This window comes from Scomber scombrus, chromosome 6 (assembly GCF_963691925.1).
Source record: "Scomber scombrus chromosome 6, fScoSco1.1, whole genome shotgun sequence".
In the NCBI taxonomy this organism is placed as follows: Eukaryota; Metazoa; Chordata; class Actinopteri; order Scombriformes; family Scombridae; genus Scomber; species Scomber scombrus.
Window position 1 is genome coordinate 30,668,978 of NC_084975.1, and position 72,089 is coordinate 30,741,066.

The 72,089-nt window shown below is 40.4% G+C and overlaps 2 protein-coding genes across 6 annotated transcripts in view; both read left to right on the forward strand.

Annotated features, from left to right (window-relative positions):
* The first annotated feature begins 33,073 nt into the window (after positions 1-33,073).
* On the forward strand, positions 33,074-56,276 carry tango6 (transport and golgi organization 6 homolog (Drosophila)). 2 transcript variants are annotated; one of them, XM_062421118.1, is made up of 18 exons: positions 33,074-33,211; positions 33,797-34,449; positions 34,983-35,105; positions 35,705-35,864; positions 36,021-36,127; positions 36,966-37,128; positions 37,436-37,503; positions 38,601-38,713; positions 39,550-39,726; positions 39,889-40,015; positions 41,350-41,562; positions 43,359-43,502; positions 44,932-45,477; positions 47,581-47,638; positions 47,785-47,943; positions 51,134-51,285; positions 52,317-52,430; positions 55,852-56,276. In XM_062421118.1, exons 1-18 carry the CDS (start codon positions 33,160-33,162, stop codon positions 56,026-56,028), a joined length of 3,306 nt encoding a protein of 1,101 aa, XP_062277102.1. In that variant the 5' UTR covers positions 33,074-33,159; the 3' UTR covers positions 56,029-56,276. The 2 variants fall into 2 exon arrangements, with proteins under 2 accessions (XP_062277102.1, XP_062277103.1); XM_062421119.1 differs by having other exon boundaries at positions 34,989-35,105.
* Positions 56,277-68,045: 11,769 nt separating this feature from the next.
* Positions 68,046-72,089, forward strand: part of has3 (hyaluronan synthase 3) — an 11,668-nt gene continuing 7,624 nt past the window's right edge. Inside the window, exon 1 of one of the 4 annotated variants that reach the window (XM_062420184.1) lies at positions 68,046-68,465. In XM_062420184.1, the coding sequence (XP_062276168.1) occupies positions 68,457-68,465 (9 nt within the window). In that variant the 5' untranslated portion in view covers positions 68,046-68,456. The other 3 variants (XM_062420182.1, XM_062420185.1, XM_062420183.1) reach the window with 3 other exon arrangements.

Sequence of the window (72,089 nt, forward strand, 5' to 3'; positions counted from 1 at the left end):
TTCCCACTTAAGTTAATTGTTTGTTTCTTAACGTGCAGGTTAATTAACCCACTCTCCAGATCTCCTTTAACACAAGCTGTTACTAATGAGCAATCAATCCTCACAGCATTGAGAATCATTTAAAAGCAGCTCTTTGTTCATGGAGACACTACAGAGGAGCTCCTGTTAGGAAGGTTTGCTGGTTTGTTAGCAGGTATGAAATTGGGTTTGTCTTGGCTATACTGACTGTAATTGTAGGTGCTAATCATGATCTAATTTTTAATTTACAGCCTGTTGGGAAGAAGTCACACATTAGCTTCAACTCTGACCTGAAGTTATATCCATCCAACTACACAAGGATGAGGTAAGTAATTAACTATATGTTCTTACATGTTGCCAAAGTCTCAACGCTCAAAACCAAGTTTCTTTCTTTTGTTTTTCAGGGTGTTGTGGATTTCATGCCTGCTGATTGGAAGCATCTCTTGTGTTCCTGCAGGGAAAAGTAAGCCAAGAGCCACTAAAATCAGACACTAAAAAGCTCTGTATTCTACTCTAAACAGCCTGTGATGAATGCTAGTTACTGCTAAAGAGTCCTGTGTCTCCACAGAATACGGCTCAGGTGCTGCTGGCTCAGGTGCTGCTGACCCAGGCTTCTGGCGGTCTGTGCGCTATAACAGCCCTGTGGTCTCCTCATATGGGGCTGCTTATCCAGCTTCTCAGCCCAGTGGGTATGACAGTGGTGCTCTAGGTGGCGGCTATGGATATGGTGGTGGCTATGCTAGCTCAGGTAGTGGTTCTGCAGGGGACGCCTCTTACGCCTTTGTTACCAGCTCTGATGCTGGTGATGAAAGCCCAGAGCCTGTCTTCAGTGATGTGTCTGATCTAGAGCCAGTCTATGCCTTCAGCTCTCGGTCAAGGTACCAGCAAGGAAGAGCAATGTATACTAAAACCCGCTACACCCCAGGAGAGTCTGGTCCTGTAGTCATGCCAGTATCAGGAGCCACCAGTGAAGTGTCAAACCAGAACTATCCTGCTAAAGCACCAGCCAAAGGTGGCTACTAAAGAGCCACTTGTGGTAAGGTACAACTCACTGATGCATATTCTCAATATTTACAGTGCACTTTATTTACTGAGTTTCTTACCTTGCAGGTCTACATGCTGTTCCAGACTTGCAAATATGACTTTAATAAACTGGCTTTTTAACAAACCTTTGAAGTTTCTTGTACTGACTGTATTGCATTACTTTTGATAAACAACTTATAATATTTGGAAGGTTTAATAAGCTGCCTGCAGGGACATGACAACTGTCCATCTTTCCAATTTAAGAGCTACCTTGGTTATTCTCACTCATCAGTTCTACATCAGTCCAGGTCAAAATTATGATGCAACTGCAGCATCACTGACAAATGTAGTGTTGGCCTCCATAACGATGCTGCAATATGAAGACCTGCCATTGGCAGCAGTCTGCCTCAGACTGAATATGTCCAGCATAGAAGGTGTCTGTCTGAAATTTATTTTACTTAACACTCTGGGCAGATGGTAGAATGAGAATCATTAAATGCCAGACGACACAACCTACTGCCGTAAGAGCAGCGAAAAGCACTATTCCCAAAGATTTGTGTAGGAACATAAGTATTGCACTTCATTCAGTGACTCTCCAAAGCCTACAGTGTTTAAAAAACATGACTTAAGATTAACCTTTTCTGAAGAGGGTTTTTAGGCCTCTTCAAGCAACTATGGTCTGTGCTTCCCCGAGATGTTTAGGAAGGCTGTTCCATAAGCATTGTGTGGCAGAGCAAGAGGCTTAATTCCCACTCCATGATGTAGATCTTTGTACTTGAGACCCACACAACCAAACTGTTGGTAGATCTGAAGGTGGATGTTTTTGGTGTGATCAGGAAGCACGTATGGATGGTAGCCATGGAACAGATTCCTGAGTTTAACTTATAACAAAGATTGAAGGTGAAAAATACTGGGCATTAACAATGTACCTTTATCCAATATAACAGGGTTTCTAAGTGGTTTTTACAATTATGAATGTGCATGTAGACTAGTTTAGGATTATTAACTAAAGTGGTAAATTATTTAAAATTCCAAACTTACAAACTGTCTAGTTGAAAAGCTGGGTCCTTAACATTTGACTATTTGCTGAATTCAGTTCAAAAATAGTTTAAAAGAACTTTGTCAAGTCTTCCACTTTTGTCAGGCTTTTTGCCTTTATTTGGCAGACAGTGTAGAGACAGGAAAATGGGGAAAGAGAGAGGGCGATATAACCTGCAACATGGGTCCCTCGGCTGGGAGTTGAGCTGTGGACCTTGCAGTTATTTGGTATATGCCCTAAGCATTAGGCCAGCAGGATACTCCTGGACATTCAAGACCAATACAAATTATCAACAAGGTATTGTCAATACTTTGACATGTATGATTACTCACCTGCAAGCAACAAATAAAATGATGGTATACAGTGGTGTGCACAGATAGACACTAGGTGGTGCTATAGCACCTGCCCTTTGCCCTCTGGACCTAGCAAGTGCCCTTTTGAATGTTCGGGGGTTTTTTGGTTGTTTTTTTTAACAGTGTACTGTATGTGGCCCATGTTGACATGATCATCTAAAATGACACTTTGTACACTTCTTTTGTTCTGATGGGAAAAAACATATTTTTCTTAATGTGCAACCAGTACACTGATCTATCATTGTAGCTGCCTAACTTGCTAAAAACCTCTCCATGTGTGTGTATTCCAGAGAAATAAGACAACAGTGATTGACTGATCAGTGCTATAGTCCAATTTTAAAGGTCAAGTAATTTTATTTACATATTGACATAAATAAATATGCAATTACATTCAACATGTGCCTGTAATGTTTTTTTTTTGTTGTTGTTGTCTTTTTTAAATCTCACACCGCTATAATAAGGCAGCTGGCAGTTCCACATGCCGCACAAAGTGCCCTTATTTTTCACTGAGCACCTGCGCCCCAAAATGTCTGTGCACGCCACTGATGGTATAGATGACCACAGCACTGTTGTAACGCTTCCCTGTATGGCTGCTGCCCTCTGCTGGCTAAAACTGGTACGTCCAATGAAGAGCAGGTCAGCTTGCAGGTAGTCACACAATACTTGTTAATATAACCAAACATTATTCAAATAACCAAACAAATACAGTAAAACTGTGTCATAAACATAGTTATATCAAATTGGGATACAATGATAAGCTGTAACACATCCATGGCACCTTACCCTCCCCCACTTAAAAAAACACTTCATTTTCACAACAGTTGATGTATAGTTGGTGCACTCCTGAATAATGAAATATTTTTAATTACCAAAGTAAAGACTTCTATCTTACACCTTTTAAATTAAATGCATTCAAAAGCCAAAGTACAAACTATAAGTGTTTAATATGGTGTTTAATATTAATATAACAATGCCACTTGATCTGAATACCAACCCATTTTCTTTTTTCCAGGCTCCATAAACATTTTCACCTTATTTGGATGAACTGACCAATGTAACCAGACACTAAATTATCTGCCAACACTACACTCTTCAAGGTGCCGACTTGATTGTTTGCTTCTTAACGTGCAGGTTAATTAACCGACACTGCACATCTCCTTTACCACCAGCTGTTACTAATGAGCAATCAATCCCCACAGCATTGAGAATCATTTAAAAGCAGCTCTGAATTCATGGAGACACTACAGAGGATCTCCTGTTAGGTAGGTTTGCGGCTTTGTCAGTAGGTATGAAATTGGTTTTGTCTGGGCTACAATACTGACTGTAATTTTACGTGCTAATCATGATCTCATTTTTAATTTACAGCCTGTTGGGAAGAAGCCACACATTAGCTTCAACTCTAACCTGAGTTTATCCACGTAACTATACAAGGATGAGGTAAGTAATTAACTGTATTCTTAAATGTAACCAAATTCTCTAGAGTCATAACCAAGTTTCTTTCTCATTTTTTAGGCTGTTGTGGATTTCATGCCTGCTTATTGGAAGCATCTCCTGTGTCCCTGCAGGGAAAAGTAAGCAAAGAGCCACTGAAATCAGACTCTAAAAAGCTCTGTATTCTACTCTAAACAGCCTGTGATGAATGCTAGTTACTGCTAAAACAGAATCCTGTTTCTCCACAGAATACGGCTCAGGTGCTGCTGGCTCAGGTGCTGCTGACCCAGGCTTCTGGCGGTCTGTGCGCTATAACAGCCCTGTGGTCTCCTCATATGGGGCTGCTTATCCAGCTTCTCAGCCCAGTGGGTATGACAGTGGTGCTCTAGGTGGCGGCTATGGATATGGCGGTGGCTATGCTAGCTCAGGTAGTGGTTCTGCAGGGGGCGCCACTTATGATTTTGTTGCCAGCACTGATGCTGGTGATGAAAGCCCAGAGCCTGTCTTCAGTGACGTGTCTGATCTGGAGCCAGTCTACGCCTTCAGCTCTCGCTCAAGGTACCAGCGAGGAAGAGCAATGTATACTAAAACTCGTTACACCCCAGGAGAGTCTGGTTCTGTAGACATGTCAGTATCAGGAGCCACCAGTGACACCTCAAACCAGAACTATCCTGCTAAAGCACCAGCCAAAGGTGGCTACTGAAAGGACTTTCTGGTAAGGCACCATTTGCTCAATCTGTTTGTTGTTCATTGATAGTTGACTGACTAAAGTCTTTGCTTTTGCAGGTCTGCTCCAGATGACTGAACTGTTCATCAACAAACGCAAATAAAATGTGGCTGTCATGACAGCCTTTCTTAATTCTTGTCTCAAGGGTTGTTTGTATAAGTGTGATCACTGCTTTTTATTGTAGGTGAGATTGCCGAATGCTTAAAAATTTCCATCTGAGGAAATGGGTTTAAAATCACTTTCTAATGTGTTTGGACGCTAACGGCCATGTAGAATGTAGCAGTGTACCTTTTTGAGGTAACAAGGCTTTTTTTAATTCAATTTACTTGTCTATATCTAAGCTAGCACTTAGACTGAGGTCACAGGTCTAAAGGAAGTTTGCATTCACACATGGGAGCAAAACATCTACAGTTGTACATGCTTGCAGCTCTACATGTTCACAACATTTATATTATAACCATCCTTCAGCATCTACTTTACAGCCATCATAAATCACCTTTTTTTTGTACCAAGTAACTTCTACTGGACATGATTGAGACCAAAAGGCCTTCCTGAAAGGGGTTGTAAGAGTTTCCCACAAGCATGGTGTTGCAGAGCAAAAGGCTCATTCCTGCATGGTGATATTACATTTTTTCACCTAGAACATTCTCACAATATTTCGGTAACTTAAAACATGACCATTAGCAATGGCTTAAGGTACCTCTTTCAATTGTACATTCAAGACACAGAGGAGAGAGCGATGGGGGACTGTCTGCGATTGGGAGATGTATTTTTAACTGGATTACTTTCTGAGTACAGATGGATATTTTGTTAGCTTAACTCCAAATGTCTTCTCACAAACAGTGAGACAGTTCCCTCTCCCACTCACATACACCTGGTAGAAAATCTGGGTTTTTAACTTTTGGAGTAAATATGGAGGTTAGTTTAAGCCTCCCCTCTATAAGCGACAAACTGACTGCTATGCCTTAAGTGTATTTATTATGGGATTTGTACAGTTATCTCTTATGTTCTTAAAATTCTTATAAAATAGTTGATCTTGTAATCTACATTTTGATAAAGATGATTCAATGCATGGCCATATCGAGATTGTTCTCTACCCACTAACATATATACTTCAAGTGGGCACACAGCTGATATGGTCTTAATGAAATTCTAAACCACCCATAGAACCTGGTGGTTGCTATACCGCCATTTTTAACCTGGGTCTACGCTTACTCCATAAGGAGCTGAGCCAGTTATTCAAATCCTTTAGGACCCTCTTTGAAGACAAGGGAATCATTTGGATGGGGTAAAGCAACCTGGGTAACACATTCATTTTTATCAGGGCTATTCGTGCTAGCCAAGAAACAGGGAGTGAGTTCCAACGCTCTAGGTCTTGTATTATTTTTACCAAATAATGGAACAAAATTGGCTTTGTACAACTTACTAAATGGAGTGATAAAAAAAAAACCTAAATAAGTGAAACAAGAGGGTCGCCACTTAAAAGGAAATGGTGGCATAGTGTTAGGTATTGTCGTATGACTACCCAGGGTTATGGCCTCTGATTTGTTTAAATGAATCCTGTACCTAGAAAATCTACCAAATGTGTTAATCATCCTAATGAGAGCTGGAACTGATGTCTCAGGGTTACATAAAAAAAACAACACATCATCCGCATACAAAGTTATTTTATGACATCTGTCTGCAACTTGTAAGCCATGAATATAAGGGTGCCGTTCTGATGATCTCAGCCAGTAGCTCGATGACCAGTGCAAATAGGAGCGGTGATAAGGGGCAACCCTGTCTTGTACCTCTATATGTAGGGAAACATTCTGATCTTAACCTATTAGTCATCACTGCGGCCTGAGGTTTATTGTATATAACTTTAACCCATTTTATAAAATGATCGCCAAGACCAAATTTTTCTAATGTGTAAAACAAGAACGACCACTCAATTCAGTCAAACGCTTTCTCTGCATCCAGAGAAAGCACAAGGCCCTCTATAGATTTTTGTTCACAGAATTGTATAATATTGAGGAGATGTCTAATTGCATACCATTTAGTAACACAGTAATCAAGTAGAGACCTAATTTATGATATAGTATATTATATATTACAATATAGGAAGGAGCAGCTATTCAAATAGCTAGCTACATATGTAACTATAGTGCCCCACACGCACACACACAAAGACACACACAGAGAGACACACCTCTCCTAGTGCCACATATACGTTGTCTATAACTGCTGTTTTGTATGATTGCTTGCTTTAGTGTAGTTGTATAATGTTTGAAACTGCTGTGCATTTTGAGAGGAGTTTCCTGTGACTGTTTGCATACATATGGTGATGGTAGCTTGGTGATGGGGTCAGTGCACAAATTCAAACCTTCACTGTTCAACTTAGAAAAGTTCATGCTTCTCAGCAGAAGAAAAGTATTTGTATTGTATTTGTAGCGGTTTTAATTTTTCTTCATTAAAAACAAAAAGCAAACAAACTCCAAAATTGGGAGAGGATGAAGAGGAACAGAGCAGAGACCAACAGGCTACTGTCTAAATTGAAACCTTTCCTTCAAGATTCCCACTTAAGTTAATTGTTTGTTTCTTAACGTGCAGGTTAATTAACCCACTCTCCAGATCTCCTTTAACACAAGCTGTTACTAATGAGCAATCAATCCTCACAGCATTGAGAATCATTTAAAAGCAGCTCTTTGTTCATGGAGACACTACAGAGGTGCTCCTGTCAGGAAGGTTTGCTGGTTTGTTAGCAGGTATGAAATTGGTTTTGTCTTGGCTATACTGACTGTATTTGTAGGTGCTAATCATGATCTAATTTTTAATTTACAGCCTGTTGGGAAGAAGTCACACATTAGCTTCAACTCTGACCTGAAGTTCTATACACCCAAATACACAAGGATGAGGTAAGTAATTAACTATATGTTCTTACATGTTGCCAAAATCTCAAGGCTCCAAACCAAGTTTCTTTGTTTTGTTTTTCAGGATGTTGTGGATTTCATGCCTGCTGATTGGAAGCATCTCCTGTGTTTCTGCAGGGAAAAGTAAGCCAAGAGCCACTGAAATCAGACACTAAGAAGCTCTGTAGTCTACTCTAAACAGCCTGTGATGAATGCTAGTTACTGCTAAAACCGAATCCTGTGTCTCCACAGAATACGGCTCAGGTGCTGCTGGCTCAGGTGCTGCTGACCCAGGCTTCTGGCGGTCTGTGCGCTATAACAGCCCTGTGGTCTCCTCATATGGGGCTGCTTATCCAGCTTCTCAGCCCAGTGGGTATGACAGTGGTGCTCTAGGTGGCGGCTATGGATATGGTGGCTATGCTAGCTCAGGTAGTGGTTCTGCAGGGGACGCCTCTTACGCCTTTGTTACCAGCTCTGATGCTGGTGATGAAAGCCCAGAGCCGGTCTTCAGTGACGTGTCTGATCTGGAGCCAGTCTACGCCTTCAACTCTAGGTCAAGGTACCAGCGAGGAAGAGCAATGTATACTAAAACTCGTTACACCCCAGGAGAGTCTGGTCCTGTAGACATGTCAGTATCAGGAGACGCCAGTAAAACCTCAAACCCGAACTATCCTGCTAAAGCACCAGCCAAAGGTGGCTACTGAAAGGACTTTCTGGTAAGGCACCATTTGCTCAATCTGTTTGTTGTTCATTGATAGTTGACTGACTAAAGTGTTTGCTTTTGCAGGTCTGCTCCAGATGACTGAACTGTTCATCAACAAACGCAAATAAAATGTGACCTTCATGACAGCCTTTCTTAACTTTTGTCTCAAGTGTTTGTACAAGTATGATCACTGCTTTTTATTGTAGGTGAGATTACCGAATGCTTAAATTTCCATCGAGGACATGGGTTTAAAATCACTTTCTAATGTGTTTGGAAGTTAATGGCCATGTCGAATGTAGCAGTGTACCTTTTTGAGGTAACAATGGCTTTTTTAAAAAAACATTTTTATTAAACTTGTCTATATACAAGCTAGAACTTAGTCTGAGGTCACAGGTGTAAAGGAAGTTTGCTTTCAGACATGGGAGCAAAACGTCTACAGTTGAACATGCTTGCAGCTCTACATGTTCACAACCTTTAGATTATAACCATCCTTCAGCATCTAGTTTACAGCCATCATTAACCACCTTTTTTGTATCAAGTAGCTTCTACTCGACATGAAGATTGAGACAAAGGCCTTCCTGAAAGGGGTTGTAAGAGTTTCCCACAAGCATGGTGTTGCAGAGCAGAAGGCTCATTCCTGCATGGTATTACATAGCTCTTTTCACCTAGAACATTCTCACAATATTCTGTAACTTATAACATGACCATTAGCAATGGGTTAAGGTACCTCTTTCAATTTTACATTCAAGACACAGAGGAGAGAGCTGTTAGGGAATTTTCCATAACTAATATGCACTGGGTCAAACTAGGCTTTGCGGTCATAGTAAGGCCACACCAAATATTGGGTTTAGACACTCTCTCCCCTTGAGATAGTGGTGAGCAGTGAGTCTGCTCCTTTTGGGGAAAACAGGAAGCATTCTGATAGTGTTGCTATAGCGGCCAAGGTCAGATATGTGTTTGACTGTTTTCCCTGAATGGGGTAAAGGTAACTGGAGTCACAGGTTTGATATAGTGTTGGATGTAGGACAAATGCCTGAGTGAGGTCTAAGCAGTGTTTTGTCTATAGACCAGTAGACTAATTCTGTATATTGTAGATGTGTTGGATTTGCCCATATTTGGGCATGGCTCAACCTTAGGCATTATCTGTGTGGTTTAAAGTCTATCCCCGGAGGAGAGAAACTTCAGAATTGAAGGGAGCATCAGAACATGTACTGATCATTCATTCACTTTTTTCTTTGGCCAAGAAAATAAACCTTTTCAATGCAAGATATCCTGGACTCCTGTCTACTCTCTCCATTGATGTATGGGCTGCATAATTAAAATCTATCAAGACAGTGGGTGAATGTCTGCGATTGGGAGATGTATGTAATCTATATTTTTAACAGGATTGCTTTTGTCCGAGTACAGATGGATATTTTGTTAGCGTAACTCCAAATGTCCTCCCACGTCTTCTCACCAATAGTGAGACAGTTCCCTCTGCCATACACCCTCAATTCTGTGCACCAGTACAAGATAAGCCACATGATAAAGCAAATTAAGACACTTTTCCTGTGTGAAACAGTATTTGCTCTACATCTGAAACCTCAGGATGTTCAGTAAGGGTCGTACTCTTAGTGATGTAATGCCTTATTTTTAAGAAGCGGAAAAAAATCTTGTTTTGGTAGCGTTTTTTTTTTTTCATCAATTGTTCCAACGACATTAAACTGATCTGAGAATAAGTTTCCCAATTTAGTTATACCTTTGTCTTGCCACTGCTGGAAGGGAAATGTCTGACATCCCTGGTAGAAAATCAGGGTTTTTAACTGTTGGAGTAAATATGGAGGTTAGTTTGAGCCTCCCCTCTATAAGCGACAAAATGACTGCCTTAAGTGTATTTATTATTATGGGATTTATACAGTTATCTCTTATGTTCTTAAATTTTTTATAAAATAGTTGATCTTGTAATCTATATTTCAATGAATATTCAAAGTATGGCCAAATCAAGAAGATTTTGTTCTGTACCCACCAACATATATACTTCAAGTGGGCACACAGCTGATATGTTCTAATGTTTGGCAAATCTAAACCACCCATAGAACCTGGCGGTTGCAATACCGCCATTTTTAACCTGGCTCTACACCAGGTTAAAAATGAGCTGAGCCAATTATTCAAATCCTTTAGGACCCTCTTTGAAGACAACAAGGGAACCATTTGGATGGGGTAAAGCAACCTAGGTAACACATTCATTTTTGTCAGGGCTATTCGTGCTAGCCAAGAAACAGGGAGTGAGTTTCAACGCTCTAGGTCTTGTATTTTTTTTTTTACCAAATAGTGGAACAAAATTGGCTTTGTACAACTTACTAAATGATGGAATGATAAAAAATACCTAAATAAGTGAAACCAGAGGGTCGCCACTTAAAAGGAAATGGTGGCATAGTGTTAGGTATCATCGTATGACTATCCAGGGGCATGGCCTCTGATTTATTTAAATGAATCCTGTACCTAGAACATCTACCAAACGTGTTAATCATCCTAATGAGAGCTGGAACTGATGTCTCAGGGTTACATAGAAAAACCAACACATCATCCGCATACAAAGTTATTTTATGACAGCTGTCTGCAACTTGTAAGCCATGAATAGAAGGGTGCCGTTCTGATGATTTCAGCCAGTAGCTCGATGACTAGTGCAAATAGGAGCGGTGATAAGGGGCAACCCTGTCTTGTACCTCTATATGTAGGGAAACATTCTGATCTTAACCTATTAGTCATCACTTCGGCTTGAGGTTTATTGTATATAACTTTAACCAATTTTATAAAATTATCGCCAAGACCAAATTTTTCTAATGTGTAAAACAAGAACGACCACTCAATTCAGTCAAACGCTTTCTCTGCATCCAGAGAAAGCAGAATGCCCTCTATAGATTTTTGTTCACAGAATTGTATAATATTGAGGAGACGTCTAATTGCATACCATTTAGTAACACAGTAATCAAGTAGAGACCTAATTTATGATATAGTATATTATATATTACAATATAGGAAGGAGCAGCTATTCAAATAGCTAGCTACATATGTAACTAGAGTGCCCCACACGCACACACACAAAGACACACATAGAGAGACACACCTCTCCTAGTGCCACATATACGTTGTCTATAACTGCTGTTGTGTATGATGCTTGCTTTACTGTAGTTGTATAATGTTTGAAACTGCTGTGTATTTTAAGAAGAGTTTCCTGTGACTGTTTGCATACATATGGTGATGGTAGCTTGGTGATGGGGTCAGTGCTCAAATTCAAACCTTTACTGTTCAACTTAGAAAAGTTCATGCTTCTCAGCAGTGACATTTTTAATTGAAAACCCTTTGTGAGATTATATTAACTGTTTGGTTATTAGTGTCTGACCTCATGATGGTGCCCTGTGATTATTGATTCATATTAATCATTTATTGATTTTATGATTAATAATTTTAATAACTGTCTTCAAAAATGATTCACTATTGCTAATAGCCAAACTTCCCATCCCAACAATGGTTAACCAGTTGAAATAGTGAACTAAAAGTAATGAATAAATGACTGAAATATCCAGCTTCTTCTTCTTCCCAGTTTGTTTGAAACGACAGTGAGTTTCAAACAAACAAACTCCGAGGTTGGGAGAGGATGAAGACGAACAGAGCAGAGACCAACAGGCTACTGTCTAAATTGAAACCTTTCCTTCAAGATTCCCACTTAAGTTAATTGTTTGTTTCTTAACGTGCAGGTTAATTAACCCACTCTCCAGATCTCCTTTACCACCAGCTGTTACTAATGAGCAATCAATCCTCACAGCATTGAGAATCATTCAAAAGCAGCTCTTTGTTCATAGAGACACTACAGAGGAGCTCCTGTTAGGAAGGTTTGCTGGTTTGTTAGCAGGTATGAAATTGGTTTTGTCTTGGCTATACTGACTGTAATTGTAGGTGCTAATCATGATCTATTTTTTAATTTACAGCCTGCTGGGAAGAAGTCACACATTAGCTTCAACTCTGACCTGAAGTTATATCCACCCAACTACACAAGGATGAGGTAAGTAATTAACTATATGTTCTTACATGTTGCCAAAGTCTCAAGGCTCAACCAAGTTTCTTTCTTTTGTTTTTCAGGGTGTTGTGGATTTCATGCCTGCTGATTGGAAGCATCTCTTGTGTTTCTGCAGGGAAAAGTAAGCCAAGAGCCACTAAAATCAGACACTAAAAAGCTCTGTATTCTACTCTAAACAGCCTGTGATGAATGCTAGTTACTGCTAAAACAGAATCCTGTGTCTCCACAGAATACGGCTCAGGTGCTGTTGACCCAGGCTTCTGGCGGTCTGTGCGCTATAACAGCCCTATGGTCTCCTCATATGGGGCTGCTTATCCAGCTTCTCAGCCCAGTGGGTATGACAGTGGTGCTCTAGGTGGCGGCTATGGATATGGTGGCTATGCTAGCTCAGGTAGTGGTTCTGCAGGGGACGCCTCTTACGCCTTTGTTACCAGCTCTGATGCTGGTGATGAAAGCCCAGAGCCGGTCTTCAGTGACGTGTCTGATCTGGAGCCAGTCTACGCCTTCAACTCTAGGTCAAGGTACCAGCGAGGAAGAGCAATGTATACTAAAACTCGCTACACCCCAGGAGAGCCTGGTCCTGTAGACATGTCAGTATCAGGAGACGCCAGTAAAACCTCAAACCAGAACTATCCTGCTAAAGCACCAGCCAAAGGTGGCTACTGAAAGGACTTTCTGGTAAGGCACCATTTGCTCAATCTGTTTGTTGTTCATTGATAGTTGACTGACTAAAGTCTCTGCTTTTGCAGGTCTGCTCCAGATGACTTAACTGTTCATCAACAAACGCAAATAAAATGTGGCCTTCGTGACAGACTTTCTTAACTTTTGTCTCAAGTGTTTGTACAAGTATGATCACTGCTTTTTATTGTAGGTGAGATTACCGAATGCTTAAATTTCCATCGAGGACATGGGTTTAAAATCACTTTCTAATGTATTTGGAAGCTAATGGCCATGTCGAATGTAGCAGTGTACCTTTTTGAGGTAACAATGGCTTTTTTTACATTTTTATTAAACTTGTCTATATACAAGCTAGAACTTAATCTGAGGTCACAGGTCTAAAGGAAGTTTGCTTTCAGACATGGGAGCAAAATGTCTACAGTTGAACATGCTTGCAGCTCTACATGTTCACAACCTTTAGATTATAACCATCCTTCAGCATCTAGTTTACAGCCATCATTAATCACCTTTTTTGTATCAAGTAGCTTCTACTGGACATGAAGATTGAGACAAAGGCCTTCCTGAATGGGGTTTTAAGAGTTTCCCACAAGCATGGTGTTGCAGAGCAAAAGGCTCATTCCTGCATGGTATTACATAGCTCTTTTCACCTAGAACATTCTCACAATATTCTGTAACTTATAATATGACCATTAGCAATGGGTTAAGGTACCTCTTTCAATTTTACATTCAAGACACAGAGGAGAGAGCTGTTAGGGAATTTTCCATAACTAATATGCACTGGGTCAAACTAGGCCTTGCGGTCATAGTAAGGCCACACCAAATATTGGGTTTAGACACTCTCTCCCCTTGAGATAGTGGTGAGCAGTGAGTCTGCTCCTTTTGGGGAAAACAGGAGGCATTCTGATAGTGTTGCTATAGCGGCCAAGGTCAGATATGTGTTTGACTGTTTTCCCTGAATGGGGTAAAGGTAACTGGAGTCACAGGTTTGATATAGTGTTGGATGTAGGACAAATGCCTGAGTGAGGTCTAAGCAGTGTTCTGTCTATAGACCAGTAGATGTGTTGGATTTGCCCATATTTGGGCATGGCTCAACCTTAGTCATTATCTGTGTGGTTTAAAGTCTATCCCCGGAGGAGAGAAACTTCAGAATTGAAGGGAGCATCAGAACATGTACTGATCATTCATTCACTTCTCCTTGGCCAAGAAAATAAACCTTTTCAATGCAAGATATCCTGGACTCCTGTCTACTCTCTCCATTGATGTATGGGCTGCATAATTAAAATCTATCAAGACAGTGGGTGAATGTCTGCGATTGGGAGATGTATGTAATCTATATTTTTAACAGGATTGCTTTTGTCCGAGTACAGATGGATATTTTGTTAGCGTAACTCCAAATGTCCTCTCACGTCTTCTCACCAATAGTGAGACAGTTCCCTCTGCCATACACCCTCAATTCTCTGTGCACCAGTACAAGATAAGCCACATGATAAAGCAAACTAAGACACTTTTCCTGTGTGAAACAGTATTTGCTCTACATCTGAAACCTCAGGATGTTCAGTAAGGGTCGTACTCTTAGTGATGTAATGCCTTATTTTTAAGAAGCGGAAAAAAATCTTGTTTTGGTAGCGTTTTTTTTTTTTTCATCAATTGTTCCAACGACATTAAACTGATCTGAGAATAAGTTTCCCAATTTAGTTATACCTTTGTCTTGCCACTGCTGGAAGGGAAATGTCTGACATCCCTGGTAGAAAATCAGGGTTTTTAACTGTTGGAGTAAATATGGAGGTTAGTTTGAGCCTCCCCTCTATAAGCGACAAAATGACTGCCTTAAGTGTATTTATTATTATGGGATTTATACAGTTATCTCTTATGTTCTTAAATTTTTTATAAAATAGTTGATCTTGTAATCTATATTTCAATGAATATTCAAAGTATGGCCAAATCAAGAAGATTTTGTTCTGTACCCACCAACATATATACTTCAAGTGGGCACACAGTTGATATGTTCTAATGTTTGGCAAATCTAAACCACCCATAGAACCTGGCGGTTGCAATACCGCCATTTTTAACCTGGCTCTACACCAGGTTAAAAATGAGCTGAGCCAATTATTCAAATCCTTTAGGACCCTCTTTGAAGACAACAAGGGAACCATTTGGATGGGGTAAAGCAACCTGGGTAACACATTCATTTTTATCAGGGCTATTCGTGCTAGCCAAGAAACAGGGAGTGAGTTTCAACGCTCTAGGTCTTGTATTTTTTTTTTACCAAATAGTGGAACAAAATTGGCTTTGTACAACTTACTAAATGATGGAATGATAAAAAATACCTAAATAAGTGAAACCAGAGGGTCGCCACTTAAAAGGAAATGGTGGCATAGTGTTAGGTATCATCGTATGACTATCCAGGGGCATGGCCTCTGATTTATTTAAATGAATCCTGTACCCAGAAAATCTCCCAAACGTGTTAATCATCCTAATGAGAGCTGGAACTGATGTCTCAGGGTTACATAGAAAAACCAACACATCATCCGCATACAAAGTTATTTTATGACATCTGTCTGCAACTTGTAAGCCATGAATATAAGGGTGCCGTTCTGATGATCTCAGCCAGTAGCTCGATGACCAGTGCAAATAGGAGCGGTGATAAGGGGCAACCCTGTCTTGTACCTCTATATGTAGGGAAACATTCTGATCTTAACCTATTAGTCATCACTGCGGCCTGAGGTTTATTGTATATAACTTTAACCCATTTTATAAAATGATCGCCAAGACCAAATTTTTCTAATGTGTAAAACAAGAACGACCACTCAATTCAGTCAAACGCTTTCTCTGCATCCAGAGAAAGCACAAGGCCCTCTATAGATTTTTGTTCACAGAATTGTGTAATATTGAGGAGACGTCTAATTGCATACCATTTATTAACACAGTAATCAAGTAGAGACCTAATTTATGATATAGTATATTATATATTACAATATAGTAAGGAGCAGCTATTCAAATAGCTAGCTACATATGTAACTATAGTGCCCCACACGCACACACACAAAGACACACACAGAGAGACACACCTCTCCTAGTGCCACATATACGTTGTCTATAACTGCTGTTTTGTATGATTGCTTGCTTTAGTGTAGTTGTATAATGTTTGAAACTGCTGTGCATTTTGAGAGGAGTTTCCTGTGACTGTTTGCATACATATGGTGATGGTAGCTTGGTGATGGGGTCAGTGCTCAAATTCAAACCTTCACTGTTCAACTTAGAAAAGTTCATGCTTCTCAGCAGAAGAAAAGTATTTGTATTGTATTTGTAGCGGTTTTCATTTTTCTTCATTAAAAACAAAAAGCAAAAAAACTCTGAGGTTGGGAGAGGATGAAGACGAACAGAGCAGAGACCAACAGGCTACTGTCTAAATTGAAACCTTTCCTTCAAGATTCCCACTTAAGTTAATTGTTTGTTTCTTAACTTGCAAGTTAATTAACCCACTCTCCACATCTCCTTTACCACAAGCTGTTACTAATGAGCAATCAATCCTCACAGCATTGAGAATCATTTAAAAGCAGCTCTTTGTTCATGGAGACACTACAAAAGAGCTCCTGTTAGGAAGGTTTGCTGGTTTGCTAGCAGGTATGAAATTGGTTTTGTCTTGGCTATACTGACTGTAATTGTAGGTGCTAATCATGATCTCATTTTTAATTTACAGCCTGTTGGGAAGAAGTCACACATTAGCTTCAACTCTGACCTGAAGTTATATCCACCCAACTACACAAGGATGAGGTAAGTAATTAACTATATGTTCTTACATGTTGCTCAAGGCTCAAAACCAAGTTTCTTTCTTTTGTTTTTCAGGGTGTTGTGGATTTCATGCCTGCTGATTGGAAGCATCTCTTGTGTCCCTGCAGGGAAAAGTAAGACAAGAACCACTGAAATCAGACACTAAGAAGCTCTATACTCTACTCTAAACAGCCTGTGATGAATGCTAGTTACTGCTAAAACAGAATCCTGTTTATCTACAGAATACGGCTCAGGTGCTGCTGGCTCAGGTGCTGCTGACCCAGGCTTCTGGCGGTCTGTGCGCTATAACAGCCCTGTGGTCTCCTCATATGGGGCTGCTTATCCAGCTTCTCAGCCCAGTGGGTATGACAGTGGTGCTCTAGGTGGCGGCTATGGATATGGTGGTGGCTATGCTAGCTCAGGTAGTGGTTTTGCAGGGGATGCTTCTTACGCCTTTGTTACCAGCTCTGATGCTGGTGATGAAAGCCCAGAGCCGGTCTTCAGTGACGTGTCTGATCTGGAGCCAGTCTACGCCTTCAGCTCTCGGTCAAGGTACCAGCAAGGAAGAGCAATGTATACTAAAACCCGCTACACCCCAGGAGAGTCTGGTCCTGTAGTCATGCCAGTATCAGGAGCCACCAGTGATGCGTCAAACCAGAACTATCCTGCTAAAGCACCAGCCAAAGGTGGCTACTAAGAGCCACTTGTGGTAAGGTACAACTCACTAATGCATATTCTCAGTATTTATAGTGCACTTTCTTTACTGAATTTCTTACCTTGCAGGTCTACATGCTGTACGTGACTTGCAAATCTGACTATAATAAAGTGTCTTTTTAACGAACCTTTTGAACTTGTTTCTTGTACTGACTGTATTGCATTCCTTTTGATAGACAACTTCTAATATTTGGAAGGTTTAATAAGCTGCCTGCAGGTACATGACAACTGTCCCCATGTCCATCTTTCCAATTTTTAGCTACCTTGGTTATTCTCACTCATCAGTTCTACCATCACAGTCCATGTCACAATTATGATGCACCTGCAGCATCACTGACAAATGTAGTGTTGGCCTCATGACTATGCTGCAATATGAAGGCCTGCCATTGGCAGCAGTCTGCCTTAGACTGAATATGTCCAGCATAGAAGGTGTCTGTCTGAAATTTCTTTACTTATCACTCAGGGCAGATGGTAGAATGAGAATCATTAAATGCCAGAGGACACCCTACTGCTGTAAGAGCAGCGAAAAGCACTCTTCTCAAAGACTTGTGTAGGAACATAAGTATTGCACTTCATTCAGTGACTCTCCAAGGCCTACAATGTTTAAAAAACATGAATTAAGTTTAACCGTTTCTGAAGAGGGTTTTTAGGCCTCTTTCAGCAACTATGGTCTGTGCTTCCCTGAGATGTTTAGGAAGGCTGTTCCATAAGCAGTGTGTGGCTGAGCAAGAGGTTTAATTCAATCTCCACGATGCAGAGTTTTGTTCTTGAGACTCAGATAACCAAACTGTTGGTAGATCAGAAGGTGGAAGTTTGTGGTGTGATCAGGAAGCACGTATGGATGGTAGCTATGGAACAGATTCCTGAGTTTAACTTATAATAAAGATTGAAGGTGAAAAATGCTGGGCATTAACAATGTGCCTTTATCCAATATAACAGGGTTTCCAAGTGGTTTTTACAATTATGAATGTGCATGTAGACTAGTTTAGGATTATTAACTAAAGTGGTAAATTGTCATTTAAAATTCCAAACTGTCTAGTTGAAAAACTGGGTCCTTAACATTTGACTATTTGCTGAATTCAGTTCGGAAATAGTTTAAAAGAACTTTGTCAAGCATGCTAATAGTCTTCCACTTTTGTCAGGCTTTTTGCCTTGATTTGGCAGACAGGAAAATGGGGAAAGAGAGATGGCGATATAACCTGCAACATGGGTCCCTCGGCTGGGAGTTGAGCTGTGGACATTGCAGTTATTTGGTATATGCCATAAGCATTAGGCCAGCAGGATACTACTGGACATTCACGACCATTACAAACTATCAACAAGGTATTGTCAATACTTTGACATGTATGATTACTCACCTGCAAGCAACAAATAAAATGATGGTATAGATGACCACAGCACTGTTGTAACGCTTCCCTGTATGGCTGCTGCCCTCTGCTGGCTAAAACTGGTACGTCCAATGAAGAGCAGGTCAGCTACAGGTAGTCACACAATACTTGTTAATATAACCAAACATTATTCAAATAACCAAACAAATACAGTAAAACTGTGTCATAACCATAGTTATATCAAATTGGAATACAATGATAAGCTGTAACACATCCATGGCACCTTACCCTCCCCCACTTAAAAAAACACTTCATTTTCACAACAGTTGATGTATAGTTGGTGCACTCCTGAATAATGAAATATTTTTAATTACCAAAGTAAAGACTTCGAACTTACACCTTCTAAATTAAATGCATTCAAAAGCCAAACTTGATTGCCCACTTGATTGTTTGCTTCTTAACGTGCAGGTTAATTAACCCACTCTCCAGATCTCCTTTACCACCAGCTGATACTAATGAGCAATCAATCTCCACAGCATTGAGAATCATTTAAAAGCAGCTCTGAATTCATGGAGACACTACAGAGGATCTCCTGTTAGGAAGGTTTGCGGCTTTGTTAGTAGATATGAAATTGGTTTTGTCTGGGCTACAATACTGACTGTAATTTTAAGTGCTAATCATGATCTCATTTTTAATTTACAGCCTGTTGGGAAGAAGCCACACATTAGCTTCAACTCTAACCTGAGTTTATCCACGTAACTACACAAGGATGAGGTAAGTAATTAACTGTATTCTTAAATGTAACCAAATTCTCTAGAGTCATAACCAAGTTTCTTTCTCATTTTTTAGGCTGTTGTGGATTTCATGCCTGCTGATTGGAAGCATCTCCTGTGTCCCTGCAGGGAAAAGTAATGCAAGAACCATTGAAATCAGACACTAAAAAGCTCTGTATTTTACTCTAAACAGCCTGTGATGAATGCTAGTTACTGCTAAAACAGAGTCCTGTGTCTCCACAGAATACGGCTCAGGTGCTGCTGGCTCAGGTGCTGCTGACCCAGGCTTCTGGCGGTCTGTGCGCTATAACAGCCCTGTGGTCTCCTCATATGGGGCTGCTTATCCAGCTTCTCAGCCCAGTGGGTATGACAGTGGTGCTCTAGGTGGCGGCTATGGATATGGTGGCTATGCTAGCTCAGGTAGTGGTTCTGCAGGGGACGCCTCTTACGCCTTTGTTACCAGCTCTGATGCTGGTGATGAAAGCCCAGAGCCGGTCTTCAGTGACGTGTCTGATCTGGAGCCAGTCTACGCCTTCAGCTCTCGGTCAAGGTACCAGCGAGGAAGAGCAATGTATACTAAAACCCGCTACACCCCAGGAGAGTCTGGTCCTGTAGTCATGTCAGTATCAGGAGCCACACGTGAAACCTCAAACCAGAACTATCCTGCTAAAGCACCAGCCAAAGGTGGCTACTGAAAGGACTTTCTGGTAAGGCACCATTTGCTCAATCTGTTTGTTGTTCGTTGATAGTTGACTGACTAAAGTCTTTGCTTTTGCAGGTCTGCTCCATATGGCTGAACTGTTCATCAACAAACGCAAATAAAATGTGGCTGTCATGACAGCCTTTCTTAATTCTTGTCTCAAGGGTTGTTTGTATAAGTGTGATCACTGCTTTTTATTGTAGGTGAGATTACTGAATGCTTAAAAATTTCCATCTGAGGAAATGGGTTTAAAATCACTTTCTAATGTGTTTGGAAGCTAACAGCCATGTAGAATGTAGCAGTGCACCTTTTTTTTAGGTAACAAAAGGCTTTTTTAATTCTATTTTTTTATTTACTTGTCTATATACAAGCTAAAACTGACTGAGGTTGCAGGTCTAAAGGAAGTTTGCATTCAGACATGGGAGCAAAAAGTCTACAGTTGTACATGCTTGCAGTTTAGATGTTCACAAGGTTTAGATTATAACTATCCTTCAGCATCTACTTTACAGCCATCATAAATCACCTTTTTTGTACCAAGTTACTTCTACTTTACATAATTGAGACCAAAAGGGCTTCCTGAAAGGGGTTGTTTCCCACAAGCATGGTGTTGCAGAGCAAAAGGCTCATTCCTGCATGGTGATATTACATCTTTTCACTTAGAACATTCTCACAATATTTCGCTAACTTAAAACATGACCATTAGCAATGGCTTAAGGTACCTCTTTCAATTTTACATTCAAGACACAGAGGAGAGAGCGATGGGGGACTGTCTGCGATTGGAGATGTATTTTTAACTGGATTGCTTTGGTCCGAGTACAGATGGATATTTTGTTAGCTTAACTCCAAATGTCTTCTCACCAACAGTGAGACAGTTCCCTCTCCCACTCACATACACCCTTAATTCTCTGTGCACCAGTACAAGATAAGCCACATGATAAAGCAAACTAAGACACTTTTCCTGTATGTTGAAACAGTATTTTCTCTACATTTGAAACCTCAGGATGTTCAGTAAGGGTCATACTCTTTGTAATATAATGCCTTAGTTTTGAAAAAAATCTTGTTTTGGTAGCTTTTATTTTCATCAATTGTTCCAACGACATTAAACGTATCAGAGTGAGTTTCCCAATTTGGTTATACCTTTGTCTTGCCACTGCTCGAAGGGAAAAGTCTGACATCCCTGGTAGAAAATCAGGATTTTTAACTGGAGTAAATATGGAGGTTAGTTTAAGCCTCCCCTCTATAAGCGACAAACTGACTGCTATGCTTTAAGTGTATTTAATATGGGATTTGTACAGTTATCTCTTATGTTCTTAAAATTCTTATAAAATAGTTGATCTTGTAATCTACATTTTGATGAAGATGACTCAATGTATGGCCATATCGAGATTTTGTTCTGTACCCACTAACATATATATCAAGTGGGCACACGGCTGATATTTTCTGATTGGCAATTCTAAACCACCCATAGAACCTGGTGGTTGCAATACCGCCATTTTTAACCTGGGTCTACGCTTACTCCATAAGAAGAAGCTGAGCCAGTTATTCAAATCCTTTAGGACCCTCTTTGAAGACAAGGGAATCATTTGGATGGGGTAAAGCAACCTGGGTAACACATTCATTTTTATCAGGGCTGTTTGGCTAGCCAAGAAACAGGGAGTGAGTTCCAACGCTCTAGGTCTTGTATTATTTTTACTGAATAATGGAACAAAATTGGCTTTGTACAACTTACTAAATGATGGAGTGAGAAAAATACCTAAATAAGGAAATGGTGCCATAGTGTTAGGTATCGTCGTATGACTACCCAGGTGCATGGCCTCTGATTTGTTTAAATGAATCCTGTACCTAGAAAGTCTATCAAATGTGTTAATCATCCTAATGAGAGCTGGAACTGATGTCTCAGGGTTACATTAAAAACCAACACATCATCCGCATACAAAGTTATTTTATGACATCTGTCTGCAACTTGTAAGCCATGAATAGAGGGTGCCGTTCTGATGACCTCAGCCAGTAGCTCGATGGCCAGTGCAAATAGGAGCGGTGATAAGGGGCAACCCTGTCTTGTACCTCTATATGTAGGGAAACATTCTGATCTTAACCTATTAGTGATTAGTCAGTGCTCAAATTCAAACCTTCACTGTTCAACTTAGAAAAGTTCATGCTTCTCAGCAGTGACATTTTTAATTGAACACCCTTTGTGAGATTATATTAACTGTTTGGTTATTAGTGTCTGACCTCAGGGTGGTGGTGCCCTGTGATTATTGATTCATATGAATCATTTTATTGATTTTATGATTAATAATTTTAATAACTGTCTTCAAGAAACTATTCACTATTGCTAATAGCCAAACTTCCCATCCCAACAATGGTTAACCAGTTGAAATAATGAACTAAAAGTAATGAATAAATGACTGAAATATCCAGCTTCTTCTTCTTCCCAGTTTGTTTGAAACAACAGTGAGTTTCAAACCAAGGTTCCAACGAGTATTTCTGGCAGCAGGAAGGTGGATATGTGATTGAGTCAAAATAAACTACAGTGTGTATCTTCATTGTAATGAAGGAATATGTCACCCAGTGCAACATTCAGGGACATTGATGTATTTTTAATAGATTATGGATTATAATGGAGGTCTACGGCACAGACGATTAACATATATCAGGCTTTGATACACAATGCCTATCAATAAATCAATTCATTGTTTATTTCTATCTTTTCACAGAATTTGATGATGAGAAAAGTATTTGTATTGTATTTGAAGTGGTTTTCATTTTTCTTCATTAAAAACAAAAAGCAAACAAACTCCAAAATTGGGAGAGGATGAAGAGGAACAGAGCAGAGACCAACAGGCTACTGTCTAAATTGAAACCTTTCCTTCAAGATTCCCACTTAAGTTAATTGTTTGTTTCTTAACGTGCAAGTTAATTAACCCACTCTCCACATCTCCTTTACCACAAGCTGTTACTAATGAGCAATCAATCCTCACAGCATTGAGAATCATTTAAAAGCAGCTCTTTGTTCATGGAGACACTACAGAGGATCTCCTGTTAGGAAGGTTTGCTGGTTTGTTATCAGGTATGAAATTGGTTTTGTCTTGGCTATACTGACTATAATTGTAGGTGCTAATCATGATCTAATGTTTAATGTACAGCCTGTTGGGAAGAAGTCACACATTAGCTTCAACTCTGACTTGAAGTTATATCCACCCAACTACACAAGGATGAGGTAAGTAATTAACTATATGTTCTTACATGTTGCCAAAGTCTCAAGGCTCAAAACCAAGTTTCTTTCTTTTGTTTTTCAGGGTGTTGTGGATTTCATGCCTGCTGATTGGAAGCATCTCTTGTGTTTATGCAGGGAAAAGTAAGCCAAGAGCCACTAAAATCAGACACTAAAAAGCTCTGTATTCTACTCTAAACAGCCTGTGATGAATGCTAGTTACTGCTAAAAGAGTCCTGTGTCTCCACAGAATACGGCTCAGGTGCTGCTGGCTCAGGTGCTGTTGACCCAGGCTTCTGGCGGTCTGTGCGCTATAACAACCCTGTGGTCTCCTCATATGGGGCTGCTTATCCAGCTTCTCAGCCCAGTGGGTATGACAGTGGTGCTCTAGGTGGCGGCTATGGATATGGTGGTGGCTATGCTAGCACAGGTAGTGGTTCTGCAGGGGACGCCTCTTACGCCTTTGTTACCAGCTCTGATGCTGGTGATGAAAGCCCAGAGCTGGTCTTCAGTGACGTGTCTGATCTGGAGCCAGTCTACGCCTTCAACTCTCGGTCAAGGTACCAGCGAGGAAGAGCAATGTATACTAAAACTCGCTACACCCCAGGAGAGCCTGGTTCTGTAGACATGTCAGTATCAGGAGCCACCAGTGAAACCTCAAACCAGAACTATCCTGCTAAAGCACCAGCCAAAGGTGGCTACTGAAAGGACTTTCTGGTAAGGCACCATTTGCTCAATCTGTTTGTTGTTCATTGATAGTTGACTGATTAAAGTCTTTGCTTTTGCAGGTCTGCTCCATATGACTGAACTGTTCATCAACAAACGCAAATAAAATGTGGCCTTCATGACAGCCTTTCTTAATTCTTGTCTCAAGGGTTGTTTGTACAGTATGATCACTGCTTTTTATTGTAGGTGAGATTACCGAATGCTTAAATTTCCATCTGAGGACATTGGTTTAAAATCACTTTCTAATGTGTTTGGAAGCTAACTGCCATGTAGCAGTGTACCTTTTTGAGGTAACAATGGCTTTTTAAAAATTTTATTAAACTTGTCTATATACAAGCTAGAACTTAGTCTGAGGTCACAGGTCTAAAGGAAGTTTGCTTTCAGACATGGGAGCAAAACGTCTACAGTTGAACATGCTTGCAGCTCTACATGTTCACAACCTTTAGATTATAACCATCCTTCAGCATCTAGTTTACAGCCATCATAAATTACCTTTTTGTACCAAGTAACTTCTACTGGACATGAAGATTGAGACCAGAAGGCCTTCCTGAAAGGGGTTGTAAGAGTTTCCCACAAGCATGGTGTTGCAGAGCAAAAGGCTCATTCCTGCATGGTGATATTACATTTTTTCACCTAGAACATTCTCACAATATTTCGGTAACTTAAAACATGACCATTAGCAATGGGTTATGGTACCTCTTTCAATTTTACATTCAAGACACAGATGAGAGCGATGGGTGAATATTTGCAATTGGGATATATATGTAATCTATATTTTTAACTGGATTGCTTTTGTCCGAGTACAGATGGATATATTGTCAGCGTAACTCCAAATGTCCTCCCACGTCTTCTCGCCAATAGTGAGACAGTTCCCTCTCCCACTCCCATACACCCTTAATTCTCTGTGCACCAGTACAAGATAATCCACATAATACATGATAAAACAACTAAGAGACACTTTTCCTGTATGTTGAAACAGTATTTTCTCTATTTGAAACCTCAATGTTCAGTAAGGGTTGTACTCTTAGTAATGTAATGCCTTATTTGTAAGAAGCGAAACAAATCTTGTTTTGGTAGCTTTTTTTCATCAACTGTTCCAATGACATTAAACTGATGTGAGAATAAGTTTCCCAATTTGGTTATACCTTTGTCTTGCCACTGCTGGAAGGGAAATGTCTGACATCCCTGGTAGAAAATCAGGGTTTTTAACTGTTGGAGTAAATATCGAGGTTAGTTTGAGCCTCCCCTCTATAAGCGACAAACTGACTGCCATGCCTTGTGTATTTATTGTTATGGGATTTGTACTGTTATCTCTCTTAAAATTCTTATAAAATAGTTGATCTTGTAATCTACATTTCAATGAAGATGATTCAATGTATGGCCAAATCAAGGAGATTTTGTTCTGTACCCACTAACATATATACTTCAAGTGGGTACACAGCTGATATGTTCTGATTGGCAAATGTAAACCACCCATAGAACCTAGCAGTTGCAATACCGCCATTTTTAACCTGGGTCTACACTTACTCCATAAGAAGGAGCTGAGCCAGTTATTCAAATCCTTTAGGACCCTCTTTGAAAACAAGGGAATCATTTGGATGGGGTAAAGCAACCTGGGTAACACATTCATTTTTATCAGGGCTATTCGTGCTAGCCAAGAAACGGAGTGAGTTCCAACGCTCTAGGTCTTGTATTATTTTTACCGATTAATGGAACAAAATTGGCTTTGTACAACTTACTAAATGATGGAGTGATAAAAAAAAATACCTAAATAAGTGAAACCAGAGGGGGTCACTTAAAAGGAAATTGTGGCATAGTGTTAGGTATCATCGTATGACTACCCAGGGGCATGGCCTCTGATTTGTTTAAATGAATCCTGTACCTAGAAAATCTACCAAATGTGTTAATCATCCTAATGAGGGCTGGAACTGATGTCTCAGGGTTACATTAAAAACCAACACATCATCCGCATACAAAGTTATTTTATGACATCTGTCTGCAACTTGTAAGCCATGAATAGAGGGTGCCGTTCTGATGACCTCAGCCAGTAGCTCGATGACCAGTGCAAATAGGAGCGGTGATAAGGGGTAACCCTGTCTTGTAACTCTATATGTAGGGAAACATTCTGATCTTAACCTATTAGTCATCACTGCGGCCTGGGGTTTATTGTATATAACTTTAACCCATTTTATAAAATTATCGCCTAGACCAAATTTTTCTAATGTGTAAAACAAGAACGACCAATCAATTCAGTCAAACGCTGTCTCTGCATCCAGAGAAAGCAGAATGCCCTCTATAGATTTTTGTTCACAGAATTGTATAATATTGAGGAGACGTCTAATTGCATACCATTTAGTAACACAGTAATCAAGTAGAGACCTAATTTATAACTAGTGGTCAGTGACATTTCAGCACAATGCCTTACATTATAGGAAGGAGCAGCTATTCAAATAGCTAGCTACAAACTAGAGCGCCCAACACGCACACACACAAAGACACACACAGAGAGACACACCTCTCCTAGTGCCACATATACGTTGTCTATTACTGCTGTTTTGTATGATTGCTTGCTTTAGTGTAGTTGTATAATGTTTGAAACTGCTGTGTATTTTAAGAAGAGTTTCCTGTGACTGTTTGCATACATATGGTGATGGTAGCTTGGTGATGGGGTCAGTGCTCAAATTCAAACCTTCACTGTTCAACTTAGAAAAGTTCATGCTTCTCAGCAGTGACATTTTTAATTGAACACCCTTTGTGAGATTATATTAACTGTTTGGTTATTAGTGTCTGACCTCAGGGTGGTGGTGCCCTGTGATTATTGATTCATATGAATCATTTTATTGATTTTATGATTAATAATTTTAATAACTGTCTTCAAAAAACTATTCACTATTGCTAATAGCCAAACTTCCCATCCCAACAATGGTTAACCAGTTGAAATAATGAACTAAAAGTAATGAATAAATGACTGAAATATCCAGCTTCTTCTTCTTCCCAGTTTGTTTGAAACAACAGTGAGTTTCAAACCAAGGTTCCAACGAGTATTTCTGGCAGCAGGAAGGTGGATGTGTGATTGAGTCAAAATAAACTACAGTGTGTATCTTCATTGTAATGAAAGAATATGTCACCCAGTGCAACATTCAGGGACATTGATGTATTTTTAATAGATTATGGATTATAATGGAGGTCTACGGCACAGACGATTAACATATATCAGGCTTTGATACACAATGCCTATTAATAAATCAATTCATTGTTTATTTCTATCTTTTCACAGAATTTGATGTTAAGAAAACCAAACTCCAAAGTTGGGAAAGGATGAAGAGGAACAGAGCAGAGACCAACAGGCTACTGTCTAAATTGAAACCTTTCCTTCAAGATTCCCACTTAAGTTAATTGTTTGTTTCTTAACGTGCAAGTTAATTAACCCACTCTCCAGATCTCCTTTACCACAAGCTGTTACTAATGAGCAATCAATCCTCACAGCATTGAGAATCATTTAAAAGCAGCTCTTTGTTCATGGAGACACTACAGAGGATCTCCTGTTAGGAAGGTTTGCTGGTTTGTTAGCAGGTATGAAATTGGTTTTGTCTTGGCTATACTGATTGTAATTGTAGGTGCTAATCATGATCTCATTTTAAATTTACAGCCTGTTGGGAAGAAGTCACACATTAGCTTCAACTCTGACCTGAAGTTATATCCACCCAACTACACAAGGATGAGGTAAGTAATTAACTATGTTCTTACATGTTGCCAAAATCTCAAGGCTCAAAACCAAGTTTCTTTCTTTTGTTTTTCAGGGTGTTGTGGATTTCATGCCTGCTGATTGGAAGCATCTCCTGTGTTTCTGCAGGGAAAAGTAAGCCAAGAGCCACTGAAATCAGACACTAAGAAGCTCTGTATTCTACTCTAAACAGCCTGTGATGAATGCTAGTTTCTGCTAAAACTGACTCCTGTGTCTCCACAGAATACGGCTCAGGTGCTGCTGGCTCAGGTGCTGCTGACCCAGGCTTCTGGCGGTCTGTGCGCTATAACAGCCCTGTGGTCTCCTCATATGGGGCTGCTTATCCAGCTTCTCAGCCCAGTGGGTATGACAGTGGTGCTCTAGGTGGCGGCTATGGATATGGTGGTGGCTATGCTAGCTCAGGTAGTGGTTCTGCAGGGGACGCCTCTTACGCCTTTGTTACGAGCTCTGATGCTGGTGATGAAAGCCCTGAGCCGGTCTTCAGTGATGTGTCTGATCTGGAGCCAGTCTACGCCTTCAGCTCTCGCTCAAGGTACCAGCAAGGAAGAGCAATGTATACTAAAACCCGCTACACCCCAGGAGAGTCTGGTCCTGTAGTCATGCCAGTTTCAGGAGCCACGAGTGAAGTGTCAAACCAGAACTATCCTGCTAAAGCACCAGCCAAAGGTGGCTACTAAGAGCCACTTGTAAGGTACAACTCACTAATGCATATTCTCAGTATTTACAGTGCACTTTATTTACTGAGTTTCTTACCTTGCAGGTCTACATGCTGTTCCTGACTTGCAAATCTGACTTTAATAAACTGGCTTTTAACACACCTTAGAAGTTGTTTCTTGTACTGACTGTATCGCATTACTTTTGATAGACAACTTCTAATATTTGGAAGGTTTAATAAGCTGCCTGCAGGTACATGACAACTGTCCATCTTTCCAATTTAAGAGCTACCTTGGTTATTCTCACTCATCAGTTCTACATCACAGTCCAGGTCACAATTATGATGCAGCATCACTGACAAATGTAGTGTTGGCCTCCATGACAATGCTTCAATATGAAGGCCTGCAACTCGCAGCAGTCTGCCTCAGACTGAATATGTCCAGCATAGAAGGTGTCGGTCTGAAATGTCTTTAGTTATCACTCTGGGCAGATGGTAGAATGAGAATCATTAAATGCCAGAGGACACAACCTACTGCTGTAATAGCAGCGAAAAGCACTTTGCCCAAAGATTTGTGTAGGAACATAATTATTGCACTTCAGTGACTCCAAGGCCTACAGTGTTTAAAACCGAATTAAGATTAACTACTTCTGAAGAGTTTTAGCCTCCTTAAGCAACTATGGTCTGTGTTTCCCTGAGATGTTTAGGAAGGCTGTTCCACAAGCATTGTGTGGGAGAGCAAGAGGCTTAATTCCTCCTCCATGATTCAGAACTTTGTACTTGAGACTCAGACAACCAAACTGTTGGCAGATCTGAGGGTGGAAGTTTGTGGTGTGATCAGGAAGGACAACCGGTTTGGAACAGATTCCTGAGTTCATAACAGAAAATAAAGATTGAAGGTGAAAAATGCTGTACATTAACAATGTACCACTATATCCAATATAACGGTTTCTAAGTGGTTATTACAATTATGCACATGGAGTTGTTTGGGATTATTAACCAAAGTGGTGCATTGTCATATTTAAAATCCCACACTCTTACAAACGGTCTACACAAGTTGAAGATCTGAGTTCTTAACATTTGACTATTTGTTTAAGTCAGTTCGAAAATAGTTTAAAAGAACTTTTAAGCATGCTAATAGTCTTCCACTTGTGTCAGGCTTTTTGCCTTTATTTGGCAGACAGGGTGATATGACATGCAACATGGCTGTGGACCTTGCAGTTATTTGGTATACACCCTTAGCATTAGGCCAGCAGGACACTCCTGGTCTTCCAGTTCTTATTCATACATAACAGTCCACACCACATTAACAAACATTACAAATTATCAACAAGGTATTGTCAATACTTTGACATGTATGATTTCTCACCTGAAAGCAACAAATAAAATGATGGTATAGATGGCCACAGCACTGTTATAATGCTTCTCTGTATGGCTGCTGCCCTCTGCTGGCTAAAACTGGTACGTCCAATGAAGAGCAGGTCAGCTACAGGTAGTCACACAATACTTGTTAATATAACCAAACATTATTCAAATAAACAAACAAATACAGTAAAACTGTGTCATAAACATAGTTATATCAAATTGGGATACAATGATAAGCTGTAACACATCCATGGCACCTTACCCTCCCCCACTTAAAAAAACACTTCATATTCACAACAGTTGATGTATAGTTGGTGCACTCCTAAATAATGAAATATTTTTAATTACCAAAGTAAAGACTTCTATCTTACACCTTCTAAATTAAATGCATTCAAAAGCCAAAGTACAAACTATTAATGTTTAACTGTAACACAATTCCACTTTATCAAACCATTTTCTTTTTTCCAGGTTCCACAGACATTTTCACTTTATTTGGATGAACTGGCCAATGTAACCAGACACTGAAATATCTGCCAACACTAGACTCTTCAAGGTTCCCACTTGATTGTTTGCTTCTTAACGTGCAGGTTAATTAACCCACACTCCAGATGTCCTTTACCACCAGCTGTTACTAATGAGCAATCAATCCCCACAGCATTGAGAATCATTTAAAAGCAGCTCTGAGTTAATAATGGCACTATAGAGGAGCTCCTGTTGAGAAGTTTTGCTAGTAGGTATGAAATTGGTTTTGTCTGGGCTACAATACTGACTGTAATTTTAAGTGCTAATCATGATCTCATTTTTAATGTACAGCCTGTTGGGAAGAAGCCACAAATAAGCTTCAACTCTAACCTGAATTTATCCACCTAACTACACAAGGATGAGGTAAGTAATTAACTATATGTTCTTACATGTTGCCAAAATCTCAAAGCTCAAAACCAAGTTTCTCTTTTTTTCAGGGTGTTGTGGATTTCATGCCTGCTGATTGGAAGCATCTCTTGTGTCCCTGCAGGGAAAAGTAAGCCAAGAACCACTGAAATCAGACACTAAGAAGCTCTGTATTCTACTCTAAACAGCCTGTGATGAATGATAGTTACTGCTGAAACAGAATCCTGTGTCTCCACAGAATACGGCTCAGGTGCTGCTGGCTCAGGTGCTGCTGACCCAGGCTTCTGGCGGTCTGTGCGCTATAACAGCCCTGTGGTCTCCTCATATGGAGCTTCTTATCCAGCTTCTCAGCCCAGTGGGTATGACAGTGGTGCTCTAGGTGGCGGCTATGGATATGGTGGCTATGCTAGCTCAGGTAGTGGTTCTGCAGGGGATGCCTCTTATGCCTTTGTTACCAGCTCTGATGCTGGTGATGAAAGCCCAGAGCCGGTCTTCAGTGACGTGTCTGATCTGGAGCCAGTCTACGCCTTCAGCTCTCGCTCAAGGTACCAGCGAGGAAGAGCAATGTATACTAAAACTCGCTACACCCCAGGAGAGCCTGGTCCTGTTGACATATCAGGAGCCACCAGTGAAACCTCAAACCAGAACTATCCTGCTAAAGCACCAGCCAAAGGTGGCTACTGAAAGGACTTTCTGGTAAGGCACCATTTGCTCAATCTGTTTGTTGTTCATTGATAGTTGACTGACTAAAGTCTTCTTTTGCAGGTCTGCTCCAGATGACTGAACTGTTCAACAAATGAAAATAAATTGTGGCTGTCATGACAGCCTTTCTTAATTCTTGTCTCAAGGGTTGTTTGTGCCAGTACGTTCACTACCTTTTTATTGTAGGTGAGATTACAGAAGTCTGAAATTTCCATCTGAGGAAAAGCACTTAGTAATGTGTCTGGAAGCTAACAGCCATGTAGATTGTAGCAGTGTACCCTTTTTTGAGGTAACAAATGGCTTTTTTGACTTGTGTAACTAGTATCTGTAGAAGCTAGAACTGAGTCTGAGGTCACAAGTCTAAAGGAACTTCACTTTCAGACATGGGGTGCAAAACATCTACAGTTGTACAGGCTTGCAGCTCTACATGTTCACAACCCTATAGATTATAACCATCCTTCAGCATCTAGTTTTCAGCCATCAAATCATCCTTTTGTACCAAGTAACTTCTATTAGACATGGAGATGTGTTGAGACCAAAAGGCCCTCCTGAATAAAAAGGGTTTTATGAGCGTATTCCACAAGCATGTTGCAGAGCAAAATGCTCATTCTATACTATTCCATAGCTCCTTTCACCTAGAATATCTTCAGTTTCACATTTTAATTCAAAGTTATATATCCAACCGTCATGGTGGCATTTTCTTTGTAATACGTTTGTCTTTTCTTACCTTGATGTAGATGTACCACCAAACTGACAAATTCCTTGAATGGGGAAATAAAGTACTGATTCATCCATTGGGAGAGTCTGACTCAGTCCCTGATGTGTTCTGCTGTAACCTAAGGTGGTTAAGACTGCTACAACACCAAGGAGTACTCTGTTAACATAGCAGTATTGACTGCTGAGACAAAGTCCCACAAGTGGATACTGGTGCTTGAAATCTGTAAAATGTGCCACTACTCCAAACTGACAAAGAAGCTGAGGCTTTTCATGCTGCTTTGCCCAGTTTGTGATCCAGCATTTTACATGTACAACATTACAAAAATTAAGCACAAGTGTTTTGCTCTATTTTTATTGTAAACAAATTGCAGTAACTTTTGAAATGAAGTTTTTTTTACTATTGTTTACAACCATTACTAATGCAAACATTTTTAAATTCAAATCAGGTTCTAAAATTTTCTTTTTTCTTTTGCATATGTGAATTTTGCCTTTGTTTCGATTTTAGTATGCAACTTTTTCACTTTAATTTTCCAAATAAAATGATTCCAGTGACCTTACATATTATTCCCTGTGTATAATGAACTCAAACTTGCAAAGAAAATGTCAGCTTTTTATTCTACAATCATAGTGAAAGTATGAAGAAAAAGATTGAACAGTAATGATTCCACACAAGTGAATGGTTAAAAATGGGCTGCTACGTCATGAAAATACACCTGCCAAAATGAGCTTGCCTCTGGTAATTACGACATTTCCAACAGTACTATGAATGCAACGTCAGTCAGCCAACCAACCCCAGGAGGATGCGTGATGACGTAAATTCCAGCGCCATTTTAATATGTTTTTAGCAGCATGGCTACATCGGGCTAGTGCATAGTAGAAAACACAGTGAATCATTTCTGGGCTTGTGTAGGAATATAAAGTTAGTTATTTTATTTAATGGCGAGATGACGTCAGCTATACTCTCTGCTTTGAATATCCTAACGAAACCTCTTGGCGGTAAGTGTGTAAATTGTCGGACTGAGGATAACACAAATAAACTAACAGCTAATGTACCTATTCTGAGGTAATAATGAATAAGTTGCGCTATGAGAAGTCACCGGTGTCTATGTGAAGCGTTGTGTTTAATAAATGAGCTACAACCTTACTTTTAATAACAATTTCTTTCAAATTCAGTGCTTCGTGGGTAATCATAACGTTACATGTATCGTATTGCAACTCATTACGAAGTAGTATAGAGTCACATTCAATTAGCCACATTACATTTGAGTTATTTTCAATGATGTTTGGCAGGGTGTGAAGTTAACCTAACAGGCTAACAACCTAATATTACCATGAGGGAAGTTTAGCTGCGGTTGGTAGGTTGACCACTTAAAGTATGTATTTTTCAGTATGTACGAGTTCAGACAGAGATGCAAAGTCTCTACAGTTAAGGAGTCTATGAGCTGAAATACATTCATTTGATAATTTTCAGTAACTTGCTGAGTCATGTACTGAACAATATTGTTGTGAGAAAACACTTTTATAATTACACAATTATTTGTACATAACCCACAATACGTATGTGTGTGTTGTCGTGTGTAGAGGTGCATGATGCTCAGTCCTCCCAGCAGGAGGCGCTCCTGGCAGCTCTGCGGGCCAACAGAGCTCTTCTCCTGGAGCAGCTTCAGACTGAAGGGGGCTTTAATGAGGTGAGGAGGCTGAGGGAGGAGGTGATGGCCGGGGCACACTGGTTCTCCAGTGACACAGAGGACACTACATGGGGCTTCGTCCAGGAGTGTCTCCTTCTGCTGCTCACCTTAGCACGACACCTTTCTGCTGAACTGGAGCTTTTCAATCAGACCCCTGCTCCCTCTGCTGCTAAACTACGCACCCCTGAGATGGCTCCACCTTTGCCCCCTGACGTCCTCAGCTTCACCCAGCAGAAGACGCTGGGAGCAGCTCTTCAGTTTGTGGTCTCTTTGGGGCTCAGCCCATACCTGGCACCTGGAGTGGGTGTGCCACTGGGTCGCAGGTCAGCTTTTGGTGCCATGGTGGAACAGCTGGTCCGTGGGAGGGCGGTGTTGGCAGTGGGACGGCGCCTTCTGACCACCACAAATGTCTTGTTGCAGTTGGCAGAGCTGACGTCTCTCGCCACTCTAGTGTTCACACGGCACCTGGGGGATGTGATGGCAGCACTGTGCCAGCTTGGCTACCAGCCACACCGTGCAGAAGGATGCAGCACAGAGGAGGAGAAGGTAACACACCTACATGTTGATTCGGTCATGCTCTGTTGGGCAGGTAACTTAGGAGCTACCTCAGTCATTATCAGCTGGTTGGTGACATTTAATATCTGCTTTATTGTGAAAAATTACTAGATTACAATTAGTGTCAAAGTCCAGTAAAATATTTCATATAAGTCTATGGATTTATGTGATGGTATTATTTTGGTCGTAAATCCCAGCATGCTTTCAATGCAGGTAGACATTTTAAAGGGTTTATTCTTTTAAAAATGACAGTCTAATGTGCAGTACTGTAGTCTTAAGTGCAATACACAGTCTATTAAGTGCAATACTCTATTTAAGTTTTTTTTTTTTTTTTTTTTACACCATTCTCTTACACTGTTTCCCCATTGTATACTTGTTTATTGGTTTGTTTTATTATTGTTTGTTTTTATTGACTAACAGCACTGTTTTCAGGTGTAGCACTCCTTATCTGGTTGTTGGTCTTGTACAATGACAATAAAGGCTTTCTATTCTATTCTATTATTTTCGTCATGCAAACATTTCAGACTCAGGAGGTCAGTGCTGAAGAACGTAGAGGTTGCAGAGAGGCTCTCAAAACCCTTCTGGGAAAAGTTTACCAGCCAATCGTTATCAAGGAGCTGCTCATCCTACAAGGTGGACCCAAACAGGTGTGTGAGTGTTTGGGGAGGATTACGGCAGAGACAGCTGAAATTAGGGGTGATAATAGAATGCTTTTTGTTTCATCAGCAATTGAATAATTACATTGTTTTGTTGCATGTTTACTTCACCCTTCTATGCTTCTAATTTTCCAATTTACTACAGTTGATCCTTTGAAAAAAGAGACATTTGTAAGTTAGTTCTGTCTGGCTGTCAAGTGAAATTTAAGGAATTTGGATTGCCAGAGGACATTTGATTTGTTTTCAGCCTTTCGGGGGCAGTAGAACAAACTGTAGACACAATATGTTACCAATGAAATACCATTAACACGTCATATTATAATCTTAAATTAATATGGTGATCGTATTTCATAATAACTATGTTTCAGTATAAAAGAGAAGATGGCAGAATCATCTGTTAGTAGTTATCAGATAACAGCACACAGTCATTTCCCACTCAAAGAAGTGACTGTAAATGTGAACTTGAAAACTTTATAAACTAAAAACTTTGCCCCCTTCAAGTGAACCACAATGATGTAATCATTCTCAGTTCAGCTGATCTTCAGGCTCACAGTGGCGCTTCTTTTCATATGTACTGTCCCTCATTCCAGTCGAGACCAGTTGGAAGCTCCAGTGGCTCCAGCAGCAGGGCAGCTCTTGGATCAGCTCCTGCCTGGCTGAGGCGTCTGTGTGGTCAGCTGCTGTCTGAGCGTCTGATACAGCCCAATGGAGTCCAGGCTGTAGTCAGAGCCATCCTGGAGGGAGGAACAGGTGAGCAGGAGGGGGGTGGAGGGGGGTTAACCTGAAAAATTACAGCACAAAAGCAACAACTTACCGTTTGATTTTATTATTTGTTTAATGTCTTGTATTTTACCTTTTGAATTTGCTTAATCCAAACCTGACTGACTTGCTGTTTTTGTCCTTTAGGGGGCGAGTCAGACTGGAGGAAATGTGACGGTGTGGCCAGGATCCTGGTGGCCTGCCCGCAACAGTCTGCCTCAGCAGACAGCTACTACAGACAAGTCTGTCCTCAGGTCAGATCAACACACACACACACACACTGGAACGCACTAACCAGCAGTGCAGACAGAAAAAAGGTCTTGATCGAAACACAAGGGACATTTAATTCAAATCAATCAAATCACACACACAGTAATGGCTCAAAATGTAACTTTTCCGCATTAAAATGTGTAAAAACTACAACACCTATGTCATATATTTTGTTGAGTCGTGTACTTACATTATTCCAAATATTTTCATTAATGTTCAAAGCAGAAAAATCTGTCATTTTAATTATAGTAACAATCCATTTCTTTTGGTCATCTGTCAGGTGTCACATTCCCTTTGATTGTGAGTATTGTAGTTTTTATTCAGTTTCAAGCCACATTTTTATGATACACTGATAAACTTTAACTATGTATTTTAACTGACTGAAGGATTTTAGTCATTGGACGTCTGGATCTGAAGCTATTAAAGAAACATGCCGAGCAAATGTTAGCAGCAGCTCAGCTCACAGTCCCGTGGAGTTTTAACGTTCAGTGTTTTTACTGGTTTTAATCACCGGATCCATTTATCTGTGGATCATTCGTGAAAACCTCCTGAACAATGAACACTGAAGGAATCCTAACCAGGAGAAGCTGACTGCAATGACAGCAATGTTGCTCCCATGATCCCACGCTACTTCACGACATCATCAAACTCCCCCTTTTGTCATAGTTTTGATGGAGAGACTACTCGAGGCAGAAAATTACATATTTTGCATTTAAATGATAATTCCAGTTTTTCCAGATTGGGTCTTATTTTTATGTTTTTGGTTTCAGCTGTTGGTGAGACAGCATATTTAAAGTGTGTTATGTGTTTTTTTTCCCGCAGATCCTCGACCTCCTGCACTTCAAAGACAAGCTGACAGCCCAGCAGTTCCAGCGTGTGGCCACCAGGGCGGCGCTCTCCGTGTTGGAGGAAAAGCCCAGCTTTGCCCAGAAGTACCTGCTACCTCCTTTGCTCGCACCTCTCCACCGCTGCACCACTGCTTCCAGTCAGTAACACAGCCAACATAGCACACCATCACACATGTTTGATGTTAAATTACAAGAAAAAACCCTGCTGCTTAATGTAACTTTAAAGTAGTGTATGTTGGTATTATTTATTTATAAGTAAAGGAACCACTATTTCCGACTGTCCTCTCCCACTCAGTTTCACCTAAACATGGTGTATTAATCAGTTAGTCCAGAGATTTGCAGCGAGAACAGACGGTAGCTATCGTCACTCTATCTCAAAGCAGATAGAAGAGGAGTCAGATCCCACCACAGCTGAACTCTGCTCTGCATGTGTGTGTTTTCCAGATGACGGTCCTTCCCTGGTTGCAGTGGAGGAGTGGGAGCTGACACGCTGTGTGGAGGATGTGTACAAGGTGAGGCAACCCAAAAGTCCCCACTGTATTGCACACTGATTCCCTAGAAAAGGACTTAATAATGCCTCACTGTATGTCATCAAGACACTGAGAATATTGTGTTTTGAGTAAGTACCGTATCTGCCCTAATATAAGAGCACCCCCCTTTTTCTGACAGCTGTTTTTGGGAAGACTTTTTAAAGATGTTCCCTTTTTCTTTCATAAAAGTGAGAGAATCCAATTAAAGAAGAACACAAATCCCACAATACTTTATCTTGTCTGTCAGTCACATTCTCACACTATTTCCTGGCAGTTAGACATCATTTTCATTCGTCTGTAGCAGAAACCCACATTACAGAAGCCTTCAGAAACTCCTGCAGGTTAAACTAAGATAACCAAACACTTTTAATGGATGACTGACTTTAATAGACTCACTATGAACCAGAACTGTCCAAACTATTCCATAAAGGGTTCATGTGGCTGCAGGTTTTCATTCCAACCAAGCAGGAGCACACCAAACTCGACTCATTTAATCAGCTGATCTCAGTCTTCAGGCAGCTGATTGGTTGAATCACGTGTGCTCTTGATTGGTTGGAACAAAAGCTTGCAGACACGTGGCCCTTTATAGAATAGTTTGGACATACATGCTATCATAAACAGACTTGGATACACTTGCTAGCCTGGAAACATTAAGGATACAAACAACAAATAATGCAACACTTTGTAGCGGCCAGTGTTATAGCTTTTAAAATAATTTACCCAGGATGCCTCAGTTTCGTGGAGAATATCATTATGCACTGTTCATCATGAGAATCCTAAGCAATGGTCTGGATAGTAACATTTCAAGCCTTTGCTAACAGATTTAAGAATCCAATCTATGTTCACTGTTCTGCACGTTACTGTAAAAAATTAGAAAACTGCTTCAGAGAAATATGAAATCAAATCCAGGATGATGTGATTATGTTAAAAGACTGTAAATGATAATATTGAGTTATTGTCCAGCCCGGACTTTTGGGGGTTTACAATAAGAAACTAAATCAGAATTCTTATGAATAATAAGGGGAAAAAAAGATTGGTCATTGGTGATGTTTTTGGTGTGTTTCTCTTGCTGCTGTCAGATCTGGGTGGTGGGGAACAGTCCGACTGCTCCTCTCCTAAAAGCTCTGGAAGAAGTTCTTCCTGTGATCTTCACACTCTTCTGTTTCACCAAGCAGAACGTCTCCCACCTACGGTAATCTTTTCTCTTGTTATTAGAGAAGATTTTCATGTACCGGTCCACTCAGTAACGTAACATTCAACATAACCATGACATTACTTGCTGTCTGATGGTAATGAAGTTAGAAGAAGGAAATGTTTTTAAGAAATGATTTTGGTGCATAATATTTATAATAAATATAATTGGTCACAGTCACCTTCTATATTCTTAAAAAATGAAACCCAGAAGACAAGAATGAGAAAACACTGACATTGTGAAAATTATGCTTTAACTAAGTTTAACTTTGATTAAATTGTGTTAAATTTAATCTAGTTAAAAAAAATAAAGCTGTCAATAATCTATAATATACCTATAATTTATAATTTTCCCATGAGCAGAGCCAAGTATTGTGTGTGTATCAAAGCCTGATAACTGTTATTCCTCTGTTCCATAGAGCTCCATTTTTGTCCTAACATTGTTAAAATCATGGAAGAGACTTCTTCCTTTATTACCATGAACACACACAACTGCACACACTGTCCTGCCGCCAGAAATACTCACTAGAGCGCCAAACGTGGATTAATCCACCACTGAAAATAATCCCCAGCAAATGCAGGATTTCCTCTTGTTTGAGTAGCATTTGCTAAGAACTACACTAAATTACTTAGCCCTTTTACTTATTTCTGACCAGTTTATATTAGAAAGACAAAATAACGTCTGAATATATAAAAATCATGAATTCCATATAATGACCAAGTAAAGTCTCTGTTTATTGACTTTCAAACATCCTGAAACCTGAAACTGGCACTGTTGGAAACACATTATAACACAGAAAATGAGCAAAATGTGTGTATGTGCTCCGTGCTCCACAGCGCCCCCTGTCAGGAGATCTTGCAGTGGTATCTGCGCCACGCTGAGATATCTGCAGCCCTGCCGGCACTGAGGCAGCTCTCAGACCTGCAGGAGCCGAAGAACAAGGTGGCAGCGGACTTCCACTTCACCCCGGGCAGCGATGGAGGAGCAAGGCTCAGCTGCAGAGACGGCTGCAGGTGACTTACGCATTCCTACAAGTGATCTCCGTGAAAGATCAAATAACATATTGTAAATCATTTATCTCATCCCCTCTTCTGTTCCTGTTGTTTTCAGCGATGATCACTGTCCTCTGTTCATCTCTCAATGTCATCCCTCACTGCTCTGTTGTTGTTTCTCAGTGACGAGGACGACGCTCTGTATGAGAAGCTGTCAGGGGAGCAGTGGAAGCTGGAATGTCTGATGCAGCTGCTGGCTGAACTCAAAGACAGCGACTTACCTGGAGATTTCTTTCTGGAGCTGCTGCAGGTGAGCAGTGTTCATTCTGGCGCCTGATTTAGATTTCAGAACATTTTTACTCATTTGATCTTTGTTATTTGTAGTTTTTTAAAAATTAAAGACATTTTAGTTGATTTTGTTGGTGATAACTCAGTGTCAGTGTTTTTCCATAGTTTTTTATTTTTAGTCTTTTAGTTTAGACTACAGCTATTGAAGCAGAGTAGAGGTTTCTGGCACAACTTCACCTACTTCCAAGGTGCACGGAGTAGGGAAAAAGTCTAAAAAGTCAAAGCTCCAGCAACACTGTACAGAACAACTTTATTAATAGACCAACATGTTTCACCTTGTGGCCTTCATCGGGGTATTCATAAAACACATTGCAAACAGTATTTAAATAGGCTCTTTAAAAAGCAGAAAAAATGTAAAAGGGTAATAAAAATATACAAAAAATAACCAATTATGTCCAGGCATTTATCAGCCAATGGGGTATCTACCAAGATGTGACTTCAGGCCAATCAGTATCCCAGACAAGCAGGGAGGCAAGAGGAGTATCCAATAAACGACATGGGTGACACTATATTTGGTCCATCTATTTGGTATCCATGTAAGGTAAATATGGCATATCAAATAGGCCCATTTTATTTTTAGTCACTTCTGTATTAACTTGAGTTTCACCTCTCTGGTTGCATTTTTCTGGTCTATAGTCCAAATATGATGTCACCCATGTTGTTTATTGGCTTTCTGTCCCGAAATTTTTTTTTTTTTTAACCTTTTTAAATTTTAGACTAGACGTTGCTATCTTGTTGTGTGCAGTTACCATGGTTACAAGCGTTGATTAGTGTAGAAGGCAGTATTTACTTGTTGACACACACAGCGTCCATTTGACTGTGCTCAGGCCGTGCTGCCTGCATATGTCTTTCTAGTTTGTCCAGCTGTTTTCTTACTGCTTCTTTAATAATTCTAAATGGACTGGATATGAATTAAGTCCATAAATCTGTTCCTTCAAAGAAGCACTGCCATCATTCACTCATGGAGTCTATCTCATCAGTCTTTTCTTCTTCTTCTTCTTCTTCATCTTCATCTTCTTCTACTGTTAAGTTTTATGGTAGTTGGCATATTGGCATATGTTGCATTACAGCCGTCTGCTGGACAGTCCTTTGCCCCATTAATTCCAGCATTGTCATGGCAGTAATTACTCCATTTGTCCGTCTTTCTTTTTTTTCTTTATTCATTGACCGAAAATGTAAAATATTTCAACATAATTTTCAAAGGTTTCTTTTTTATTCGTTTCAGTCAAGGAATATTTTTTCTTGAAGAACTAACACTTATTCTGTCCCTCATTTCTTTATTTCCCCCCCCCCCAGGAGCTGACCGGCTGGGCGGCAGCAGAGGAAGACGAGGAGGAGGAAGAGGAAGAGAAACAGGAGTTAGATGTGTCAGCCATGACGCTCCTGGAGGTGGAGCAGCAGCTGCTGGGTCGGGCGGCGAGGCGAGGTCAGAGGCTGGCTTTGCTTCAGGTGCTGGCTGTGATGGTGGAGTGTGTGGAGCATACTGTGCTGCTGAGGAAAAACACACAGGTGAGACAGAATGAGCAGAAACGCCACAATGTGAAATCCAGGTTCCTTAGCAACCGTGGTGTAGAACCAAAGCAGACAGCAATCTCCATTGAGATTTGAGTGTTTGAGCAGCACACAGTTCATGAGGACATCAGTGCTTTGCCAGGTTTGATTTTGAATGTAATTCCAGTTTTTTAATGTTCATTTTTTTACCTTTAACTTTATTGTCCATACGAGCACGTCTTGAATATAAAACATGATAAATGCATTTTGGGAATATGTAAAATTGTTTATTGTTATTGCAAAAAATATGTGAAGACTAAAATTAATTAAAAATTGATTAAAAATCTCCCAACCAGTTCATATAAAACAATGTACATCACGGACAGCATTTCATAAAGCCTGGAGTACAGTCAGCCATCTTGAACCCAATCAATGATGTAGACGACTCTCTACAATGACTTTGAAAAAGCTTAGAAGATATTAGAAAGATGAGGCAGTTAATCTCAGTGGCCACTTTACATTATTTTGTATATACTTTATTTATTATTATTATATCACGTTATGCATCATGCACATGTAGTATAAGCTAGTGATGACTTTTTTTTTGTGTGTGTCAACATAAGTAATGTGATTAGGTGTGTCACCCAGTGATACTACATAAAAACAATGAATTAATACTGCAATTAGTTCAATCAACAACAACATTTACAGTACAAATTAAAAAAGTTATATATATATATTTTTTTTTAATATAGTATATTTTAGTCATTTTACATTCATAAAAAAACAGGCCTCAGTGAATGTTTGATTTTGAGTTTATTTATTTATTTTTCTTCATATTTTTTTTATTTTTCATTTTCAAGTCACTGTGTTTTTGGAACGTCTAGCCTAAGGTGACTTTTGCTGTGCTCATTGTAGCTGCTCTGACCCATTTATAACAGAATCAGTAATAAAGAACAGCCTCATTCTCAGCTCGTTTACACTCAAACATAAATGAGCATCTAGGAAACAACAGAAGATGAAGTTGTGGTAATCTGTGCTCAACCCCACACGCAAGAGTCACAAAACCCCAACGTCACAGAGGACCCTGCATGAACATCTGGCCTAGTTGTGACCAGTCTCTGTGTCCTAAAGTCATGATGTGTGCTTGTTTTGTTTAAGGACTATATTTAATGAGACTGATGTTGCCATCTGCATTTTGTTACCCTTTTTATGTTAAACCTACTGTCTGAAGAAATGCAACAGGCACGTGTCACGCCCTGTTTGCTGTTAATTCCTCCTTGTGGGAATGTATCGCTCTGTTTTCAGCATATTTTTAAAATCTGTTGTGTTCCTGCGGGAGTTGTTTTAATGGAAGCAGGCCACGTTGAGTCATGCTGCTGCACAGAAATAGAATAGTGGCTCTGTGCAGTTGTTGAGGAAGGGGTTGAGAAGGGAGGCTGTATGGATATTTTGTGAGTGAACATGCATGCTGGCTGGCTGGCTGGCTGATTGTGTTGGCCCCACAAACATTCCCTCACAGATTAAAAAACGTCTCAGATAAAAAACTGGCCTCGCTTCACTGGATAAGCTCTTATTTATAGACGTTTTACCTTTTGGATGACTTTATAAGGATTTAGTGTTTTCTGGGAACTTCCTGAAAAGGTTTGAACAAGTGTCAGACTCTAGTAGTATTACATTTAGCTCCTAGCATCATATTTATTCATTATAGCCAATCTACAATTACCATCTGAGGATTCACGTCTATATTCTGGCCCTCAGGTTTCTTTGTGTGAATGATTTGTGTCCATGTTTCTGTTTGTCATTTCCTCCAGGTGGTGGACTTCATGGTGTCCCTTCTTCAGAGGGCCTGTGTGGGTCTGGGTCAGGCCTCCAGTCCCAGTCTTGGAAACCCAGTAGAGAGTCAGACGCTGAGTATGGGGATGGGCCTGGTGGCTACTCTGCTGTCTGCACCTCAGGTACTCGCTGCTGAAAACTACATCTGCTGCTTTATAAAAGGAAACAGTTGGCTTCAGCTCTTTAAATACATTTATATACGTAAAGAGCACATCCAGTACCTTTACTGTGACTCTATTAGGAGTGAACAGCACGTTTCACCTGTAACTTCTTCAGGTTCACTCAGCAAAATTGCACGAGCATCCACAGTTGTGATAAATACACGTGGGTCACATGACCAATCACCACATTTAAAGTGAGTGATTTACAAAGGACTCTGTGGCCTGTTGCTTATCTCTCATCTCTAGCAGCTCTAGGCTACATTTACTGCTACACACCTGAATCTCTGAGCTAATTGTTGGTGGTCAAGTTGCATTGTTTTTTTTTTTTACTGTCAGCCACAAGTCTGTCAATGTTTTAAGAGGGCAATGCTAAATCAGGTTAAATACTTTTAAGTTACTCTTTAAATTACTTATTAGATGAGTCAGCTGCTTCATCTCTAAGGTCTCTCACTCTTCATATTTTTAACACATAAAAAATCCGGGCTCCACTTCTTCTGTGGCATTTGTTGCCTGCAGTATTTTACATTTGTTTGTTCTTGTGTTCACAACAACTTAAAGGACAGGTTCACCATTTTTCAAGTGTGTCTTAAAGCAGCAGTCAGGTGTCCATGTGAACAGTGAAATAGGTTTTCCTCTCTGTAATCATTCCTCCTGTTCATACTGACTATTAAAAGATCTCCTTCAAATGTGCTTTCAATGGAAGTGATGGAGGACAAAATCCACAGTGTGTCCACACAGTCATTTAAAAGTATATTAGAAGCTTCTATTGAGCTTCATCAGTGTGAGTTAGTCATATCAAGTGATATCTGACACATTTACAGTCTTTTTACCATCAAATTCCCTGTAAGTGTTTCCCTGTTGAGCTGTGGTGGAAGTATAGTAACAAAAATACGTTGGCACTAAAAACACTGTAACGTTGAAACATAGAAGACTTGATTTGACTCGTTTAGATGACTGAAGCTTCATATTAGCTTCATATTAGCTTCAGATCAACTTTTAAATACATTTTTACACAGAAGGACTGTGGATTTTGTCCTCCATCACTTACATTGTAAGTGCGTTATGAAGGGATCTTCTAATGGTCAGTATGAACAGGAGGAATGATTACAGCAAGAAAACACGTTTACATGTTCATTTTGGGCCTCTGACTGTTTTACAGACTTGAACAATTGCAAACTCTTCCTTTAATGGTAAAGACCTATTTAAACATGAGGAAACATTCAAAAAAGAAAAGGATTAGGAGATCTGTCAGACTGTAGATACACAGAGATGATATAATTCAGTATATAAACAATAATATTTGTGTTATATTTAATAAAAATGTTAAAATCCTCTATGTAAAGCTTTACACTGTCCTAACAAACCTTTCTTCCTTTGTTGAATTTGCCAGCTCACTGCTGAGGATTACTCTTCTATGTCGAGGCTGCTTTCACCACTGGAGACACTATCTCAGAAGCACCCTGAGGTGGTCGTCCAGGAACTGGCCTCAAACCTCAGAGCTGTCATTGCCACCCACGGTGCTTACCAGCCTGAAAACCTCACCGCCGCCACTACTGCTCACAATTCAAAAGACTGTGAGACAAAACCAAACAAGAACAACAGTGTGCCTTTAAAGAAAAAGAAAAAGATACATACTGAAGCAAACAACTCACAGACTAGTCGTCTCTCTACTCCCCTGGACACTAACACACCCAGCAGCACCCACACAGGACACCCTGCATCCTCTGGAGGGTCTGCAGCAGGAACAAGTCCAAAAAGTGGAGGAAAGAGCTCTGGCAGCAGTGACCTATCCCCTCCTACCAAAACCTTTTCTGATTGGCTGCTAGAGGCATGTGACCCGGACGTGCCAACCAGAGCGTTTGCCCTGAGAGCCCTGACCCGGATGGTGCAAAACAGTGACCCAGAGGCTGTCCAGGCCCAGGAGAAGGTCCTCATTGTAAGTCGCTCATATCATATATCAGCTTCTGTGCATTTGTAAATGTAGCTGTTAAAAAAAAGGTAAAGGTATGGTGAAGAAAAAAGAAATACAACAAAGTAGCTTACCTAAATGTAATACCCCGATACTGGTCTTGAAATGTCTCCGCATTTCAGCTCCTAGTAAGTAAATCTGAACAATCATGTCAGCTAAACAATCATGTCAGCTAAACAATCATATCAATTATAACAATATTGTGTATAATGTTCAGTGGCACAAGGTTTGGCCCTATTTAACAGCTTCTCAGTACCAGTATGGTGTATTATCCATCTTCAGTGGGTATCCTCAGCCTCTCTGGCCCTGATACATGCTCCCTCTATGGGCATCCTCTTATCTCTTCTGTGCACCAAATCCCCTACAGACCGGGCCAGGAGAGATCTGGGTCAAGTGTAATCTGTAGTCTTTGTCTTTCAGAATAAAATGCTGAATTGTGTCAGAAATCACATTTCAGAATAAAGTGGGGACAGTAATTACATTAATAGAAAAACATTTTCAACCCTCACCAGTGTGTCTTTTATTGATGAATGTAGTCATCAATGGTATACAGACATTTTCACATCACAAGACTGTTGTTTAGTAAATACTATAATTACTACTATAACTGATGGTTGCTAATTTTATTTTATTTTTATTTTTTTAAACTGATGTTCTATAGCAAGGGGGGTCAATCTCATTTTAGTTCAAGGGCCACATACAGTCCGGACCAGTCAAACCACTGCATAATAAGCTATACATAATATATGGTGTATATTATAACTTTACTATTATAAACCACCTATTTACAAAACAGATGAACAGTCTGAGATGTCTTAAGAAAAATGAGTGCAATTTCAACAATGTTATGTATCAGTGTGAGCCTGGAATGCAGTTTTGTTTTATTGATGTTCATCACAGAAAAAGTTTGTTCAAAATAGATAAGTCGTCCCAGGTCATCTGGCAAAAACACAGCATTACATTGTGTTTAGGCCTGTCACAATAATTACGTTATCGACTTACAATACAATAATGTAATTATCAACATTGTGATGTCTGTATATGGACTTATCATATGATACATGGACATGATTACTTTGATCAGTTTTTGACCTCAATATTGCCACACTTCATATTAGCAGCTAAGAGGTTAATCATGTCACATTGACTAAACAAGTAGTGTCCTCCATTCCTCACTGTGTACGTCCTGAGTGGAGACTGCAGAAGAATTAAAGGTAAATAACTCTGTCCCCAACCATAATGGCAGTCTGTGTTTTTACAGAAGCGTAGCGCTCACTCTCCAATCCCACCCCCCACCCCCCTTCCATTATTAGGCTATTATATTATCATTATATCAGTGGTATAAAATGACAATAATGGCAATAATATCTTTTACCGCGATTATTTCTGAGACAATATATCATCCAACAAAAGTAGTTATCATGACAGGCCTAGTTGTATAATGGCAAAAGTTGACTTGGGTTCGAGCAGCCACTGGAGGAGCTGTGTGGAGATGCTTCCAGGTGGGTGGATGCTGCTGTATGTGTGTGTAAGGAAGCTGTAACTGTAGGTGGAGGTATTGTCTTTGTCTCCTGAGCAAATAATAAATGAGGCAGTTGAACCTCTTACCCGATGGGTCAGAAGGGACAATAGTGGTCTCTCGGGACTTGTTAAGATGGTACGGGCAAGAAAGGATAACCACTCATTAAATATTCTCTTTAATGAGAAGCCCCCCCACTGTGTGCACCTAAGATAACCATCCACCCCCTACTGACACAGCAGTAGATATTGATTTTTCTCTCTTTTGTGCCATATTTTGGGTGGGTTCTCCCATCATACAACCCAAAGACCCCCTTACAGTACCTGGGGGTAATGTTTGGATTATTCCCTTTGATACTTAGTCTCACAGTGTTTTAATGTATTCAGCGCTGTGCCAGTATTGATCCTCTTTGGTCAACAGGGAAGTCCATGTCGGTGATATGTTTGATGTTTTTCTCACAGAAATGGCAGAATATTACCAGTAAGGTACCATTGAGGCTCATATATACACCAGTGTATGTGTGGTGATTAATCAGATTATGTCTCCTCCAGCTCTTATTAGAAAACCTGGAGCATGAAGACTCATTCATCTACCTGTCAGCCATTCAAGGTAATACAATGGTGCAGCTTGGCCAAATGTGATGCTCACATTGATTTTTGTCATTATTAATCTAGAGTTATGGTCTGCTAATATTAACTGGATCAGTTTTCAGTAAACTCTTGAAGGCAGATGGACTGAGTGTGTACTGTCTGCAGGACTGGCTACACTGGCTGATGCCTACCCTGAAAGGATCTTGGAGAAGCTCCTAAAAGACTTCCAACATGGCCCCTCACTGCCTACGTCTGACAAGGACCACTCCCTGGAGACCCGCCTTAAAATAGGAGAAGTCCTGATGAGGGCGAGCAGGGCTATGGGTGAGCACATTCATGTTTGTATGTATGACCGCACTTCACTGGATACCCATTTTACCGTCTGCTTCGAAGGCGTCAACTCACAGTTTTGTGCTGCCACTGTCTCAGCAGTGACTTTCTCAGGTTTGGTACCATCGTGCCTCTATAGAGACCAAAACCAAAACCTGTGCTTTAGCAGAGGATACAGCACTGGTGTTCTGGCTAAATAGATAAACAGTTTTTCAAATAATTTCAGCATTTAACTCCAACCAAAAATCACAGATTAGCTCCTACTGACTGATTGTCACTTTTTTATCCAGTAACTATTCCCACTTTGCTGCTCTGCACAGTCTCTATAAGCCTGTCATGACAACCACTTTTGTCGGACGATATATTTTCCCAGAAATAATAGCAATAAACAATATTATTGTCATTTTTAGACCATTTTATTTTTCAGTTGAAAGTAAAATTGGTTCACCTATTTGGGGAATTGGGTGTCAGTTGGAGTGAAGAGTTTTAGAAGAATTTAGGATTAGATTTTTAGGAATATCAGGAGGCACTTTTATATGTTGGGGTGAGTGATGCTCACAAAAGGGGATTTTATGAGTTAAACAGTTCATATAAACATCATTCCTTTTCTGTATTAAAAAAGGAAAACCGAAACAAGTTTAGCTGAGATTATCACTACAATGAAAATAGCTGGTCCACCTTAAAGGTTGGTCCACCTTGAGTGAGCCTGGCCAAGCTAGACTAACCCATTGTGGCTAACTTCAGGGCTAACCGCTTCACTTTAATCAGCAGCTGGCAAACAATACACAAGAACTTGGCTCAGAGCTTCAGGAGTCGTAGGTCAGCAAAAATGGTCGAGGTCGTGTCCATGTATTGAACGATAAGTCGATAACGTAACTATCGTGCCAGGCCTAAGTCTGTATTGAGTTAAAGCTGCACTAATCAATATCTTTATAGTAACTATGGATTAAATAATGTGAAAGGTGTCGTTCATAGTGACAAATCCCGACTCCTGAAGGGCAGTTCCCTCAGCTTTCAAGAACTTTTAAACATCTTTCAGCTCATTGTTTTTGTTGTACGGCTCCCAACTTGGCTGTTTGGTTCACTCCATCTCTCTCATGATCCTGCTTCAGACAGCTATTTTCCACAATAAAGCTCCAATAAATCCACTGCCCTGCACCAAACAGCAGACACACAGAATCAGCAACTAGCTTGTGAACAAAACGGAGCATTTAGCTGCGAGAGTTAGTGGAGACCAAAATAGAGCTAGAGTGAATATTGGGATTACATTAATCAGGGGGACATAAACACAGCTTCGGTTTCTGGATGCGTAAATAGGCTTTTTGCTAACACATCAGCCATGACAACTTTATATGTCATTATTGTGTTTTCATCTTGTTGTGCTGCCCCCAAGTGGCCAAGAACAGTTAATACAGCTTCAAGACTATATTGTACCTTTTAAATATGCAACATGTTTATGGATTTTTTTAGAAAAAATAAATCTTGTAGCACTTCTAAAACTCCATCATAAGCCGATATGTAGCTGCATATTAATAATAACTCTAAAAGGACCACTCACCTTACTCTTTAAAACTCGCAGCTCTTTCTCAGATAGCATTCGTTGTTTGTTATGGCAAGAGTCACAAAACGTAAGTTGATACTGGTTCTTGTTTGCAGAATCTGGAGCTGAGGGAGACCCATGAGTATATGTGAAGGGTTGTCAGAGAGAATAAGAAATGTTTAAAACACTTGTATATGCTCAAAATGCCATAGTCATTTGACTTTAAACCCTAACATAATGAGAATATGTCTGTTTGTCTGTGTCCGTGTTTGTTTACATGCATATTGGTGGACAGCTATCAGCATGTAACTACCACACCACAAAAGCCACAGTGCAGTCTTGTTTTTGCTTGCAGATCTGTGTTCAGAGGGGACCCTGTGTATCACAACCTCCCCCCTGATAGAAAACTTTGTTCTGTTTTTTTTTTTTTTTTCCCTTCACTGCTTTTATCTGCCAGATTGCCATCGTACCACTTCCCCAGGACAATCGGGGGGTTTATATCTTTGCAGCAAGATTGGATGGAGCTCCAGTTTGCCGCACAGACATCTAGAGAGCCTCTGTGTTTGTCTTGAACCCCCCCGCAGTGGCCAAGATTTGCCTTTTGCCAGGCTGTCATTTGTAAATAAGAAGGTTTTCTTAATTGACCGGCCTGGTTGAGTAAATGTTGAATAAATGAATGTTTGGCTCGGCTTTGCTCTGCTCCTGGTTTCCTGGCGTATTGCACTTGCAGAGAAGAAACTTGCAGAGCTCTCATGAAGTAACATTACAGCACATGATTTAACATAAAGACATGAAGCTAAATACAACTAAATTCAACTAAATACAGATCAGCTAATTCAGTAACAGCTGGGGGAGTGTTACATCTGTTTACCCAGGTGTGTATGTGTGTGTATGTAAATCACCGGCGGCTGATAAACCTGCTGACTCACACTCATTCAAACACAGCCATTCTCTTTCATTAGATCTAGTAGAGCCGCGACAGTCTATTGAGACACTCAATCTTGTGACACGCATGCGCACACACACACGCAGGTCAAGCAGGTCTTACTACTACTAGCCAGTCATCTGGTTGTCTCCTCTCCATGGAGGCAGTTGGCGTCTCTCCCCTGCTGCTTGGCAGGAGCAGCTGCAGTCAGCTCTGTTCTTTGTATGCCTGCCGATGTAACAGTCAACCACAAACGCAGCCTGTTGAACTGATTACACTGTAAACAACACTTCATTTTAAACTAACTCACTACTCACCTCCCACCTCCCTTCTACAGCAGTTACCTCGTCTCTTTTGGGGTTTTTTGTCTCATCATTTTGGTGTTACAGAGTTGTTCTGAACTGTCTTTGATTTTAGCTACACATTCTGCACGTCTCTAGACTTGTCATGATAACTACATTTATTGGAGAATATATTGTCTCAGAAATAACCACGCTAAACGATATGATTGTCATTTGAAGAACATTTCATACCACTGATATAATGATAATATAATGGCATAATAGCAGAATCCCAAATCCTGGTGTGTTGATCCTGAGAGAGCCCACTCTCATCTGCTCACCGTCATTGTACCTGATAAATACTTGACTATATTTTAGCACTGTGAATGCATATGAGACATAGTACCTGACAACTTACCTCTCCTCCTCCTCTTCCAGGGGAGCTTGCGCCCCACCTCGGTCGTCCCCTGCTGGCCGCCTTCCTGCAAGGAACCAGAGATGTGGACCAAAGCGTACGAGCCAGCAGTCTATCGAACCTGGGGGAGCTCTGTCAGAGACTGGACTACGCATTGGGGCCACTGGCACAAGAGGTGAGAGAGGGAGAGCTCGCAGACATGAACCCCTCGATGCTGCTGCTGATGGATCTGGGTCTCTGCAACAGTAAAAGTGGCTGCAGAAAATACCTTATCCATCAAAGTCATACATCATGACAGCTCAAATGAAGTTCTAGTCAACACTTTAATCTATATTATAAATCAGTGCTGGTGATAGGACAGCACATTTTAGATTGCAAGTAAGCACAACAAAATGCAGATGCATTATGTTGCATAAATGTTGAAACTCTAAAACCGAAGACAAAGACTAAATAGTTTTCAAAATTCAGAAAAATATTCAGTTTGTCCCTTTTTTTTTCTTTTATAAGTAGCTTTAGTGTAAATCTAATAATGCACTGTATAGTTTACTCTTATAAGGAAATAACAGATTTGGCAAAGGGCGTGTGTGTGTGTGTGTGTGTGTGTGTGTGTGTGTGTGTGTGTGTGTGTGTGTGTGTGTGTGTGTGTGTGTGTGTGTGTGTGTGTGTGTGTGTGTGTGTGTGTGTGTGTGTAAAAGAAAGAGGGAGAAAGAGTGAGCAGCTCAAACATGAAAACACGCTCAGTCACTTTGATCAGAGTCTGAGTGGACAGAAACTCAATCCACATTTACATGTGTGGGTCCCAGGCTGCTGCAGTGGTTGGAGGCTTAAATAAAGATGCTGCCGTGTGTGTGTTGGGGTAGGGGTTAGGGGGGTTTCGCTGTAGCCTGCTGGCATGAATAAGCAGCACTGTCAGCTTAATGAACAGGGATGCTTATTCATGAACCTGCCCACTTTCACTTTTTTACCCTGACTCTGTGTGCGTGCGTGCATGCAACGAGAGATGAAGGGCCCATGTTGGTTTAAATGTCTGACCAATACGTCAATCGATCCAGTTCATTTGTGGGACCGACCTCAGCAGTGTCGGCCTGGAGCTGACTCAGACTCTTTGTGACAGCCACGTGTCATGTGAAATACAACACAGCTCCAGATGTTCTCACTACTGTAAATTACTGTGGTATAATGTGTGTGTGTGTGTTTGTTGTGCAGCTGAGCTCCTGTCTGACTGCTCTGATAAAGACAGAGAAGGAAGCAGAGGTGAGGAGAGCTGCCGTCCACGTTATCGCCCTGCTGCTCCGAGGCCTCAGTGACAAAACCACCCAGGTACACACACACACACACACACACACACACACACACACACACACACACACACACACACACGACCTAGTACGCATGAAACCCATACACTCTTGTGCACCGTCTATTTTACATTAAAAGACACAAATGAATAAATTGTTGCATCAATTCAACAGAATATCTCCAAAACAGAGTAAATGATGTTGTTGACTTGTAGAGGTTAATAATTACAACACATTTAACAAATAAGAACATGAAAAACAGACACTGAGGTGCATATACTTTAACTGCGATGGTCCATAACTTGTTGATTCTACTGTGTACTTTGGTCAGTGACTGAGGTCAAAGCAGGTGAGTGTCAACACCTACACCTACACAGAGGTCAGAAGTACTTTAACAGTGATCTGCTATAACCTGTTGAATCTACTGTGTACTTTGGTCAGTGACTGAGAGCAGTTTAAGGTCAAAGCAGGTGGGTGTCAGCACCTACACAGAGGCCAAAAGTTCAGAGTCGTGAGTGAAGACACTGGAGTGTTACCATGTGAACCACTGTTTAAGAATGTCTCCTGTTGGATGGATTGGGTCAACACAGTCCAGTATAACCTAAAGGACACTTCTGGCACCAACTAAATATTAGTGTATACAAAATGACTCCATGCTGTCCTGCTCTTCTTGGGCTGGTTGAAAATTGTGGTTCAAGGGGTGTTTTTGAGAGAGAGAGACAAACACGACAGGTCCTGTAATCTAGTTTCAGTTTCCCTGTGGTCTTCACTAGGATTATAGACTGAATGTGAGCTTCTAAAGCACAGGAAAGACACTCCAAACACCATGTTTTACACTCACACCAGTTCTCTGTCTTTACCACTGTAACGTTCGGTCCTCAGTTTTAATATTCCATGCTTTCTGTTGATGTTGATTGGAAAGTTTTAGAAAATATTCTTTTAATAAAATCACATTTTCTTCTTTTTAGTTTTGTTAGTTGAATTTAGTTGTAGTCACCCCCCTGACAACTGCAAATACCCTCCAGTTGGGAATAAGGTTACAACACTACATTGATTCCTAATGCTGTAAGGCAAATCAAGCAAATGCACCCAACAAATGGAACATAGTGTGGAGTAGTTAACTAAAAGCTTCAAATATGTGGTTAAATATATTATGGAGAATTATAAAGAACAAAACATTGATGCATCAAATTGTATTATAAAGTGAAATCCTTGCAACCATAACTCAGTGGGTTTAAAGAATGAATGCAGTGGAATCATGAAACACTTTTATAACCTGAAGAAAGAATGGATTCATCAAACTAAAAACACATTTTTCCAAGTTCTCTGGTGAAAGTCAATGAGATGCTTGGTCAGACAGCAGCTCAGTCAGCTTTCACTCTGACACATTTTCTGAGACCCAGTTAAAAAAAATATGTCACCATGGGATTAACACAGGCTTTGGCTACCTTTCAGCAGAACAAAATGTAGTTTTTTGTCTTTTTATGGGTTTCTATAGATGAAAATAAGCATCAACCTTATCCTTTCAACTGCATCACATGCACACTGCTAAATTCACATTTAGGTCATCCTGGAAAAAAACTAAGTGAATGCAGTCTCTCATTTTTCATCTGTAGACTCAGCTGCAACAAAACAGTAAATAAATATAATTTTCCTCATATGGTAGCTCAGTGGAAACACACCTACATGAGCTGCTGGCCACTGGCTCAAGTGCGATGTGGCTTTTGAGCCTCTGCCACGACTCCAGTCAGCTGTCCAGCTGCTGGTCCCAGGCCAGGTCCTGTCATTACTAGAACAGCTGGACTCCACCAGATGTACAGGGTTAATAATACACAGAGTAATGTGAACCACAGCACAGAGGTTAGGCTAGGTGAAGCAGGGGATTCAGTGGCCTTGAGAGTTCAGCACACCGGAACTTAAAGTAAACACATGCTAATAGACTGAAGTAAATGAGGGAAAACAACAAAATACAGAAAACAAAACCAATTGCACAAATGCACTGCGGATATATAACACACAACCAAATACTAAAAAACACTGCAAACATGGAAAAAGACTACAAGTTTAGAATACATTAGAAAACACAACATAAGCATTTTTTTCACTAAATGCCACATCTGTGCTGTCAAATTGGTGAAGTTCTCTTTAGTTGTTTGATTTGTCTATATGCATGTGTTGTCTAACACTGTGTGTATACTGTGTTTTTCAGTCATCTGTGTCATGCACGTCTGAAGGAATGGTGCGCTTTTATGTTAATCAATAGTTATAATACGAGCTGCGTACCAGCTCATGTGTCATGTATGCTACACGTGCATAAACGCAACCCAAAGCATCTTTTTAAAAAAATCTATTTTCCTCTATTTTATGAATATAACTAATTTTGTATTGGGTTCTGAGCACTTCTAAAACGCTGGTGACCCATGCTCAACACTGTACTTGAACGCCTCCTGTGTAGGAGTTGAAAACTATGACTAAATATGTACATTAACAACCTTTTTTTCCATGACTAAAATGAGGCAATGACAAGACAGCAGCAACGTCATTAAATACTAACCGTGTTTATATCAACATGCAATATTGTTGACTAAAATGGGGCGGCTGTGTGCTCAGGTAGAGCAGTCATCCACCAATGGGAAGATTGGCGGTTCGATTCCTGGCTTCTCCAGTCCACATGTTGATGTGTCCTTGGGCAAGATTCTACCCCATATTGCTCCCGTTGCTGTGCCAACGATGTGTGAATGTATGAATGGTTAGCTTCCTCCTGATGAGCAGGTTGGCACTCTGTGTGGAAGCCCCTGTCATCAGTGTATGAATGTATGTGAATGGATGAATGTGACATGTAGTGTAAAAGCACTTTGAGTGGTCAAAAGACTAGAAAAGCGCTATATAAGTACAGTCCATTTACCATTTAAAATAGACAAGACTAAAATGTAGTTTCAAAAACTAAAAACATTGCCAAAATCTCTAAAAAAGACTATAATGTCAACAGCTATCATCGACTAGAGCTATACAAAAATAGTTAGTTTTCTTTGACTAAGAAAAGACTAAACTGTCCAGACTTTTAGTCAAATAAAGCTTGACTTTAAAAAGCAGGATGACGTTGACTAAATGTGATAAAAAAAAAACTAACAACGATATTTGACACAGGAAGGAGCAAGACTGAATGAACAAATAGCTGTGGTTAGAGGCAGGATAGTTGAGAATAGTACAGACTCACTGTCACTAGCGCTATCATTAAATGTTATCTCTGAAGTCTTTCCATGGATTATATCAGGACAGGAGTTATGGGAGGTACTTCAGAACATCTATGAGAGTTCTCTTCTTCATATTAGGCTTCAAATTATTACCTGAATTATGCATTACAAACATTCTCTCCAGTCTACAGACCAGTCTAGTGTCATTTCAGCAGTGTAACCTCTGTCTCCCCCCTCTGACCTCTCCAGGTTCTCAGTGATGTTTTGTTGGATCTGTACCGAGCTCTAAAGTGGGTGGTCCGCTCGGATCCAGATGAGGTTGCAGTGCTCCACGCTCAGCTGGCTCTGGAGGAGCTTGATGACATCATGAGGAGGTTCATCTTTCCCCAGCAAAAACTGGAAAAGAAGATTGTTGTCCTGCCGTAGAACTCAAATTCTATTTCTGTGGGGTCTTCATAATCTTCATAATCCCTTACGTGATTTGGACATTTTTATATACTAATAGGTAGTATTGATTCTGCATCTATTTGAAGTGGGTTGTACAGAACAAGTTCTTTCTTGAAAACCTTACACCACTGTTTTACTGTACAACTGACCAAAATCACAATAAAGTTTCAATAAACACATATTTTCCTGAAATATTATTATAGAATTAGTCAAATACGGAAGCATTTTGAAACCACTGCCATTATACTCGAGGTGTAGTTTTAACAGCTAATCGATCACATATCAGCCAAACACTTAAGATAGAAGAAAACAGTCACGATAAAGTAACAGTTGCTAATAACGATAACACTGATTTTATATCTCAAAATCTATTTATTTCTGTTGCTCTGTAGAAGCTTTGTCTAGTCCAGGCATGTCCAGACTATGCCATAAAGGGCTGTGTGTCTGCAGGTTTTTGTTCCAACCAATCAACAGCACACGATTCAACCAATCAACTGTCTGAAAACTGATATCAGTTGATTAAGTCAATCAAACAAGGTGTGTTCCTGCTTCGTGGGATGAAAACTTGTTGCCACATGGCCTTTTATGGAATAGTTTGGACATCCCTGGTCTAGTTTGAGACCGTAACCCCCTCATGATGCGTTATGGGAAATGTAGGATCTAGAATTGACACAAAGAACCAAAAGTTAGGATGTCTCAACCTTTGCTGCTTCGCTTTTGACCTTTTTAAAAAAAAAAAAAGAAAAAAAAAAATTGACTCTAGTGAGCCCCTTCAATACTGAATCACTTGAGTTGCTTCAAATGCCAGAGTGTGTAAAAAAATCTACATCCCTTTAAGAGTTATATGTTAATGATAATTGTTTGGCTGTCTTTGGAAATATGGTGACAAGCAGTACATGCAGAAATGTCTTATTTAGTATATGCATATATAAAAACCTTAAGTGTGGAGTGGATGTACTACTCTTTATAAATGTGGAGTCCACCAGGGTTTGAACAGGCTTGTCAGGCTCAAGGCTAACAGAGAAGAATGACACATTCCTTCTTTTGTCCTCCATCACCCTTTACGTCCATTGAGCGACAGGCTAACAGTGTATGAGGCATGACCTTCTCCGTCTCTCCGTCTGTGTGAACATACGGCAGGCAAACATGACGACTTCAGCCTTGTTTGCAGTACGTGGATATTTCCCCACCGATGCGGAGTCAAGGTATCACTGTGGCAGGCCGTTTAGAAGCACAGGCTATTTCATCATGTTGGCAGATTTAGGCCTCTTCACAGCACCATCACCAAACTACGGCTCTTAAATCACACCTGTGTTTACTCGGGAGGTTATGTATTTTTGTTTGTGCTACCTCAAATAGCCCGAAGAGAGATATTTAACAATAAACCAAGTTTTTAAAAAAAAAGAAGAAAAAAAGAATGTTTGCCAAAGACTAATTCATCATTTATATGTCAAGCAGAGTACATTTCCACAAAGTTAAAGACAACAACCTTTGTACAAACTGCTGGCAATGCTTAATGTCCAATATGTCTTTCCTGTAGCCAATAGAAACCTTCTAAGCAAGAGTCAAGCCTGACTTAGGTTTTCAGTGGAGTAAAATCTTCTTCACAAAGGCTTGAGCTGGAGTGAAGTTGGAGGATTTCACAAGTTCATTTGACTGCATGAATGTTATCTCTATCCTGTTTCCTTCATTGGATGCTTACAGTATAGTTATTGTTCCCAGTTTTCAAATTGGGAGTCATTTTTTTTTAGAATGAGGCATTCTGGAGTTATTTTGGTCAAGGTCCTGCTACATGTTATAAATGGAAAACTAAATCAGAGTCTTACCAACACATTGTAGCTGTGCTGTTGTAACTCTTTTAATAGAAAGATACCAAAACCCGAAGCTTTAAACAATCACTCACTTGGTTTGCTGCCCGTTAGCATCCTCAAGTCTTCAAATCCCACCCACTCGCTTTTGTCACTGTATCTTGATACTTCATTGACTCGCTAATTGTATTTTTAAAGCTACACTAATTCATATTTTTATGAGTCAAATGATTATGTATAAAGGTGAAAGTGGTCGCTCATAGTGATAAATCCATGCATAACTCCAAACTAGTTTTTTTTTTAGCTAGTTTTGAGCTAATTGTTTTTTGTTTTATGGCCTGCAATTTGACCGTTTGGTTCACTCTCTCAGCTCTCATCAGTCATCAACCCGGTTTTTAGCTAGTGGACGCAGCTAATCTGTGGTAAAACTTTAGTAAACTCATTGTACGCTTTCTGTCCAGTACCCAAACAGCAATGGGAGAAAGTTAGCAGCTAACTAGTAAACACAGTGAAGCATTTAGCAGCTAATAAGCTAGATATTTTCCCCAGGAGTTGGTGACTAAACCAGAGCTACGAGCTAACCAGCTACGTGCAAATGGAGGGTGTATATAATACTTCTAATGTTGCTCTGTATGGATGTATAAGTCAGTAACTGTTAGCCAACATGTTTGATATAACTTGATGTTGTGTTTTTTAGCTTGTTGTAGATTTTCTTTGACCCCAAAATCCCCCAAAAATCTATTCACTTTTAAGTAACAAATATCAACTGCAAGGTGTTTCGTCACCAGTCTCACCATCTTTTACTGTATCTCCAGTCACTAGACGTGTTTGACCTGGTTTGGATTATTTTTTCCACATGAACCGTTCATACAGAGCCAAAACATGAAGCACTACCAACGGATCTCACCTTGGATACACAACAGCACTGTTGTGTTGCGCTTTCCGCCAAACGTTTTATTTATATAATTATTTTTTTCTACAGACAGTCAAAAGAAAAGGCAGCAAAATAGAGCCACCTTCAAACCCCAGGAGACAGTGGGAAGAAGTCCTTAGCAAAGCACTTCTGCCTCCCAGCAACTCACACTTTGGGCTACTTCACAGTACGAGCCTGTCTGTGCCTGCAGAATACTCATTACTGACAAGGTCAAGAGGCTGATCGTGCCTGTGGGCAAGACAAAGGTCTGTTTGAACTAGCTGACATTGTCTTTTAATAGGATATAAAATTGTTCTCTAATCCATATAGTTTTTTTTACCGTCAACCTTGTTTTCCGCCATTAATAAAGAGCTAGAAAAATGCTATAAATTCAATGCCAATGTTAAATTGGATCAGAGATTTTTTAATCCACTCAGCATTTTGATCAAGGTTGTTCTGACTTTGGAACAGTTGGGGTGCCCTGCTACCATGCTAGCATGTTAACAAGCAGTAGCACACTACTCAACATGGGAGGCAGCATAACGAGTTAATGGCAGAAATGTAGTTTAATTTACAGGGAACAAAACTGGGTTGTTTAAAAAAAAAAAAAAATGAAATCAAGGGATGTCTTAATTTTGAGATTTTACAGCCACTTGAGTCAACATTGTTGGAAATAGGAACAGACATATATAGGAACTGTTTTAATCTTAGGACCTAAATGTTATTTTGTCCCATTTCACATCCTCTGTATGTTATTTTTTGTCTAAAAATTAATTCCATATAAATGAAACTTAAATGGGAAATCTAACTTAAACAGTCTGTCTAACCAAATAAACATATTTTCATTCTTACATCTAGTAGTAACCAGCTATATTCAAAGCTTTGGTTTTATTTGCTCATTTCAGATGTCTGCCTTCACACCAACAGAATACAGCTATTACTGGTCTTTATGGGCTCCATAAATCTTGAGATTAATAAAAAAGCAATAACATTATGAATACAAACAAACGAACAACAAAATTCAAATCTAAAACAAGTCTAAATGTGCACATAACCTAGAAAAAGATAAGAGACTACTCCAAGAGATGACTAGACTCCGTAGCCTATACACATTCTTCTAAAGCTATCCTAACAGCTTTGCAGATAATTTGGAAAGCGATACTTCACCTGTCTTATATGCATATATAATGCATAGATACTTGACATTCTGACCAGTGTGTTTTAAAGTATTCAGTGTTAATTTTAGATTTAGTTTTAGAATACAAAACTCCTGATAGACTCATGGAGGAAACATCTATTTACCTGTTATTATGGAATGGTATTACATGCAGTACAGATACAGTTTTAACTGTCGTGATTTGAAATGACGTCACTTAATCTTAAAATCAAATAAAATAAACAAATATATGGCTTTTACTCTTTCACAAAAGACCACCTCAGACAATAACAACAATTCAACAATTGCTTTTATTTTTTTTAGCTTCATTTGACTCTCATCATTGGCTCTGAGTATCCACTGTGGTAGTCTGTCTCACATACGGCCATCTATACAGTTAGTTTATGTTTCCCACTGAGAGAGAGGAAGAGAGTGCTAAAGCGCCAGTGTCTGACTGCTGAAGCCATGAGAGGTCTATTACAGTAATTACTACAGATCACCATGTGTCACAGTCAGCAAGCCAGAGATGAAAATGAGGAGAGGAGTGTAAGAGAGAGAATGAATGCATGGTGGTTACGTGGAAACACTTCAGCTTTGTGTCCTCATGAGAGTTTGTTTCGAGTCAAGTGCATTCTATGTATTACCTGACTGTAATAAAATGTGTTTGGCAGCCATGTATCGATTCTCTGAGGCGTACTGCAGTTTGCGTCAGGCTGCCAGCTCGGCCGTGGCCGCGGAACCTACAGGATGTCCGCAGCTCAGCCTCAGAGCAGGAGAGGAGAGGGGAAAAGGAGGGAGGGTAGATAAATAAGCCCATAAAGGATGCTTTGAGTCGGGCGGAGAGGTGGAGAGGAGAGGGGGCTCTGGTCAAACAGTCCCCATGCTTGTTGGAGGCTGCTGGCTGCATTGCAGAGAGAGATGGGGAGCTATAGCTGGGGGTGACCAAGGAGGGAGGTAGGGGAGAGAGGCAAGAAGAGGAGGGGGCAGGTGGGAAGGAGGAGGAGGGGGGGGTTGAAGGAGCCAGAGAGAAGGACTGGGGAGGAGAAGCTCAGCAGTGTCGGTCTGCCAGCCAGGCGGGACAGTGTGACAGAGGAGGAGAGAGGGAAAGGAGGATTTCGGCTCTGCTGCAAACAGGGGAAGCAGAGACTGAGCTGATACTGCAGCAAAGGACGGCAGCAGAGAGAGAGAGAGGGGACGGAACCTGGGGAGGGAACAAAAGATGAATCAGACTTGAGGACGAGGGCGAGATTAAGGCTCACTCTGGCCTTCAACCTTTACCATCACCATCACTTTGGCCCCATGCAGGTAGCTCATGCATGGTGGACAGCAGGTGAAGGTCCAGCACCGGGATGGAAAGCACCAGGGACGAAAACCAGAACAGCTGCCGCCCCCAACCTGTAATCTACAGATGTAAGACGGCGACAGCATCAGCTACCGGCTGAGCACCTCTGATCACATCTGACCTGGGAGGGGGCTTCATGCCCTGGGACAGTCCTGGGAGATAGAGGGAGGAGGAGGAGGAGGAGGAGCAGGCAGCGGGGAGGCTGGCTCACAGAAGTGGTGGAGGGTGGTGGTTTAAGCTCCCTGCTGTATTTTTGGATGTGGGATCTCCTGAATTAAGCGAGCAAGCTGGAATAAAGATGTAGTGTGAGCTGGTGGAAGGAGGGGGACTGAACAAGGAGAGTGCTGTGCTGAGGAGAGGAGAGGGCTGGACGTCCCGGCTGGACGGACGGACCAGGAGGACAGAGGTCTGGGGGGGAAATCTTGAGGGGGAGACGAGGACGGAGGGTCCATTGGATCAGGAAGGTAAGGATATTGTTTTATGTTCTACACTAATAGACTACATTGTGTCATTATGATGTAAACTGACCCCCACTGAGACAGAAAGATGAGATAAATCCCCCTTTTGTTGATCCTCACTCCTACAAGGAACCGCTTTAGCATTTAAACTGAGGTTTAGGATTAAGATTAAAGCCAGGATTAGTTTTAAATTAGAGTATTGCTTCATGTGTGGCATGTAGTTGTGAAGGTTTGGGGGAAAGGAGAATGAATGAAAGTATTCACAAGTGAGAGCAAATGTGTTCAAGAGGAGCAGAAACTGAAAGGAAAGTTTTAGAAAAAAATGGAGTAAGCAACATTAAAGCTTAGTTAGAAAATGCAGGACAAAGAGTTGAGTGTGTTCAGGCCTGTGTGGTTAGTGTGTTTGCAATGTGAGGTAGAGAAAATGTTTTTTCTGTCTGACACTGTGAGTGTGTGTGAGTGAAGTAGTTGACTAATAATTCAATTCAACAGGAGGAAAGGAGGTGTAGAACTGCTGGGAAAATGCTCAGTAATGGTCTATCTTCCCTGTGCCTTATCACTTTGTGTGTGTCTCTCTCTATTTGTGTGTGTGTGTGTGTGTGTGTGTGTGTGTGTGTGCGTGCGTGTGTTACCTCCTGGCATGTACTACACGTGCTGCTTTTTTTCCTCCCGTGCAGGCAGACAGTGACCGTTAGGAAACAGTTGACAGAAATGTCTCAGAGTGGCTGTTTCAAGACTTCTGGCGTCTCCAAAGAAAACGCTGGATTGTTTGATTTTCCATGGCATCACTGCCACGCTCAACCTGCCTGCTCTGGTGCTTTTTTTATACAAAGCCTGGTGTTTGACAGACTACTTATATACAGTGAGACCTCAGGTGAAGTAGACGTGCTAACCACAAAACACACGTTGATCCGGTCAGAAAGGTGGAAAAGCGATAATTTGAGCATGAGAAAATAAAGAAGCACTAAAAATAAGATTAAAGTGAGAATGTTTAAGTTTTGAAGTAAGAAATAACACAATCTTTCCTTTACAAAAGACTAGCTGAATTCACGAGTAAGAAAAATCCCCTTTCTCAGCTCAATACACTCAAGGGTTTCACTGATACAGACCAGAATCTTACAGTGGATAATGTTAGCTAATGCTATGAAATCTTTAGATATTGATATGTATCTGACTTTATTTGGTCAGGTTCTTGACTTTTTTCCCACTTGTGGAACTGTATGTTCACAGATGAACATTTCAGTGGTTTCAAGACCATGTTTGTTGTTTCCTCCTTTATTTCATTCACTCTGTCTCATGATGTCTTTAAAGCTGCATTCATCAATACACTACTCAATATTTCTATATGTACAGTTGGCCAAATGATTACATGTAATGTGAAAGATGTCCCAAGTAATGACTTATCCACCCCAAATTATATGCTGAGCACTAAAACAACAAAGTTAACAACTAGCAAGTGAATGTAGTGGAGCATTAAAGGAGCCACTTATCTTTCTTGGTAGTTGGTGGAGCCCAAAACAGAGCTAAAAGGAGAGTGACAATTGAACTTACATTCCTTAAGTGGACACAATACAACTCTGAATGAATGCTAAAGTTGCTCCGGATCCTCTAGATGTGTCCACAAGTAATATTTTGCTAACTCGTTAGCCATCTTTAGCTACTTTACAAGACATAAGCCCCGTTTCCACTAAAGAAGTTCCTGGTAAAAATTAGGAGGCGGGACCTTTACAGGAACGTCCTCTCACTCTAGTCCATTATTTCTCCATAGCAGAGTAGGACCCACCGGACTCTGCCCGTGACGTCACTGAGTCGACTCGCCGAAAGCATAACAAAGAAAACGACAACGAGGAAGTAAACATGGAGGGAGCTGAGTTGGTTGCTGTGTTTCTGGTTTGTGTGACGCTATGAACCTTTTTCCGGCAGTGTAGACGCTTTCTGCTACTGTTCATCTTCTGCTGGGTTTTAAAAATGCTGCTTATTTTAGCGCTTACTGTTGACGCCACATCCCGCTTTGAGTACACCCAATCAGCACTGAGTAAACCTAAAGCCCCACCCAGGAGTTTTTTGGGGCCGAACGGAGTACCTACCCCGAGGCAGGGACTCATTTAGCCCCTGTAAAAGTTCCAGGAGATTGTCCTTCGGGGGAGGTTCCTGCTATGGAGACACGTACCAACGGCCCTGGCCAAGTAAAATTACCCCGAAGTTCCTGCAGTGGAAACGGGGCTTTATAATAAATGTCATTTGCCATTTTTAACTTGTCTTGGAGTTCTTCCTTCATGTGGCCAAGAAAACATGATCATTTAATGCAGCATTAAAGCCAGTTACCCATGAGAATGTTAGGAAATGAAGAATGACTGAATGTCCCAAGTTCCCTGTACTTGCCACTTGAGGCCACAGGGGGTGCTACTCAGTAAAAGTTACATAGTGTTACTTTAAAACCTCTCAGCACTGTGTGTAAAGTTAAGGCAGCTTCACAATTTTTCAAGTGTGTGTTAAAGCAGCAGTCAGGTGTCCATATGAACAGTGAAAGAGGTTTTCCTCTCTGTAATCATTCCTCCTGTTCATACTGACTATTAAAAGATCTCCTTTAAATGTGCTTTCAATGGAAGTGATGGAGGACAAAATCCACAGTGTGTCCACACAGTCATTTAAAAGTATATTAGAAGCTTCTATTCAGCTTCATCAGTGTGAGTTAGTCATATCAAGTGATATCTGACACATTTACAGTCTTTTTAGTATCAAATTCCCTCTTAGTGTTTCCCTGTTGAGCTGTAATGGAAATATAGTAACAAAAAGACTTTGCTTCATATTAGCTTCATATTAGCTTCACATCAACTTTTAAATACATTTTTACACAGAAGGACTGTGGATTTTGTCCCCCATCACTTCCATTGTAAGTGTATTATGAAGGGATCTTCTAATGGTCAGTATGAACAGAAGTAATGATTACAGCCAGAAAAACTATTTCAATTTCGTTTGGGCTCCTTTGGGTTATTTTAAATACAGACTTGAACTTGAAGACGTCAACTTGTCCTTTAAGATTGTATCCTGAGAGAGTGACTACAGAACACTTGTGCTATAGGTTAAATACAATAGTCAGGATTCCTTCCATGGGAATCATGAATATCCACAACAAATGTATTTTTAATTAGTTCTGGATCAAAGTGTAGGCAACCAAACTATATTATTGTAATGAGAAGGATTTATCAAGGTATCAGGTTTTGAATATGATCATTTGGTCTATTACACTAGCAGGTAGTGTGTAATGACTTGGCCTGAAATACAATTCAGGCTTTTTTTTTTTTTTTTTTGTATGAATGGTCATCCTGTGGCAGCTTCCATCCCTCACACACACACACACACACACACACACACACACACACACACACACACACACACACACACACACACACACACACACACACACACACACACTCTCTCATCTCCTCAGCTGTGAGTACTTTATTAGGTTTTCCCCAGCTACATCACTTCCTTCATTATGTAGTGAGGTCTGTAAAAGAGGATTTTGTGCTACAGTCACTGGAGAAATCTGAGTGGAGGAACTGACAGAGCCCTCTAGTGGCAGAAAACACTGAAACCTTGAAGTCTTTGTATTCCTCATTATCATAGATCTGAACAACAATACTGTTTATCATATCTCTTCTTATCAAAAAGGGTTATTCTGGATCTCTTGAGTGTGTGTGTTTTATGCCCTGCTCAGCTTTGACCTGGATTCACCTTATTGATATCATGACTCACATTAGCAGGAACTGTTTAAGGTTGTAAGGATCTGACGGGTGATAACATATTCAAGTTTGTTCATGCACCAACAATGAATATGTGGAGCCTTTCCTCTCTTCAGCGCATTCTCCCAGACACCTACAACACCACACTGTAGTTCCTTTCATGTGCATCCACCAACCCCACTCCCTGAATGCCTCTCCGCTCCACTAATCATGTCTCTCCCTCCCTCTCTCCTGTCTGATCTCCAGCACTGTCCTGCCACTGGGTTTACTCGTATTTTAATATCAATTCTATTTCAATTTATTTAAATATCGTCCAATCACAGAACAGAAGTTATCTCAAAGCACTTTTCACATAGAGCAGGTCTAGACTGTACTCTTTGTGTACAAAGACACAACATTCCCCCATGAGCAGCACTTGGCGACAGCGGTGAGGAAAAAGTCCCTTTTAATGGGCAGAAAGCACAAGCAGAAGCAGGCTCTAGGTGGGCGGCCATCTGCCTTGACCGGCTGGGTGGAGGGAGAAAGATAGAGGGGGAGAAAGGAGAGAAAGACACACACAGAGAAGCACAGTAACAACAATATTAATAACTGAAATATGACTGACGATAACAGGAGAAGTCGATTTTTTATTGGTACATGAATATGTACAGATGGAGAGAGGGAGGAGGACAATTTCTGAATGAAAAGTTCACACACAATATTTTAATATTGAACCAAGTACAGTACACTTATATCATAGTGAAAAAAACTAAAATGTTTTTAATGTCTATTGTGCACAAGTATTGTTCATTGTGTGTGTGAGAGTGTGTGCTGTGCTGTTATACAATACAAAATTGCTATTTGAGAGATTTAAAAGGCATTTTATGACCACTGGTTTGGAGAATTTAATGTCACAGCTAAAAGTCCTATATGTAAATTCACCATAAACTGTTCTTTATTAAATATCAGGTTGTATTAAGGGAACAATAGTCATTTCATGATTTCTGGCAATTTTTCACAAAAAAAGTTCAATTAGCTTGTTAGAAGTTCTCCTAATTTCATCTACTCATTGTCCCTCATTTAACAATCCAGAATCTATGAGTTACCGACTGAATTTGAAGTCGGCCGGGTTTAATCTCCAGGAAGAGTTCGTTAAAGGCGTGGAAGTGGAGGAAAAATCAAAAATTCGAATGGCTGAGTTAGGGTATTAGTCCCAGAGACTTTTTTGTGTGTCTTTACATATGTTTACTGAATTTCCTTTGTCTACGTCCATCTGGAGCGAGGGGCTCAATTTTTAAAATTTGCCTAGGGGGTGCTGTAGAGCCATTTTGCAATGCTCATTTCCAAAAATATAAAATATCAATATTTCGGAAGACGAAAAATAAGAAGCAGAACGAGAGGAATAATAATTCCTGCAGATTCAATAATCATAATGCATTTTATTTATGAGCGCCTTTCAAAGCCCTCAAGGACACCTTACAAGACCCAACTAAAAACAAACATCAAACATCATAAAATCAGCAACATTGAAGTAGTTAGTACAATAGTACAGTGGATAAACATCAGTGCAGAACCTTGAGATGAATGTGATATCATAGTTGGTCTGAGACAGAATATGCCAGTTAGCATAGGTGTGTTTTCATGCTTGATTTAAAGGTGGATGTAGAGTCAGAATTCTGAATTTTTGGTGCAATGGAGTTCCAAAGGCCGGGGGCAGATCGGCTGAAGGCTCTTTGACCCCATGGTGGTTAAGTTGGCAGATTGAGCAGAATATGCAAATATTGATCAAATCCGATGTTGAAAAACTGGACACAAGATACCTCCCACTTCACTATAAAGTCCATTTCTCAGTGTTTGTGCACTGGAGGCATCATGTTTCCACATCACACTTAAATATAGGAATAGGACTGGCTCCAAACTGGTTGTGATGTTACAAATCCTGCTCATAGGTGTACGTGTCGAAGTTAGATTTAAGGTAAGCTAGGAGAAACTTTCCTCCTTCAGCAGATGAATGTGAAACGAAACTTCTGCCCATACGTCATTCAGACAACAACATCCAACTGAAGGGACAAAAAGAAAATAACATGTAGTTGAGTGAAACAGATACTGCTGATATCATGAATAAAGGTTTAGTAACTGCTGGATAGATTCACCCAGGAAAAAATATTTTATTCATAACAGAAAATAGAGGAATTCCACTCTCGGTGACTGGCTTCAAATTCTGACCATGTGAGTTCTTCCTTAACGTGTGTTCTCAAATCAGTGGTTCTTTAACTCACCCACTGAGGTTTAATTTAACCAGTGAAATGTCCCTCCTCAGAGCAGCTGAACTCAAATGTTGAACCCCAGTTTGTCCTGTTTGGTGCTTTATTGAACATTTGGATTATTGTAAATAAGAGGTTACACATGATATAGAGAATATGTTAACACTCCCTTTCAGTTTTCTGACTTCCCTCCCTTGTTTTCTATTTCCATCCAATACTCTCTTTCCGAACACCTTTCTTGCTCCCTCTCTTCCTCCACGAGTTGCATAAAAGTCCCCTATCCCAGAGCCAAAAGCATCATCATTCATTAATACCCCTCCACCTCCTCACCTGAAATCCCAGCCCATTCAGTCACATGGCCTGGATGTAGGAACTCCTTCACATATGGCACTGCCGCTCCTGGGAGAAATCTAGGAATATTACTTCTGACTTGAGTTAATGTGGTTCGTCCCTGGAAATACTGATCAGCTCTGGAATCAATTGGGAGGAAGCATTTTTTTTTCTTTGGTTTGTGGCTCATTTGGAAATTTGGAATTCTCTTCATGCTGGATGCTTTAAAATGATCTGTAAAATGATGAGCCAGAGTTCGATCTAGATATGGACATAGACCTTGACCATCACGGGCTAGTGTAGAGCACCACAAGACTGTCAGATATGTCTTTTTTGCTACACTTACTTCACTAATGTGACTTTGTTTTTCAAGAAGAAAGGAAATATTGCTGAAGATTTTTTGCGAGTGGAATGATCAAGGTGATGACGTCATTCACTTTTTATCTTTCACAATTTTGATGATGTGTCACTTCATACGGTTCAGTTTCTGTGGATTTGTGTTCGAGTAGAAACTTGCCTCTAGATATTGTTTCGACTGCTGTTACTCACAAACTGAGGAGCAGACTCATTGCTGCCTTCAGCTAAATTTTTCTACCACTTATTGAATTATGATTGATTCTGCTGCTCAGATGAAAGTCCTTCCTTTTCGTGTTTAATGTCACTGTTGTGCCACTGGTCAAATTTGAATATCCAACAGTCATCCCATAAAACAGATGTGCAGGATTCAGGATAGGCAGGCAGATGTAACCTGAGGGATAATTGCACCTGTCCCCCCCCCACAAGTCCCTTCAGTAATCCCAGCTCCCGGCCTGAAAACAACCCCCTCTGGTGACTGTTGCCCTCTAATCAAACAGCACGTTACTGTCTGCTTGTTATCTAGTCTTTGGCCCTAGGGCCATGCTGCCTCTGCCTGCTGGTTTAATCCACCATGGATCACATATTGAGGAGAAACTCTTTGGTCTGTGATAAACAAGGACTGTATATCACTAAAAAACAAATATACATTGTCATATATCCAATATATGACCATGACTGTGGCATTCTTGACTGTGGCTCAGTTCTCCCAAATTAAAAAAACAAACACTTTATTCCTTATTTATTACCTCTAGTGATATCTATCTTTGTTGATAGATTAAAATTTTTATTGGAACTACTTTCTACCATACAAATATGACAGCTGTTGGCAGTGTATTATGTAGATTACCCAGAAAACGGGACACTGTTTCTGGAAAGAGAAACTGAGAAACTTGCTGTTAAATCTTTAAAAATATATAATTTATGCTTTGAGCACCACGATGTAATGACTGGAACACAGTTTGGAATCAAACTCAAGACTCGAGACACATCAGTTCACAAACACAGTTCTTTAATCCAAAAACAGATCAGTGACACGCTGGCAGTCAGACAGATCAAACAAATCCAGATGGCAAAGGCAAAAAGGCAGAGTCCAAAAAAGATTCACAAAAACACACTGAGACTTAAATGAGGGAAAAAGGCTGGAACTAGAGACACAAAGGAACTACTACAAGAAGGGAAGGTGATTAACAAGACACAGGTGTAGACAATCACAAAGGTGTGAAACAAACAAGGCCAAGAAATGAAGTTAGCTGGAACAAGAAGAGAGGTTAGTAACCATTTAAAATAAAACAAGAGGTGACACGACAAAAACAGAAAATAACAAAATATAACCTGACACAGGACGAGATGTGATACACAATTGAAATTCTATTCACCTCCATTGTATTGGGGTTGAAGCAGAGACAGATATTGCAAAAACCTGGATGAATAAACTAGATAATTGAGCTTATTAAAAGTGCCATTTGGATAAACTCATTCTTTAAGATTGCACTGAACCTCTTGAACAGATTTTACATTTATATACTTCATGTGTTGGTCGTCATTTTGACTGATGCTCTTGTCCAGAATAAGTCAGCACAAAAGAAATATGAGAAAAAAGGAGAATAGAGAGAGGAATTAGGGCAACTGTCGATGGAAAGTTGTGGTTTTGAGATTATTCAGAAGAACCTCTAAATGACAGTGATGACACATGAAAACAATGCCTGAGAGGGAAAATGTATTGTGCGTGTTCCAAAACCTCTATCTACAAAATTCCCCTCTCTGTCAGTGGCTGAATATCCCACAGACAGTTCCTCCTGGATAGCCTCTCTGCCATGTAAGAGTGTACGTCTGTGGAGTTAGTGTGATCCATTGCCAGCATGTAAATCTGTACGTCTACTCAGCGAGCCTTTTAGATCTGCCTGGGCATGAGTGTCCCACAGAGCTAAATGTAATGATATAAATATCATTCTGTCTGTCTCTCCTGCGTGGGCCTGGCCAGGTGGGGTGTGGGGGTTAGAGGGGGGCCAGGAGGTAATTTCATGAATGAAAGGACAGAATTGTTCCTCTATTTCAACTGGTCCCAAGCATTGGCCAAACCCCGGCTGGCCTTTAATTAGAGCTATTTAACCCACAGAGAGGGAAGAAGGGAGAGCCACAGGGATTGATGGGAGGGGTGGTGAGGGAGAGGAAGGGGGGGGGGGGGGGGGTGAAGGAGACGAGAACAGGAGAGCAGAAGGTGTTCAACTGTAAGTTCTTTCTCTTAGAGTGATTGAATGTGCATTTAATCTGAGACAAGCTCTTTGAAAAGATATCAGGATCACACCTACTGTTGCAGCAGTGATAGCGAATGTGAGTGCGAGTAGTAGCAAATAGCATCAATAGTAGTGATGGCTGTAGTAATAGTCTTTGTTTTTAGTAATATGTTATCAGTCTCTAGTAGTACCACTATAATGGTAGGATTTTTCAGTGGTTCTCAAAGGTTGCATGTGTGAATAGTAGTCATAGTACTGCTGTGTTGATATTGGTCATTTACCAAAACCACAGTTGTGGACTTTACATAAAAAGTAACAGTAATAGTTCATATTTGTAGCATACAACTTCTAACAAAAGCAAATTAATGGAATGAGTTATTATTATGATTTACGAAATCTACATAGTGAGGAAATTGTGGTTGATGGATGGGTCGAAAAAACATAGGACTTTAATGATGAACCTATTGAGAAAAGTTGGGTACGGTAGTACTACTCAACTTTGCTGCCAATTTGTCTCAGTGGCCACTCTGGGTACTGCAACAATAGACATGCAACATGGATCACTATTATAAAATAGACAATTGTAATACTGTTGACCTGACACGAGCAATATTGCCGAATCATCACGTTTTTTTATGTTTAAGATTTGTTTTGGGGCATTTTTTTTTTGCATTTTTGCAGTACATGGCATAGAGGCCGACGGGAAACTGGGAGAGAGAGAAGAATGACATGCAGCAAAGGTCCCTTGCTGGAGTCGAACCGGGGACGCTGTGATTATGTGGCATGCACAGTAACCACTTGGATACTAAAGCGCTCCATTAGTGGTACCTTTACTAGTGGCAAGTAGTAAAAGCAGCAATAGCACTATTAGTTCTACTAGTGTTAGTATTAGTAATATTAGTGGCATAAATAGTAGGCTTACTTGTACTATTGGTGGTAGAAGTATTAGCAGCAGCAACAGTAGCAATAATGGTAGTAGTAGTAGTCATAACAGCAGCTACTACAGTAGGCTAGTATTTTCCTTTGACTTACACCTTCCATGCTTCCTGCACCATGATGTCAGTGATTGCCGTTGGTGTGTGCTTAGCTGATGGTGGCTGATGAAAGGTTTTACAGAAAAAACAGGAAATGGCACTTGGGTCAACTAATGAGGAGTAACAAGCTCTCTCTGTTCAGAGGCCCCACTCCCTGTCTCACCTGACATGTGTAAGCAGACCTGTGTTGATACTGCCCCTTTCATGTACTGTACAGCATGCTCACACTCGTCATGTGTGTGTGTGTGTGTGTGCGTGCTTGTAAGAAGCGAATGATGTGCAATACATGTGTGTTACTCAGTGACACTGCTGTGAATGTCCAGTGAAAGTTGATTCACACACAGCGTATCACTTTGCAATTGTAATTTTCTCCTTGTCTTTTCCCTTTGCTCACCCTCTCTATAAAACTCTTTCCCCTC

Excerpts from the sequence above, each read along its gene's own strand:
- tango6 (XM_062421118.1), top strand. The coding sequence starts at position 33,160 with ATGACGTCAGCTATACTCTCTGCTTTGAATATCCTAACGAAACCTCTT. Across the intron at positions 40,016-41,349 it reads TCTTTCTGGAGCTGCTGCAG|GAGCTGACCGGCTGGGCGGC; the intron begins GTGAGCAGTGTT and ends CCCCCCCCCCAG. Across the intron at positions 41,563-43,358 it reads TGCTGAGGAAAAACACACAG|GTGGTGGACTTCATGGTGTC; the intron begins GTGAGACAGAAT and ends CATTTCCTCCAG.